The sequence below is a fragment of the Bufo bufo genome, chromosome 7 (genome assembly GCF_905171765.1).
Source record: "Bufo bufo chromosome 7, aBufBuf1.1, whole genome shotgun sequence".
NCBI lineage: Eukaryota > Metazoa > Chordata > Amphibia > Anura > Bufonidae > Bufo > Bufo bufo.
In genome coordinates this window covers 11,201,174-11,273,262 of record NC_053395.1, presented here as the reverse complement: position 1 = coordinate 11,273,262, position 72,089 = coordinate 11,201,174, and the positions used below count along the sequence as shown (strand labels likewise).

At 45.4% G+C, this 72,089-nt stretch overlaps 2 protein-coding genes across 2 annotated transcripts in view; one reads left to right on the top strand and one right to left on the bottom strand.

Moving 5' to 3' along the window:
• Window positions 1-3,624, bottom strand: part of LOC121008083 (PAXIP1-associated glutamate-rich protein 1-like) — a 6,151-nt gene extending 2,527 nt beyond the window's left edge. Inside the window, 3 exon segments of the mRNA XM_040440426.1 lie at window positions 2,258-2,340; window positions 2,942-3,357; window positions 3,535-3,624. Of these exon segments, the coding sequence (XP_040296360.1) occupies window positions 2,258-2,340; window positions 2,942-3,357 (499 nt within the window). The 5' untranslated portion in view covers window positions 3,535-3,624.
• A 34,746-nt stretch (window positions 3,625-38,370) lies between these two features.
• Window positions 38,371-46,680, top strand: LOC121008087 (kinesin-like protein KIF22). The gene is given in 14 exon segments (XM_040440428.1): window positions 38,371-38,549; window positions 38,678-38,805; window positions 38,874-39,034; window positions 39,107-39,316; window positions 42,091-42,321; window positions 42,638-42,791; window positions 42,895-42,956; window positions 42,958-43,016; window positions 43,090-43,258; window positions 43,957-44,203; window positions 44,361-44,395; window positions 44,545-44,742; window positions 45,825-45,884; window positions 46,003-46,680. Coding segments are annotated over 14 exon segments (1,923 nt in total). The 3' UTR covers window positions 46,033-46,680.
• The last annotated feature ends 25,409 nt before the right edge of the window (window positions 46,681-72,089 follow it).

Genomic DNA, 72,089 nt, shown 5'->3' with positions numbered 1-72,089 from the left:
AGGTCTGAAGTCACTTTGCGAGGCTTACATGATAGAAACCACCCAAAAATGACCCCATTCTAGAAACTACACCCCTCAAGGTATTCAAAACTGATTTTACAAACAATGTTAACCCTTTAGGTGTTTCACAAGAATTAATGGAAAATAGAGATGCAATTTCAAAATTTCACTTTTTGGACAGATTTTCCATTTTAATATTTTTTTTCCAGTTACAAAGCAAGGGTTAACAGCCAAACAAAACTCATTATTTATGGCCCTGATTCTGTAGATTACAGAAACACCCCATATGTGGTCGTAAACCGCTGTACGGGCACACGGCAGGGCGCAGAAGGAAAGGAATGCCATATACGGTTTTTGGAAGGCAGATTTGGCTGGACTGGTTTTTTTGACACCATGTCCCATTTGAAGCCCCCCTGATGCACCCCTAGAGTAGAAACTCCAAAAAAGTGACCCCATTTTAGAAACTACGGGATAGGGTGGCAGTATTGTTGGTACTAGTTTAGGGTACATATGATTTTTGGTTGCTCTATATTACACTTTTTGTGAGGCAAGGTAACAAGAAATAGCTTTTTTGGCACTGTTTTTTTTTTTGTTATTTACAACATTCATCTGACAGGTTAGATCATGTGATATTTTTATAGAGCAGGTTGTCACGGACGCGGCGATACCTAATATGTATACAAGTTTTTTATTTATGTAAGTTTTACACAATAACAGCTTTTTTAGAACAAAAAAAATGATGTTTTAGTGTCTCCATATTCTGAGCCATAGTTTTTTTTATTTTTTGGGCGATTGTCTCAAGTAGGGGCTCATTTATTGCGGGATGAGGTGACGGTTAGATTGGTACTATTTTGGTGGGCGTACGCCTTTTTGATCGCTTGCTGTTGTACTTTTTGTGGTGTAAGGTGACAATTTTTTTTTTATTTAGCACAGTTTTTATTTTTTACGGTGTTCATCTGAGGGGTTAGGTCATGTGATATGTTTATAGAGCCGGTCGATACGGACGCAACGATACCTAATATGTTTTTTCCCTATTTATTCATTTTTTGGAAAAGGACGCATTTTTTATTTTTTTTTTACTTGAAACTTTTCATTTTTTTTGTAAAACTTTAATTTTATTAACTTTTTTTTTTCACTTTATTTTTTGTCCCACTCTGGGACTTCAACATTACAGGGTCTGATCCTTGTTTCAATACAGCACGATACATCTGTATTGAACTGTTAGTGTCTTACACTGTAAGACACTAACAGTTGCCTAGGAGACCCAGCCTGGGGGCTGGGCCTCTTAGGCTTCCGTACATGACAGGCCCCAAGCCTTGGAATGGCTTGGGGCTGCCATGGCAACGGTCGAGTCCCCGCCACAGCAGAGCGGGGACCCGATGCATGAGGTGAGGGAGCGCAAACCTCCCATATGCCGCTGTCAGCGCTGACCGCGGCATATCGATGCTGGTGAATGCAGCAGGGATCCGGCGGTCAGTAACCGCCGGATCTCTGCTGCTGACCGGGGGGACCGCACGTGGGGGGAGGAACGACTGCAGGACGAGAGCGCTAAGTGCCGGCGTTTGAGGACGAGCATTCTCGTCCTGGGTCGTTAAGGGGTTAAGGAAAAACATTAACCCCTTCAGCTGCACAGACTCAGGGCTGAAGGCTTTACTGAGTAGCTGCAGGCAGTGAGACAAATGCTAAGCACAGGAGCTGACAGAAGTTCTGCAGAGCATTGCAGGTAGGAGGAAGATCCTGTGTGTATCAGCAGTGTCATTATACAGCTGGGACTTGTAGTCCTACACATACAACATGCTGCAGAGTCTCCCAGCAGTCAGACATGTCACTCAGGGCAGCTCTTGTATCCACTCCCTTAGCAGAGCAGGGGGGATGGGGGGCCAGAAGAGAACCAGGGAAATGAGGACATATATGTTTTTTTTTTTTACCTAAAACTTGCTTAGCTCAGTTATATATCGCTGACCCTCAGATTCACAGCGCTATATTTTTTTTTTTCATAACTCGGACAACCCCTTTAATTCCCAGAGAACCCCTTAAAGTGTAAGGCCGAGAGAAATCCATCACCCATCTCAGAGCTCAAGAGAGCGTCCCTCCACCATGCTTTACACTGCAGCTCTCCTTCATTCAGGAATGGTTGTAGATGGAGAATAACTCCCCGGCTTAATACATATCTGTAGCAGGGAACCTGCAGGCAGCCTGTACTCTGCTGATGAATGTGCAGAGCTCCGCCCCTATTTTAGCCCCTCCCATCACTTACCAGGCGTTCGTCGCCTGTCAATTAAAGAGCTTTTCGGGGTGACAGGTTCATCATCAAAATCAAACTCTGTGGGGACAGGAGGCCTGCGGGGGGCAAGAGGACAAACATCAGGACAGACGAAAGGAGGAATCCGATTGGTCACTACAGGCTACACCAGTGATGTCATCGCCGCTACATGATAAGACAACTGCTTGAATCACAACTCCCAAATAATGAATCTGTCCGTTCAGGGGCGGCAGCGGACGGACGGACGCGCCCCAATACGGAGGTCAGACTGGGAGATTGTTACTCAAGCAATTCCCTAATAAATTCTGCACAGAAGCTTTCCCTTAAAGGGCCGGCGTCCAATCTCCTGTAAATAAAGCTCCGTTACTGTAGAATGAAAACCTGTGCTTCAGTTCATCATTGTTTTTCAAAACTTCTGCTTGCTGTAAGCGAATGATGTTCATAAGGCTGAGGGTTTGTTACAATTGTATGCAGCCCATGATGCATACAGCCCAGACTGATACATTGTAACAAACAGGATGAGTGTTTAGCTCACAGCGGAATGTCTGGACTTGATTCTTTGCACAAAAAAAAAAAAAACGTTGGCTTCTATTTACTGACAGCAAGCAGAGACTTTGGGAACGGATTGATGATGAAGTTGTATTGGACACGTCCTGGCGCTGCCCCCGGGTCACTCACGTGTCGTCTTCCTCCTCCTCCTGGTCCGACTCCTCATCCAGGGGGTCCGGCTCGGGGGTGGGCGGTCGGTGCAGCAGGATGTCCACCTAAAGGGGCAGCGTCCTCTCGCTGGCAATGAGCTCGTACAGGCGTTTTATGTCCTCGGGCGCCGGTGTCCAGCCGTCCGTCTCATCCAGGTCGTCATCACTACACGGGATGCACCAGTCCTCGTCATCCTCATCGTCCTCCTCCTGCCGCCGATCTGCATCACCCTCCTCCTCATCGTCGTCGTCTCCTTTCTCTCCATCTTTCGGATTCTCCTCTGCCTCTTGCGCCTCCTCCTCATCTTCCTCCTCGTCGTCTTCTCCTTCCTTCACCGCCAGCGACTCCATCCTGGACGTCACCTTCTCCTCGCCATCCTCCGACGATTCCTGCATCTGAACACGGAGGAGGGGATAAAGTTTCGGTTAGTTAACCCCACAGCTGCTGTTTAACGCTCCCCTGAGTGGGCTGTCATATGCTTATAATGGAGTCCCCCTGTAATAACCAGTATCAGTCCCGGGTGGGAGGACGGCAGATAATGGTAGTCAGCACCCCCTCCTATCAGCACTCACCCCAATGCGCGCGCTAGACTCCCCTCTCACAAATAACCACCACTAATCAGAAGGAGGAGGAGGCCGCCATCTTGTCTGAGTCTGTTTACCCCGCCAGGACCACAGAACGTGACATCCGGTCTTCTCCTTCCGCCTGCTGCCACGCACCGGAGCCTCCTGCTGCTGTCTTTATTTTGGCGGGGAGCACAGTGGAGAAAGCAGCTGCTCTCCTGGGTGACATTATGCGCGCATTTCGTGGCTTCTAATAGAAAAGTTCAACACGGGAGAGGATCTGCGTGTGTCTGGACGCTGACAGGTATTTATAACCAGTGCCCGCAGTAAACATGGACGCTGCGCTTGGCACCGGTCACGTGACCGCTACTATAACTTCTCAGTTTGCGTTTCAAGCCTCTCGCTGGTCGCTGGGTTTGGGCGTCACGTGCCGCTTTCGCACCTTCTCATTGGCTGTTGATGAAAGCGGCCGCCAAATACGAAATAGAGAGCTAGTAACCGATGGTTCCCTGAGGTAACCGAGGCCTGCGACCGGAGGAGAGCGAGCAGCGGCCCGGGACTGAGAGCCAGGCCTGCGGATTGGTAGGTGTATACTGTGGCGGGGGAGCTGAGGCAATAATGAGGAGTAGACACAGAGCAGCCCCCCATGATAACATATCATATTCTCCTCCGGGGGGCTGATAGCTCACGTCTCATTATCTGTGTCTGGGAGAGCTGGGTTATAACCAGCATGGCCGCCCTCACACTTGTCTGTCAGGCTGAGCCCTTCAGGACTCTGGGAAAGCTGGGTGTTGGTGGAGGGTCACTGACCACATCTGTGCAGGCCACCGTACCGGTAATGGCGTCTACCACATGGAGCGTGACCTGTACACGGTAACGACGTGACTCAGCCGGTCTGATGTGTCGTGGCGTCCAGTACTGGCAAGAATAGCGCCTGCCGTCCCCCTGACCAATCTGCCTGTCACCAGCTCTGACGGCGGCGTGACCTGGGCGGCCATTAGTTGTGGGGGCAGCTGGCGCTGGAGGCGGCCACGCTGGTGCCATTTATCGTCCCCAGCTCTGCCCACAACGGTCTGGAGAAGCCACCACAACGCCCTCCTTGGAGGAGCCAGTGACACCCAACGCTGCAGAGTAGTCTGCAGGCTGGGGCTCTCTAGGAGTTGCAGAACTACAGTTCCCAGCATGCTCTGACTGCCTCTGGTGGGTGATGTCCATCCTTGGGGTCGGTACAGATTTACTGCTGGAGTCTCTGGCACATCCCGTGAATCCACCATATTGCCCTTCACCCTCCATGAAGGCACCAGACCATGAGATGATCCTCCTCCCACCAGGCATGGACAGGGAGCATAAAGGGGGCCCCTCCATTGTCTCCTCCAGAGGAGTATCAACATGGCGGCAGTTGGCGCCTACCTCAGGCCGAGCGTCTTGTTTGGATTTATGCTCGCCGCTATGATCTGAATCCCATAACCTCCGGACCAGCAATGGAGGGGGAAGAGCAGCAGTGACTGGACCTTTCACTGAGTCCCTACAGTCTGGAACAGGTGACGTCACCAAGGGAGGCCTTGGAAATGCCTTTCTGTAAGCAGGCCCCTGGTGACATTTTCGGTGCCCTGCTTGTTGATTGGCTGGGAAAAAAACAGGCACGTGGGTTAAGGCGAAAGTCGTTCTCTGTCCCTGGTGCTCAATATATTCGGGTGGCGTTTTTCACGCTTCCTGTAGCCGGAGAGTGGAGCCTCAGTGTAATGTGCAGGTTCACGCCTGTATAGGTGCGCGCTGTGGCCTCTCGTACACGGCCGTGTCTGTCTTGCAGTCTGCAGATCTGCAAAATACGGATGGTGTCCATGTGCTTCCAGTGAAGACAGGGCGGCACTACCTTCTTGAATTTGCGGTGCACGTGTCCGTGGAATGGCGTCCAGACAAACGTTTCAAAGAAGAAGACCGGCACTTCGCAGATGTAGATCACAATGTAGATTTATTCAGTCACATATTCAAGTGGCATAGTGACGCGTTTCAGCACAAATGTGCTTTCATCAGACTGCAGTCTGATGAAAGCACATTTGTGCTGAAACGCGTCACTATGCCACTTGAATATGTGACTGAATAAATCTACATTGTGATCTACATCTGCGAAGTGCCGGTCTTCTTCTTTGAAACGGGTGTCTATGTGCTGTCAGCGTTTTATTTGCAGATGCATTTATTTTAACGAGGCTGAAGTTGGTTTCTTATTCGTCCAGTTTCTTATTCACTGAAGTTGGTTTCTTATTCGGCAGTTTCTTATACATTACTATGACAAATAAACCTTTTTTTCTCTTATTCCTCTGCAGTAAATCTGTTTTTTTTCTACATAAATGTTAAATATTATTTGTGAACAATCAGATTAATAAAAAAAATCTATATTTGTGTTTTTACTAAAAAAAAAAAACGATAGTGAAAAATGGATGAAAAAATATGCATTTTGAATAAGTAACTGAGGAATTTAAGGGGTTAAACGCCGTTGGGCCACTAATCTAAGGGAGGGAATATATAGAGTAAGGGCCCCTCCATAGCACCCAACTGTACCCAACCTGGCCCAAACAGTGGATTGGCAGGAAAACAGCTGCCAACCTTGCTAATATACATTTTCTACATTTTGAATAAGTAATGGAGGAATTTAAGGGGTTAAACGCCGTTGGGCCACTAATCTAAGGGAGGGAATATAAAGAGTAAGGGCCCCTCCATAGCACCCAACTGTATCCAGCCTGGCCCAAACTGTGGATTAAAACAAGACCTATATTGTATTGTTGTAAATATATGGACCTACAGATAACGGGGGAGATTTATCAAAATCTGTCCAAAGGAAAAGTTGATGAGTTGAACATGAACCAATCAGATCGCTTCTTTTATTTTGTAGAGTCCTTGTTAATAATGAACGAAGCGATCTGATTGGTTGCTATGGACAACTCAGCAACTTTTCTATGGACAGGTGTTAATAAATCTCCCCCAATATGTTATTTTTTTTTTCCCCCAGAGAAATGCACTGTGTGGAAACAATACTTTCCAAGAGTTGTTAAATTGCACCCTCATAACTCTTCCAATATTCCACCTCGTGGTCTGTAGGTGGAGAATCGGAAGAGTTATGTCTCTGTGTCCTCAAAGAGCAAAGATACATTGTTAGTCTGAAAAAAGAGAAACATAATTAAATAAATAAAAGGCAAGTCTCATAGATCATAGATTGTGGGGGTCTAATGACAAGAAAGCTTTCTATTGGTAAGTTTGTTTATCTTTTTGAGTTTTATCAGAGTTGTCAGTGAGAGATTTACAGTGACGAGCCGACTAGCAGCTGCGTTAGCCACAAGAGGTAGGAGCTTGCTACTTGTGTCACTTTTTTCTCTTGACAATGGGATGGAAAAGGCTATTGGGAAAGGATGGCTACAGAAAGTCCTGTTCTGTGTGGGGGAAGATTGGAACAATTTGTCAACAAGAAAATGGCTACATCAACTATGGCATGATGATAGAAGAAAAATGCGCACAAGAACAGAAGGATTAACTGTACAAGTGCAGCCACAGAACAGAGAAAGTCCTATTGAGGGGGAGAATTTTGCTGATTGTTCAGGTGATGATGATGACAAACTGTATTGTGTGTATCCAGAAAAACAATCCAAATGAGCCTTATGCCCAATGTAGTAGATGTGAAGATTGGTTTCATCCTACATGTATTGGATATAAAAGTATTCAGGATATTGCCACAATCTCACCATGGTTGTGCCCTATGTGCACAGAAAAAGATAAAGAAAAATACACTGAACAAAATGTTAAATCTGATATTTTCATTAACCGCCTCCGGACCGCCTAACGCAGATTCGCGTTCCGGAGGTGGCAGCCCTGCGCACAGTCACGCATATATGCGTCATCTCGCGAGACGCGAGATTTCCTGTGAACGCGCGCTCACGGGATCGGAAGGTAAGAGAGTTGATCTCCAGCCTACCAGCCGCGATCGTTCGCTGGCAGGCTGGAGATGTGATTTTTTTTTTTTAACCCCTAACAGGTATATTAGACGCTGTTATCATAACAGCGTCTAATATACCTGCTACCTGGTCCTGTGGTGGTCCCCTTTGTTTGGATCGACCACCAGAGGACACAGGTAGCTCAGTAATATGTTGCACCAAGCACCACTACACTACACCCCCCCCCCCTGTCACTTATTAACCCCTTATTCACCCCTGATCACCCTATATAGACTCCCTGATCACCCCCCTGTCATTGATCACCCCCCTGTAAGGCTCCATTCAGACGTCCGTATGAATTTTACGGATCCACTGATAGATGGATCGGATCTGCAAAACACATACGGACGTCTGAATGGAGCCTTACAGGGGGGTGATCACCCCATATAGACTCCCTGATCACCCCCCCTGTAAGGCTGCATTCAGATGTCCGTATGATTTTTACGGATCCACTGATGCATGGATCGGATCCGCAAAACACATACGGACATCTGAATGGAGCCTTACAGGGGGGTGATCACCCCATATAGACTCCTTGATCACCCCCCTGTAAGGCTCCATTCAGACATTTTTTTGGCCCAAGTTAGCGGAATATATATTTTTTTTTTTTCTTACAAAGTCTCATATTCCACTAACTTGTGTCAAAAAATAAAATCTCACATGAACTCACCATACCCCTCACGGAATCCAAATGTGTAAAAAAATTTAGACATTTATATTCCAGACTTCTTCTCACGCTTTAGGGCCCCTAGAATGCCAGGGCAGTATAAATACCCCACATGTGACCCCATTTCGGAAAGAAGACACCCCCAGGTATTCCGTGAGGGGCATATTGAGTCCATGAAAGATTGAAATTTTTGTCCCAAGTTAGCGGAAAGGGAGACTTTGTGAGAAAAAAAAAAATCTATTTCCGCTAACTTGTGCCAAAAAAAAAAAATTTCTATGAACTCTCCATGCCCCTCATTGAATACCTTGGGGTGTCTTCTTTCCAAAATGGGGTCACATGTGGGGTATTTATACTGCCCTGGCATTCTTGGGGCCCTAAAGCGTGAGAAGAAGTCTGGGATCCAAATGTCTAAAAATGCCCTCATAAAATGAATGTGGGCCCCTTTGCGCATCTAGGCTGCAAAAAAGTGTCACACGTGGTATCTCCGTACTCAGGAGAAGTTGGGCAATGTGTTTTGGGGTGTCATTTTACATATACCCATGCTGGGTGAGATAAATAGCTTGGTCAAATGCCAACTTTGTATAAAAAATGGGAAAACTTGTCTTTTGCCGAGATATTTCTCTCACCCAGCATGAGTATATGTAAAATGACACCCCAAATACATTGCCCAACTTCTCCTGAATACGGCGATACCACATGTGTGACCCTTTTTTGCAGCCTAGGTGGGCAAAGGGGCCCACATTCCAAAGAGCACCTTTCGGATTTCACAGGTCATTTACCTACTTACCACACATTAGGGCCCCTGGAAAATGCCAGGGCAGTATAACTACCCCACAAGTGACCCCATTTTGGAAAGAAGACACCCCAAGGTATTCCGTGAGGGGCATGGCGAGTTCCTAGAATTTTTTAATTTTTGTCACAAGTTAGCGGAAAATGATTTATTTTATTTTTTTTCTTACAAAGTCTCATATTCCACTAACTTGTGACAAAAAATAAAAAATTCCATGAACTCACTATGCCCATCAGCGAATACCTTGGGGTGTCTTCTTTCCAAAATGGGGTCACTTGTGGGGTAGTTATACTGCCCTGGCATTCTAGGGGCCCAAATGTGTGGTAAGTTGTTTGAAATCAAAATCTGTAAAAATTGGCCGGTGAAATCCGAAAGGTGCTCTTTGGAATATGGGCCCCTTTGCCCACCTAGGCTGCAAAAAAGTGTCACACATGTGGTATCTCCGTGCTCAGGAGAAGTTGGGCAATGTGTTTTGGGGTGTCTTTTTACATATACCCATGCTGGGTGAGAGAAATATCTTGGCAAAAGACAACTTTGTATAAAAAAAATGGGAAAAGTTGTCTTTTGCCAAGATATTTCTCTCACCCAGCATGGGTATATGTAAAATGACACCCCAAAACACATTCCCCAACTTCTCCTGAGTACGGCGATACCACATGTGTGGCACTTTTTTTGCAGCCTAGGTGGGCAAAGGGGCCCACATTCCAAAGAGCACCTTTCGGATTTCACCGGCCAATTTTTACAGATTTCGATTTCAAACAACTTACCACACATTTGGGCCCCTAGAATGCCAGGGCAGTATAACTACCCCACAAGTGACCCCATTTTGGAAAGACACCCCAAGGTATTCGCTGATGGGCATAGTGAGTTCATAGAAGTTTTTATTTTTTGTCACAAGTTAGTGGAAAATGAGACTTTGTAAGGAAAAAAAAAATCATCATTTTACACTAACTTGTGACAAAAAATAAAAAGTTCTATGAACTCACTATGCCCATCAGCGAATACCTTAGGGTGTGTACTTTCCGAAATGGGGTCATTTGTGGGGTGTTTGTACTGTCTGGCCATTGTAGAACCTCAGGAAACATGACAGGTGCTCAGAAAGTCAGCTGCTTCAAAAAGCGGAAATTCACATTTTTGTACCATAGTTTGTAAACGCTATAACTTTTACCCAAACCATTTTTTTTTTTATCAAAGACATGTAGAACAATAAATTTAGAGCAAAATTTATATATGGATGTCGTTTTTTTTGCAAAATTTTACACCTGAAAGTCGTGTAAAAAAATTGTTAAATTTTGATTAATAACAAAAAAAGTAAAAATGTCAGCAGCAATGAAATACCACCAAATGAAAGCTCTATTAGTGAGAAGAAAAGGAGGTAAAATTCATTTGGGTGGTAAGTTGCATGACCGGAGCAATAAACGGTGAAAGTAGTGTAGGTCAGAAGTGTAAAAAGTGGCCTGGTCTTTAAGGGGGTTTAAGCTAGGGGGGCTGAGGTGGTTAAAACCAGCAGAAAAATGTTATTTAAGGACACTGAGCTACATGAAAAATTCCAGAATATGGAAAAAAGTGATAATATTTCAGAGACATTTGAGGCACAAAATTCTACCCCATTGTCTGAATGTGAAGAAACTGTTTCTTTTAGAGACACAACGACTCCATTTATGGCGCAGTCAGAACCAGAATCTGGTCAAGGAGAGGTTTTTTCAGCACACTGTCCTTCACAGTTTACTCTGTCTGTTTCAATGGAGGAATGGGTAAAAATTAAACCCCATAAAAGAAATGGCTACCGAGTCTTAAAACATGGCTGGACCGATGTTTTATGCAAAAAAATATGTGAAATTAATAATTTTTGTGTATTGAAATTTACATATAACAGAGTTAAAACAAAACATTCAAGGAAGCAAAACTGTGTCTACTGTCGTGCAAAAGCTATTTGCAAATTTAATGGATGCACCCAATTAGGGATCGACTGATTATCGGTTTGGCCGATATTGAGGATTTTGAACGTTATCGGTATCGGCATCTTCTCTTTTTTTTTTTTTTTTTTTTAAACAATTCTTTATTGTTATCATGTCAATACAATACATCAGTAAAGTAAGATGCATATAAGGTGTATAGAAGAACAATCGGTTCACATTTTTTTTTCTTCCAAATATATTATGAAAACATGACAAACCTATATTTTCAAATTTCTCCCCCCCCCCACCCCTCCTGTACCCCCCCACCCCCCTCTCCCTCCCTTCTCCCTCCCTTCTCTGGATGTCCCGGCTACTTCTGAGGAACATTCAAACTTTCAAATTTCCTAGTCGATCCCTCAAGTCTTCTTGTAGATACCACTCTGTATATTTAAAAGGTCCCATTACTGAGGGGTACTCAGCATGTGGAATGTATTGTAGGATAAACCTTTTCCAAGTTTTATATAGCTTCTTTCCCAAAATTTCCTTTTTAGCAATAGCATTTTGCCATTCAATCTGAAAAATACGTTTGATCTGGGTTATCAATAGATCTAAACTAGGGACCTCTGCAGTCAACCACTTCGTCAGCAGGCACCTTTTCGCTTCCAACACTACTGTATGACCTAACATCGTCAGTTTCTTTTCCTCCCTGTTCCCATTGGCTTCATCAGTCTCCTTTTCATCCACTTGGAGCACCACCAGTGATGGCGTTAGACCTGTGAAGTTACACCCAATGCGCTCCAATATCTGGGCTACTTGGGTCCAAAACATATCTAGCTTGGGGCATTCCCATAGTCCATGGAACAGATCAGATTTTGGGACCCCACACTTGGGACAGGCTGAGAGTCTGTCGGGTTTAGCCGTTGATACCGGAAAGTCGAACCCATATATGGCATGGTGCAAGATTTTAAACTGAGTTTCTCTCATTTTTTCATTTGAGACTGCCCTGTAAACAGCTTGAAGCCCTGAGAGAGCCACCGGACCAACATCCCTTATGTTCAGCTGGATGCCCCATTTTTTGAATAAAGACCCTCGTAGGGATTCCTCCCAAGAATCTCTGAGTGTTATAAAGCATGGAAATTGAAGTCTTGTTCTTATTGCCTATTAGGGAGTCAAATTTGTTTTTTTGCCATTCCTTAGAAAGGTCTTTTAACAACCCTCTCACATAACTCCTGACCTGCATATATGGGAGAGCATTCAGCCCTTGGAGAACCCATCTTTCCTCCACTTCCTTTAACGTCGCCCATCTGGTTTCCTTCTCGTGAAAGAGGTCTCCCATCTTAATTACCCCCTTATTAGCCCACGTTTGAAAAGACTTGTCTGTGTTTCCTGAGATAAAAGCAGGGTTGCCCCTAATGGGTAGGTGTTTAGAGAATTGAAATGATAGGCCAAAAAACTTCCTAATGTTCTTCCACGCGATAATCGTGTCTCTCAACATCAATGATTTTCTCGCCACCACTGGAAGCTGGGATACTCTCGTATGTACCAAAGCCATCAAATTCCAAGGGGCCGCAAGTTGGCGTTCTACATGCAAGTTAGAATAGTATGCTGATTCATTGGCCCAATCAATGATATGTCTGCTGAGACATGTCAAATTATACCCCCGTAGGTCTGGGAAGTTAAGACCCCCATGGCCTCTCCCGAGCTTTAGTTTTTTTAAAGAGATCCTCGCCCGTTTCCCTCCCCAAAGGAATCTGACGAACCTACTTTCCATTTCAGTTACATCCGCGTGACGCAGGAGAGTTGGAATCGTCTGGAGAGGGTACATTAATTTTGCCACTCCCATCATTTTGATCAGGTGACTTCTCCCTACTAATGAGAGAGGCAGGTTTTGCCATCTATCCAAATCAGACTTTATTTTGGAAAATAATGGGGGAAAATTCAATTGATATATTTAATGCGGGGACTTCCCAATCTTGATCCCTAGATATGTAATTTGTTTTGTCACTTTCATGATGCCTATGCCTGAGGATCTCATATAGTCCCCATCATCTCCCTGCGCTAAGGGTAACAGTTCGCATTTGGACATGTTAATTGCGTACCCTGAGTACCTACCAAAATCTTTTAACAGCTTCATTACTTTTTCTAATTGATTTTTCGGATTTGCCATAAAAAGTATAACGTCATCCGCAAATAGTGCCGCTTTCACCCGAGCCTCACCTACTTTAATACCTTCAAACACTCTAGAGCTACACAATTCCCTTGCGAGGGGCTCTAACGCTATATTGAACAAGAGGGGTGATAATGGGCAACCCTGTCGAGTGCCTTTTTGCAACATAAATGGCGCCGACAAAAACCCCTGGGTATAAATCCTGGCTCTAGGGTGGTGATACATTTGGGAAAGATATTTTCTGAAAGCTCCAGAGAACCCCATTTTGTCCAGGACTGCACCCAGCCATGCCCACCGCACATTATCAAACGCTTTCTCAGCATCCAAGGTGAGCATGACCGGGTGTTCCCCCCCGCACTGGTATATTGTGAACCCTGTCAAGACCGTCCTTATATTTTTTACCGCCGATCTCCCCTGAACAAAGCCCACCTGCTCCTGGCCTATCAAGCCAGGTAGCAGGCTAGCCAGGCGATCTGCTACAATTTTGGCCATTAGCTTTGCGTCGACATTGATCAACGATATTGGTCTGTACGACCCAGGCAATAGGGGATCCTTTCCTGGTTTGGACAATAGTTTGATGTATGACATGTTATCCCTATCTAAAGGAATACTCCCCTGGAGGACTCCGTTAAAGACCTCTAGTAAGACCGGTGAAATCTGAGATATTAGTGCTTTAAAGTATTCCCCAGTGAACCCATCCGGGCCTGGCGCTTTCGAGTTCCCCAGTCTTTTAATGGCTCCATGCATCTCTTGTTCCGAGATTTCTGCATTTAACATTTGGAGTTGTTCAGCTGTCAGCCTAGGTAAGTCTACCTTATCCAGAAGAGTATCCGTCAGGTCACATTGTCCCCCATCCCTGTACAGGGCCTCATAATATTTTCCCACAATATTATTAATTTCCGCGGGGTCGTGTACAACCTCACCCCCCGAGTTTTTCAGGCATGCAATATACTGAGGGGGTCTCATTCCTTTAGCCAAATTCGCCAGGAGTTTTCCTGATTTATTCCCATGCCTGAAAAACTTAGCTTCCATCTCTGAGCGTCTCAAAGACTCCAAGTCACTTACACATTTCTCAAACGTTTGTCTTTCTGTAACCCACCTCTTTTTATTGTCTTCAGAGGGGTCAGTCGTGAAGGCAAGGTAAGCATCTCTGACTTTTTGACTCGCTAAATTGAATGAATGACGGGCCTTTTTTTTAATACCATTAACATACCCCATGATTTTCCCTCGCAAGACCACCTTTGACGCATTCCAAAACAGGCCTGGGTCAGACATATGCACCTCGTTGTCCGACTTATATTCTTCCCACCAAATTCCCAGTTTCTCTACAAACTCTTCCTTCGCACACAAGTTGGAGGGGAAACGCCAAATGTAATCTGGCCCTCTTGGGTAAGAATCTATTAGTGATAGGGATACTGTTGCGTGATCAGAGATGACAATGTCCCCAATCTCAGCACCCTCCACCCTGTGCATCAAAGAATGAGATAGAAAAATATAATCGATACGGGACCAAGAAGTCTGCGAATTAGAATAAAAGGTATAGCTTCTATCATCAGGGTATAACTTGCGCCAAGGGTCATCCATTCCCACTCCACTCAATAAAGGCTGTAGTACACGATCCTGAGGTCCTTCCATCCCTACTCTATCGCCCGCCCTTCTCCTGTCTTCTAGCCCTCTAACTACAGAGTTGAAGTCCCCACCTACGATTTTATTCAGGCATGAGTCCCCCAGGAGGATCGCCTCCATGTCTCTGAAAAAGGCTCCATTATTCGAGTTTGGGCCATATATATTATATATACTATACTGAGAATCCTGAACCTGTAAGAGCACTTGTGCCCATCTGCCCATGGGATCCGCTGATTGTTGAACAACTGAACAATTCAAGTTTTTACTGATCAGAATTAGCACACCTGCCTTTCTATCCTGTGACGGGGCTCCTATCACTGTCGCTACCCACAGTTTCCTCATTCTATCAAAGTCTCCTTCCTTCAGGTGGGTCTCCTGCAGAAGAACAACATCTGGTTTTAACTTTTTAAGGTGCCTGAGGACCATCCACCTCTTTTGTGGTGCTCTCAAACCCTTAATGTTCCAAGAAATAATTTTCATATTGGTTTGATTTCAGAACACTATCTGTAACCTAATCCCCTCAGGACATCCAGAGAATATAAAATACCAAATATAGAGGAGGTAGTAGTCGTATCCTCTACTATCCCTTTAAATGGACCCCAACTGTTTCCCCTCCCCCAAAAAGTTGCCCCTTCAGTTAGAGCAGTAACCAACTGAATCAACGTAAGATAATAGAACTTCCTTTTTTCTGGGTTACAACCACGGCCCGCCTCACTGATCGCCCTTGTTAGGCCCCATTTCCTCCAAACCCCCCCTACTTGCGATGTTACTTAACAGAAACCTATAAAAACCATTATCTCCTAGCAGGAAGCATGTAACATAAAACTTCTCCTTGAACAGAAGACAAGAAAAATTGGCTACCACATTTCCCGTAGTATACCAGGGTGGCCACGTCCGCCACGGACATATACTCGCAGCTTTAACTCAGTAACACACCCCTTAACATATAAAAGGATATCAATGTCCTCTCAAGCCCCCTCTAGGTTATCTTGCGGTCAACGCCTCAGGTTCATCAGGTCGCCTCTTCCAGGGGACCGTTGACGTCCGCGGCCTTGACTTCTAACTTCACCCTCTTGGCTGGTTTCCATTCTGCGTCGCTCCCCTTCTGACCGTCTACGATGTGGTGATTCTCCTCTACTTCTCCGTTCCGCATCCCTCTCAGTGTGACGTCTTTGCAGAGAGTCCATCATTTCTTCCGCCGCTGACGGTTCATGGAATATAATAGTGGATCCATCCGCATGCGTAACACGAAGCTTTGCCGGGTACATGAGTTGGAATTTTATTTGTCTTTTATAAAGCATAGAACACACTTGGCTGAATTCTCTCCTCCTTTTAGCCACAGCTGTTGAATAATCGGCAAATATAAGAACTGCGTGACCCATGATTTTAAGTGGGCTCTTCCTGGTCCTGAATGCTCTCAGAATGGCCTCCTTATCACAATAGTCCAGGAATTTCACAATCACCTGACGAGGCCTCAATGAAGCGCTATTTGAGCTTTGGGAACCGTTCGGGTGTTCTGGCTGGGGCCCAATCCGATGCGCCCTTTGCACTTTATGGCAGCCCTCCAGTCCCAGTGCCCTAGGAAGGTCAAATTCACAGAGGCCCTTTAGAGGCTGTGATTTAATGGACTCAGGTAGCCCCAAAAGACGCAAATTGTTCCGTCTGGACCGATTCTCTAAATCTTCCACTCGGTCCAACAGCACCATATTTTGTTTGGTGAGATCATTTATAGTACGGACAGACTTTACATTATCTGCCTCTAGGGATACAGTTCTCTGCTTCAACTCTTCCAGCTTAGTATCATGCTGTGCAATAGCTTCATGCAGTTGCTGAAGGGACGCTGATAAGGTCTTGGTCAGCGTGTCCCTGATGTCTGGTGCAAGGTGAGTAGCCACCTCTATGGCTAATGTTTTGTAATCGATAGTTTTATAGTCCACGGAGAGGGGTGCTGCCGTATTAGGAGTCAGCAGAGATGACTCACCCCCTTCTTGCGTCCCCGGCATCTCCACTGGGGAAGAAGTGCACGCGTCCGCCATATTGTCTTGTGGTCTTCCCGCTCTGCCCGTTGCTACTGCTTTCTGCCTGCAGCTTCTTAAGAGGTACCGCTCCATATACCGGTCCTTATAATCAAGTAGGGGTTCTGGGCGCCAATCAGCTAGCCTCCCCCGACAGTATGGAGGGAAGGAGGCGATATTTTAGACGAGCGGTGGCCGGAGCTCCCTCACTCCGCTGCTCGCATCCCAGCGCCGGAACCGGAAGTCCCATCGGCATCTATTTTGCCGATATACCGATAACGTATTGGGAACACAGAACGCGCTGCTCTCAGCGCTCTCTGTGTTCCCTCCGCAGCACAGGGGAGAAGGAAGCAGTGTCTCCTCCCCCTGTGATGCTGCTGCCGCTGCCTCCAATGACAGGACGGAAGACGAGGAGGGGAGGGGCTGTGGCCGCTGCGCCACCAATGAAGATAAGCCATTCATTCACGTACAGGAGGCGGGAGCTGGCTGCAGAATCACATAGCCGGCTCCCGACCTCTATGAGCGATAGCTGCGATCCGCGGTAGTTAACTCCTCAGGTGCCGCGGATCGCAGCCACCGCTCATAGAGGTCGGGAGCCGGCTATGTGATTCTGCAGCCAGCTCCCGCCTCCTGTATATGAATGATTGAGAGACTTATCTTCATTGGTGGCGCAGTGCGCCCCCCCCAAGCCCCCCAGTATTAATCATTGGTGGCGCAGTGCGCCCCCCACCCCAATCCTGGCCAATAGTAAAAACATTGGTGGCGCAGTGCGCCCCCCCCCCCCCCCCCCCACCCAGTATTAACCACCTCCGGACCGCTGTACGCACAGACGCGTCCTGGAGGTGGTTGTTTAATTCCTCCTGGACGCGCCGGCGCGTCCTCTCGCGAGACGCGAGATTTCGGTCACAGCCGGCCCGCGCATGTGCATCGCGGGCCGGCAAAAGTTAAAGGACTATTGCATCAGCAACCTGCCAGCCAATGATCGTCGCTGGCAGGTTGCTGATTTTTAAAAAATCGAATCACAAGCCAGATAACAGATCATATTAGTAAATATGATCTGTTATATGGCTTCTCTGCTCCTGTGCTGGTCCTTTTCGTCGGTTGGATCCAGCAGAGGAGCAGACATCACTGTGAGTACACACCAAACACTGCCCTTAGCCCCAGATCACCATCCATCACCCCCATCATCCAATTTAACCCCTTGATCGCCCCCTGTCAATCACTTAGTGAAAGACAAAAAGTGATCAGTGTAAACTGACACATTTTTTTCCCACTGGTATTGGCTGTTAGGTTTTAGGGATAGTTTAGGCCCCTTGGTTAGGTAGTTAGCGATTGTTTAGCGCCCACCCCACCGCACCGCAGTCACTTTTATTCGCTGTTTAGCGTATCGCTAATCAGCATTTGTACTGTTATAGTATCTGTAAGTGATCAAAACTGATCACGGTCAGATCTATAATAGTATTAGTGTCACCTTAGTTCGCCCTCCACCCAAAACGCAGTGTTTGCCCGATCAGGCCTGATCGGTCGCCCACACGTGCGTTCACCCACGCCCGCCCCACCGCAGTGACAAAAAATTATTTTTTTTTGATCACTGCACATTCACTTTACACGCTCTGCGGCGATAAAAAAATCAGTTTTGATATTTTTTTATCAACCGCAGCGGCCTCCGGTACTTCGCTAGCCTCCCCTTTGTAAGACAGGCTTGCTTTTTTTCTTGGGTAGTCTCAGGGAATATCCCTAAATTTAGTAGTCCAAATGTCAAACAGGGGGTATTCTTCTGAAGAGGCCTACAGGATTCTGACCCAGTCGGATGAGGAGTGGGAACCCTCATCTGACGAATCTAGCGGGTCAGAATATGAACCTGTAGAAAGCAGTGGCTCTCTGACCCAAAGTTCGGACGAGGAGGTTGAGGTCCCTGGCAGCACCAGGCGTACCCGGCCCCGTGTCGCTAGACCACAGGTTACGCAGGATCCGCTTCAAGAGCAGCAGAGTGGGGCTGTCGCTGCCGGATCACGTGGTGAGGCATACACCAGCAGCGCAGCCCTTCCTGGACCTAGTACCAGCACTGCCGTACAACATGGTGACGTAGCGAGCACCAGAAGGGCAGTTGAAGCTGGTACGGTGGCACGTGCAGTAGTTACCCCGTCGCAGCCACCGCACAGACAGGCCTGTAGAGCCCCTAGAGTCCCTGAGGTGCTGGCAAACCCTGATTGGCAGTCACCAACTTCAGCCGCACCTGTAGTTCCCCCTTTCACCGCCCAGTCTGGAGTTCGGGTTGAGACGGCTCAAATCGGTTCGGCCCTGGGATTTTTTGAGCTGTTCTTGACTGCGGAGCTCTTGGACTTAGTCGTGGCAGAGACCAACCAGTATGCCACACAATTTATAACCGCAAACCCGGGAAGCTTTTATGCCCAGCCTTTCCGGTGGAAACCAGTCCAAGTTTCCGAACTTAAAATTTTTCTGGGCCTTCTCCTCAACATGGGCCTGACAAAAAAGCATGAATTGCGGTCATATTGGTCAACGCACCCAATTCATCACATGCCCATGTTCTCTGCTGCTATGTCCAGGACACGATTTGAGGCCATCCTGCGTTTCCTGCACTTTAGCGACAACACCACCTCCCGTCCCAGAGGCCACCCAGCTTTTGACCGGCTCCACAAAATTCGGCCCCTCATAGACCATTTCAACCAGAAATTTGCAGATTTGTATACCCCTGAGCAAAACATCTGCGTAGACGAGTCCCTAATACATTTTACCGGGCGCCTTGGCTTCAAACAATACATCCCAAGCAAGCGTGCCCGGTATGGGGTCAAATTGTATAAGCTCTGTGAAAGGGCCACAGGCTATACCCACAAATTTCGGATCTATGAGGGAAAAGATCAGACCCTGGAGCCGGTCGGTTGCCCTGACTACCTGGGGAGCAGTGGGAAGACAGTCTGGGACTTGGTGTCACCCTTATTCGGCAAGGGGTACCATCTTTATGTGGACAATTTTTACACAAGTGTGGCCCTCTTTAGGCATTTGTTTCTAGAACGGATTTGCGCCTGTGGCACCGTGCGAACTCGTCGCGTGGGCTTCCCCCAACGGCTTGTAACCACCCGTCTTGCAAGGGGGGAAGAGGGCTGCCTTGTGTAACGAAGAACTGCTCGCGGTGAAATGGAGAGACAAGCGTGACGTTTACATGCTCTCCTCCATTCACGCAGACACGACAATACAAATTCAAAGGGCAACCCGTGTCATTGAAAAGCCCCTCTCAGTCCACGACTATAATTTGCTCATGGGAGGGGTGGACTTCAATGACCAGATGTTGGCTCCCTATTTAGTTTCCCGCAGAACCAGACGCTGGTATAAGGTGTCTGTATATTTAATTCAATTGGCGCTCTACAATAGTTTTGTTCTCTACAGTAAGGCTGGGAGAACACGATCCTTCCTCAAATTCCAGGAAGAGATCATCGAGAACCTCCTTTACCCAGGAGGTTCCGTGGCCCCATCCACCAGTGTAGTTAGCCGTCTACACGAGCGACATTTCCCCAGTGTCGTTCCTGGTACCTCAACCCAACCGTCACCCCGAAAAAGATGTCGTGTCTGTAGCAGGAGTGGAATAAGGCGTGACACCCGCTATTTCTGTCCTGACCACCCTGCCCTATGCTTAGGAGAGTGTTTCCGGAAGTACCACACACAGGTACACCTAGCATAGGGATCACATCTCACCAGGACAGGCACACAGGGCTATTAGGGCCCTTTCTCTCACAGCTGCTGCAAACCTCTCCTTTCACCTGGGATAAAGTGCATAACGTACTTCGCCACATCTTTGGGCGATTTGCGCTTTGCACATTGTCCCATGGGGAAGGAGAGGTTTGTTCTATAAAGGTAAAAAAAAACTAAACAAAAAAAAAAATTACCGGTAAGTAAAAAAAGTTAAAGTTTAAAAAAGTTAATATGTTCTGTTCTAAAGTTAATAAAGTTATTGCTTTGCGGCCTGGTTTTTTCTTTTTTCTTTTGTTTTTTTTACCTTCCAGGTGGACCAACCGATCGACTAGCTGCAGCACTGATGTGCATTCGGACAGAAGCATTGCGCTGCTGTCAGATTACACGCAAGTCGGTGTATGCGGCGCTGCAAGACGAGATTTCTCCTCTGCAGTAAAAGATACGTTTGCCGAGGCATATGAGCTGAGGAGGCGGCGGTGTTCATATACTTTGGCAAACACTTTGTATATATATAAAAAAAAAAATCCCGGCAATGATTTATTCATCCACATCGATTGATGTGAATGGAGAAATCGGGTTTGCCAGGGCATACGAGCTGAAGTGGGTATGGATGTTGGGCGGAGCTCCTATGTCCTGGCAGACGCCTTTCCCCTCCTTTTTTTTTTTTGGCAGAGATTTTTTCATCCACATTGATCGATGCGAATGAAGAAATCTGTGCCGTTCATTTTTTTTCTTTCAGCCCAGCGGCTGAACGGAAAAAAAAAAATCTCATTACCCGTATGCTCAATATAAGGAGAATAGCAGAAACTCCTAATGCTGGGCATACATGTAATGATTGCGGAGACCCTCAAATGCCAGGGCAGTACATACACCCCACAAATAACACCATTTTGGAAAGAAGACACCCCAAGGTATTCGCTGAGGGGCATATTGAGTCCATGAAAGATTGAAATTTTTGTCCCAAGTTAGCGGAAAGGGAGACTTTGTGAGAACAAAATCAAAAAAATCCATTTCCGCTAACTTGTGCCAAAATTTTTTTTTTTCAATGAACGCGCCATGCCCCTCATTGTATACCTTGGGGTGTCTTCTTTCCAAAATGGGGTCACATGTGGGGTATTTATACTGCCCTGGCATTTTAGGGGCCCCAAAGCGTGAGAAGAAGTCTGGTATCCAAATGTCTAAAAATGCCCTCCTAAAAGGAATTTGGGCCCCTTTGCCCACCTAGGCTGCAAAAAAGTGTCACACATCTGGTATCTCCGTACTCAGGAGAAGTTGAGGAATGTGTTTTGGGGTGTCATTTTACATATACCCATGCTGGGTGAGAGAAATATCTTGGTCAAATGCCAACTTTGTATAAAAAAATGGGAAAAGTTGTCTTTTGCCAAGATATTTCTCTCACCCAGCATGGGTATATGTAAAATGACACCCCAAAACACATTCCCCACCTTCTCCTGAGTACGGAGATACCAGATGTGTGACACTTTTTTGCAGCCTGGGTCGGCAAAGGGGCCCACATTCCAAAGAGCACCTTTCGGATTTCACAGGTCATTTACCTACTTACCACACATTAGGGCCCCTGTAAAATGCCAGGGCAGTATAACTACCCCACAAGTGACCCCATTTTGGAAAGAAGACACCCCAAGGTATTCCGTGAGGGGCATGGCAAGTTCCTAGAATTTTTAATTTTTAGTCACAAGTTAGTGGAAAATGATGATTTTTTATTTTTATTTTTTTTCATACAAAGTCTCATATTCCACTAACTTGTGACAAAAAATAAAAAATTCCATGAACTCACTATGCCCATCAGCGAATACCTTGGGGTGTCTTCTTTCCAAAATGGGGTCACTTGTGGGGTAGTTATACTGCCCTGGCATTCTAGGGGCCCAAATGTGTGGTAAGGAGTTTGAAATCAAATTCTGTAAAAAATGACCTGTGAAATCCGAAAGGTGCTCTTTGTAATATGGGCCCCTTTGCCCACCTAGGCTGCAAAAAAGTGTCACACATCTGGTATCTCCGTACTCAGGAGAAGGTGGGGAATGTGTTTTGGGGTGTCATTTTATATATACCCATGCTGGGTGAGAGAAATATCTTGGCAAAAGACAACTTTTCCCATATTTTTTTTATACAAAGTTGGCATTTGACCAAGATATTTATCTCACCCAGCATGGGTATATGTAAAAAGACACCCCAAAACACATTCCTCAACTTCTCCTGAGTACGGAGATACCAGATGTGTGACACTTTTTTGCAGCCTAGGTGGGCAAAGGGGCCCATATTCCAAAGAGCACCTTTCGGATTTCACAGGTCATTTTTTACAGAATTTGATTTCAAACTCCTTACCACACATTTGGCCCCTAGAATGCCAGGGCAGTATAACTACCCCACAAGTGACCCCATTTTGGAAAGAAGAGACCCCAAGGTATTCGCTGATGGGCATAGTGAGTTCATGGAAGTTTTTATTTTTTGTCACAAGTTAGTGGAATATGAGACTTTGTATTGAAAAAAAAAAAAAATCATCATTTTCCACTAACTTGTGACAAAAAATAAAAAATTCTAGGAACTCGCCATGCCCCTCACGGAATACCTTGGTGTCTTCTTTCCAAAATGGGGTCACTTGTGGGGTAGTTATACTGCCCTGGCATTCTAGGGGCCCAAATGTGTGGTAAGGAGTTTGAAATCAAATTCTGTAAAAAATGACCTGTGAAATCCGAAAGGTGCTCTTTGTAATATGGGCCCCTTTGCCCACCTAGGCTGCAAAAAAGTGTCACACATCTGGTATCTCCGTACTCAGGAGAAGGTGGGGAATGTGTTTTGGGGTGTCATTTTATATATACCCATGCTGGGTGAGAGAAATATCTTGGCAAAAGACAACTTTTCCCATATTTTTTTTATACAAAGTTGGCATTTGACCAAGATATTTATCTCACCCAGCATGGGTATATGTAAAAAGACACCCCAAAACACATTCCTCAACTTCTCCTGAGTACGGAGATACCAGATGTGTGACACTTTTTTGCAGCCTAGGTGGGCAAAGGGGCCCATATTCCAAAGAGCACCTTTCGGATTTCACAGGTCATTTTTTACAGAATTTGATTTCAAACTCCTTACCACACATTTGGCCCCTAGAATGCCAGGGCAGTATAACTACCCCACAAGTGACCCCATTTTGGAAAGAAGAGACCCCAAGGTATTCGCTGATGGGCATAGTGAGTTCATGGAAGTTTTTATTTTTTGTCACAAGTTAGTGGAATATGAGACTTTGTATTGAAAAAAAAAAAAAATCATCATTTTCCACTAACTTGTGACAAAAAATAAAAAATTCTAGGAACTCGCCATGCCCCTCACGGAATACCTTGGTGTCTTCTTTCCAAAATGGGGTCACTTGTGGGGTAGTTATACTGCCCTGGCATTCTAGGGGCCCAAATGTGTGGTAAGGAGTTTGAAATCAAATTCAGTAAAAAATGACCTGTGAAATCCGAAAGGTGCTCTTTGGAATATGGGCCCCTTTGCCCACCTAGGCTGCAAAAAAGTGTCACACATCTGGTATCTCTGTATTCAGGAGAAGTTGAGGAATGTGTTTTGGGGTGTCTTTTTACATATACCCATGCTGGGTGAGATAAATATCTTGGTCAAATGCCAACTTTGTATAAAAAAATGGGAAAAGTTGTCTTTTGCCAAGATATTTATCTCACCCAGCATGGGTATATATAAAATGACACCCCAAAACACATTCCCCACCTTCTCCTGAGTACGGAGATACCAGATGTGTGACACTTTTTTGCAGCCTAGGTGGGCAAAGGGGCCCATATTCCAAAGAGCACCTTTCGGATTTCACAGGTCATTTTTTACAGAATTTGATTTCAAACTCCTTACCACACATTTGGGCCCCTAGAATGCCAGGGCAGTATAACTACCCCACAAGTGACCCCATTTTGGAAAGAAGAGACCCCAAGGTATTCGCTGATAGGCATAGTGAGTTCATGGAAGTTTTTATTTTTTGTCACAAGTTAGTGGAATATGAGACTTTGTAAGAAAAAAAAAAAAATCATCATTTTCCGCTAACTTGTGACAAAAAATAAAAAGGTCTATGAACTCACTATGCCCATCAGCGAATACCTTAGGGTGTGGAATTTCCGAAATGGGGTCATTTGTGGGGTGTTTGTACTGTCTGGCCATTGTAGAACCTCAGGAAACATGACAGGTGCTCAGAAAGTCAGCGCTGCTTCAAAAAGCGGAAATTCACATTTTTGTACCATAGTTTGTAAACGCTATAACTTTTACCCAAACCAGTAAAAAAAAAACACAAAAATATTAAAGGGGGTTATCCCATCATAATGATCACTGTTAAATCTGTTAATGATTTGACAGTGATCATTTTTGTAAATATACTTTATTAACAAATTCCCACCGATTAGGAGAAAATTCATCCCCACTTACCTCATTGTTGTGACTCGGTCTCCCCTGGTTACGACCACCGCTCTTCCGCAAAATCCCGATGGTCGCGCTTGCCCAGAAGACTTCTTCTTTTCTCCCAGCCAGGCCACTCCCTGTCCTGAACGCGCACGCTGCCGCGCATGCGCGACGGTGACTTCTTCCCGGCCAGAATAGTACAGAGCTGCGAACGCGCACGCCGGCTCTGTACTATACTGGCCAGAAATAAGTCACATTGCGCATGCGCGGCAGCGTGCGCGTTCAGTCCAGCGCGCGGCCCGGCCGGGAGAAGACTTCAATCAAGATGAAGCCCGCCCCCAGCCAGAATCCAGGAAGTGAACGCGCGGTGGCAGCAGGTAAGTATAAAAACGCAAAGTGGGATAACCCCTTTAAGTATAAATAAAAAAGATTTATAAAAAAATACACATTAACAATAAACAAAAAAATACACATTAACAATAAACATATTAATTTTCAGCAGATTTGTGTAGGAAATTTTTTTTTTTCTCAAAAATGAAAATTCCCAGAATATCGGTATAAATTATCGGCTATCGGCCTGAAAGTTCACAAATTATCGATATCGGTCCTAAAAAAATCAATATCTGTCGATCCATACACCCAATATACTTTTTCAATTCTGAAAAAGCCCAAAAAACACCATAGACAGGTTATTTTCAGAGTAAATGTGACAGGCTCCATCAATCATTCAGAAAGACAGACTTATAGAAGGCACACCCGTGATGAAGAAAAAGCGTATTACCACCCAATTGAGTGAAACGAGACCAATGCTTTTGTATACCAAACAAATAGCAAACGCAAATACAGAACAACTTAAGTTTGGTCATTTAAGCTCTGTTAAAAGTATTGATGTTCTTCAGAAAATTTCAAGTGAAAAGAACTTACAGAATAGAATAGACAAAAATGATTTCTTGGATTGTTTTGCCGTACAAAAACAACAAGACGAAAATAAAAAAAATCAAATGGCAACAAAGCATGCCGATATACAATATCTAGGAATGGTGCCATTTATAATACACCTGTACTCAGACACTCAATTGTACCTCTTAAAAGATTTACAAAATTCACAAATATGCAACCTTTATCTTGATGCAACTGGATCAGTCATAAGAAAGCCACAAGACATAAATCAAAGAATACTATATTATGCTTTATGCATTAATTTACAGAAACCAAAGAAGGTTGTTGTGCCACTTGCAGAACTGGTCTCCTCGGACCACAGTACACCAGCTATACAACATTGGCTAGTACCAACTATACAACATTGGCTAGTGCCAACTATACAACATTGGCTAGTACCAACTGTACGACATTGGCTAGTGCCAACTGTACCACATTGGCTAGTGCCAACTGTACCACATTGGCTAGTGCCAACTATACGACATTGGCTAGTACCAACTATACGACATTGGCTAGTACCAACTATACGACATTGGCTAGTACCAACTATACGACATTGGCTAGTACCAACTATACGACATTGGCTAGTACCAACTATACGACATTGGCTAGTGCCAACTATACGACATTGGCTAGTGCCAACTATACGACATTGGCTAGTGCCAACTATACGACATTGGCTAGTGCCAACTATACGACATTGGCTAGTGCCAACTGTACGACATTGGCTAGTACCAACTGTACAACATTGGCTAGTGCCAACTGTACGACATTGGCTAGTGCCAACTATACGACATTGGCTAGTGCCAACTATACGACATTGGCTAGTGCCAACTATACGACATTGGCTAGTGCCAACTATACGACATTGGCTAGTGCCAACTATACGACATTGGCTAGTGCCAACTATACAACATTGGCTAGCCTGTTTGTCGGGACGTCACAAATATTTGTAATAAAAGACTAACACCGCAAAAAATAGAAGTTGATTTTAGTTGGGCACTTTATTCATGCAACTTTACATGCATTTAATCAAGTTAGTATTACCGAATACCTAAAAAAGTGCTTTTTAGTCTGTGAAGGTAAAAGATCCTGTGATTTCACTGTTTTACACATCGGTGCAGCACATAGGATAAAACTAATTTCTGTAAAAACACACAGAACAAATACAAATAAGGATACAAAAAAACTGTTCCTGTATTCATTTGCAGTTCTTCAAAATGCTACCAATCTCAATGATATAAAAATTAAAATATCACGAATGACATAAAGGGGCCCTTACTCTTTATATTTTAACCCTTTGATTAGTGGCCCAACGGCGTTTAACCCCTTAAATTCCTCAGTTACTTATTCAAAATGCTGAAAATGTATATAGTTGGCACCTGTTTTAATGCCAATTCACAGTTTGGGCCAGGCTGGATACAGTTGGGTATTATAGAGGGGTCCTTACTCTTTATATTTTAACCCTTTGATTAGTGGCCCAACGGCGTTTAACCCCTTATATTCCTCAGTTACTTATTCAAAATGCATATTTTTTCATCCATTTTTCACTATCGTTTTTTTTTTCAGTAAAAACACCAATAATGTAGATTTTTTTATTTTTTTTTTATTTATCTGATTGTTCACAAATAATATTTAACATTTATGTAGAAAAAAACAGATTTACTGCAGAGGACTAAGAGGAAAAAAGGTTTATTTGTCATAGTAATGTATAAGAAACTGCCGAATAAGAAACTAACTTCAGCCTCGTTTCATTTTAAAGGGGTTATCCTGGAAGTTTTATTGATGACCTATTCTCTGGATAGGTTATCAATATCAGATAGGCCAGGGTTTGACACCCCGAACCCCCACCAATCAGCTGTTAGAAGAGGCTGGTGCTCTGTGAGCGCCGCAACATACTGCGCTCACATGGCCTAGTTGCTGCTCAGCCCCATTGAAGTAAGTAATGTTGAGCTGCAATACTGAGCACTGCCACTGTACAACATATGGCGCTGTGCTCACCAGAGCTACTTATAACAGCTGCTGGGTGCTGGGGCTCTGACCCCCGCCAACGGGATAGGTCATCATTATTAATTCCTGGACAACCCCTTTAAATGTCTGTATTTTGCAGGAAAAACCTGCTGCATCCATTTGTTTGCTTTGCAAAGAGATAAAACATGTCCTGTACTTGTCTGCAAAATGCAGACCCACTGAAATCGGCACAAAAAGATGCAGATACAACACTGACCGCAATACGGATCCGGTTGTGTGCACGAGGCCTAATGAAGCAGCAGCCTTTCTTTGGTGTTCGTGATAAGGAGGCAGCTTATAAATCAGTACACAAAGCACATCGGATGTAAGGTGTTCCGTCCTGTAAAATGTACGGAGAGGTGCTGGTCAGCAGGAGACTTGGCTATAGCAGAATCTTCTTCCTCTGCATGTCGTCCGTCCACTCCCAGGCTGCGGAGCAGGACAAGGGACCTCTACTTCTTCAGCTTCTTCCTCTGCATATCGTCCGTCCACTCCCAGGTCAGAGAAGGACAAAGGACCTCTACTTCTTCATCTGCATATTGTCCGTCCACTCCCAGGTCTGAGAAGGACCTCTACTTCAGCTTCTTTGCATATCGTCCGTCCACTCCCAGGCCAGAGAAGGACGAGGAACCTTTACTTCTTCCTCTGCATATCGTCCGTCTACTCCCAGGCCAGAGAAGGACGAGGGACCTTTACTTCTTCAGCTTCTTCCTCTGCATATCGTCCGTCCACTCTCAAGCCAGAGAAGGACCTCTACTTCAGCTTCTTCCTCTGCATATCGTCTGTCCACTCCCAGGTCAGAGAAGGACGAAGGACCTTTACTTCTTCAGCTTCTTCCTCTGCGTATCGTCCGTCCAGTCCCAGGCCAGAGAAGGACCTCTACTTCAGCTTCTTCCTCTGCATATCGTCCGTCCAGTCCCAGGCCAGAGAAGGACCTCTACTTCAGCTTCTTCCTCTGCATATCGCCCGTCCACTCTCCAGCCAGAGAAGGACGAGGGACCTCTACTTCTATAAACTTCTTCCTCTGCATATCGTCCGTCCACTCTCAGGCCAGAGAAGGACCTCTACTTTAGCTTCTTCCTCTGCATATCGTCCGTCCACTCCCAGGTCAGAGAAGGACGAGGGACCTTTACTTCTTCAGCTTCTTCCTCGGGATATCGTCCGTCCACTCCCAGGCCAGAGAAGGACCTCTACTTCAGCTTCTTCCTCTGCATATCGTCCATCCACTCCCAGGTCTGAGAAGGACGAGGGACCTTTACTACTTCAGCTTCTTCCTCTGCATATCGTCCATCCACTCCCAGGACAAGGGACCTTTTACTTAATGGTTAAAGTGTAAATGGAGAAACCCGGCACCATGAGACGTTCACTTCTCAACATTGAAATCTCAACGCCAAGAAGGAAAAGTTATAGAATTATGGAAATCTCCGCATCCATGGACTTGTTAATGATAAAAATTGGAAAGAAATTTTCAAAATATCTGGATTTATTCAGTGAGCGCCACGTGTATAAATCCAGGCACTTTTATCAATGAGGTTATTAATGGTTGTGTGAGGAATGTTCTGCCACTCTGAATGCACTTGGGCACGCAGATCAAGATCCACTGCCGGCAGCAAATTTTGCAATTTTTTTATGAATGAAGTCCTAGATGTGCTCGATGGGAGACAAGTCCAGAGATGCCATGGTAGCATAGACCACGAAGGCTGCTCACAGCAACATGTGGCCTGGTGTTGTCCTGTTGAAAAAGGTCTCCTGTACCTGAAATGAAGAGTAGAGGGGTCCGGCTACCCCACACCTTAATCCTGAGAGTAGGACTGATGTGAGGGCCTCTTCATGGTGCTGCCCACATGTTCTCCAGACCAATTTATGTTTAAAGTCAAAACTAGGGATGAGCGAATCAACTTCGGATGAAACATTCAAAGTCGATTCGCGTAAGGCTACTTTCACACTTGCGTTCGGGGCTCCGCTTGTGAGTTCCGTTTGAAGGCTCTCACAAGCGGCCCCTGAACGCATCCGCACTGCCCCAATGCATTCTGAGTGGATGCGGATCCGCTCAGAATGCATCAGTCTGGCACCCTTTGTCCTCCGCTCAGCAGGCGGACACCCTGGTCGTGCGGAGGCAAACGGATCCGTCCAGACTTACAATGTAAGTCAATGGGGACGGATCCGTTTGAAGTTGATACTATATGGCTCAATTTCAAATGGATCCGTCTCCCATTGACTTTCAATGTAAAGTCTGGACGGATCCGTCTGAGCAACTTTCCCACTTAGTATTTTTTCTAAACTATAATGTATTGCATTATAGGAGCGGATCCGTCTTTGTAGACACGAGACGGATCCGCTCTGAACGCAAGTGTGAAAGTAGCCTAAAACTGTTTGAGTACTGCTCCGTACAGTATTGGCTCCGATGAGCTGAGCTTATTACTTCGCAAAGCCTCGAGAGACTTTGCATAATGACTTCAGAAAATGATTTTTTTTTTTTTTTTTTTTTTGCCGAACCGACATACGGATGCAGAAAACACATGGACATCATCAGATAGATGTCTTATTCTGGTCCTCATACTGCAGATCTAAAACCCATAGAACTCAATGGCTCTGGAAAAAAAATGCACATGTGCCAGTCAGTGCCCCCAGTGAGATCCACAACATAGCCCTCAGCCTCTGTGGATGATCGCTATGCTGTCACTCCTGCACAGCGCTTACATCGCGCTGTGCAGGAGTCAGTACAGGCTCACATAGAAGCCTGTACACTGCAGAGAGCGGCCAGCAATCCTGCGTATGCGCACTAGCATTCAGCATAGTGTGCTTGCGTTGTGATGACGGCCGGCGTTTTCTTGAGCAGGAGGCGGTGATGTCATTCATGACGTTCCATCTCCTGCTCAAAGCAAGAGAAGACTGAGACTTGCCGGAAGACCAGAAAGCCCGACAGGAGCAGTCACCGGGTGGTGGATCTTGGAACGGGCTGCGCTGTGGAAGGAAGGTACCACACCAACATTCTTCCCACCACAGGTCAGTATTATGCCCCAATTTATGTTTAGCCCGGAGAACCCCTTTAAGATAAATAGGTGGCGATGTAGACTTTATCGTAACATCTGGAAGGAATCTCGCTCCTGGTAGAATTCTGACTTGTTTTTTGTATAATTTTTTTTCAATCAAATCGTTTTTTATTGTTCAAATAAAGTTGGTATATCACAATACATTTTGTATCACAATTTTCTTGGTGTTTTCTCCCCTCCGCATCACAAATATACACAATTATAAAAACATTATCATCTGTCCATATATTTGTTACATCTTCTACAATCATTGTACATAATGAATATACCAAGATATAGACAAATCATTTACAAAGTCATTTGACTGTTATAACCCCAACAGCGCCCACCCCCCCTCCCCCAACAGCCAAACCCCCCCATCCTCCCCAGATCAGAGCATGAATTTCCAAGATCTTTTATATTACAACATGAGTGTGAGACAACCATTCATTCCACAACTTTTCAAACTTCAAAGGACATCCCCTCCTAACAAACACTCCCTTCTCTAATGTTAACATATCATTCACCTTTCTCACAAATTCATCCACCGTTGGCGGACTCCCCTGGATCCACCTAAAGGCAATCAATTTCCTGGCCACATACAGTAGTCTCCCAACTGCCACCTTGACCGCCTCTCCCCCACCAATCTCCTTCACATATCCCAGCAAACATATCTTAGGGTCCTTCTGCACCCTCAACTCCAGGTTACGATTAATCAAAGACAACACCTCATCCCAATATCTACTTAGCACTGGACAAGACCAAAGCATATGAAATAGATCTGCACCTTCCGCCATACATTTTGGACAATTGTCATCAGTTCTAATCCCAATTTTCCGCAAAAACACTGGAGTTTTGTAAACTCTGTGGATGATAAATAGTTGTGACAACTTGCCCTGTTCACTTACAGACACTCTCGGAATGGCCTCCAATATATCTTCCCACTGTTCCTTTGGGATGTCCCCCAAATCCTTTTCCCATTTTCTCATCCTAGTAAGGGGGAATTCTACCAGAAATTTGTCTAAAAGCAGAGTATACACCTGTGATATCAGACCTCTCTTTCCTCCAGCTGGGAGAACCAGTTTATGGACCACATCCACTTTTGCAATAGTGCATCCCTTCCTTATCGTGACCTCATATGCGTGTCTCAGTTGCAGATATTGATAGAACCACACTTTGGGAATGTTGAATTCCTGCTGTAGACCTTGGAATGATTTAAATACATTAGTCTCGATCAATTGACCTATCCTCATTACTCCATGGGATTCCCAATTTCGGATTCCTGATAGAGAAATGAATTCTGGCAACAGGTTATTGTTCCACAATGGGGAAAGCTCTCCTACCCCACCAACTCCCCTGATCAATTTCACCTTTGCCCACACTTTTTTCATAAGCTCAATAAGCGTCACTTTCTCTCTTCCCCCATGCATCCCTGCACCCTCCAGAATACCCATAAGATCCCTACTACCCAACCAGTGTTGCAGTATCTTCCCCGTCACATCTGGTAGCTGAAATTCCATCCAACCCTTAAAGTGTTGACACTGAGAGGCTAAGAAATAAATCCAGGCGTTAGGGACAGCCAAGCCACCTTCAGACTTGGGATATTGCAGCGTCTCCAGCTTAATCCTAGCTTGACCATATTTCCAGATGAGATCTCTAAATATCGAATGTATTTTCCTAAATCTCTCCACTGGGATCCATACAGGTGCATTATTCAATATGTATAGTAACTGAGGCATCATTACCATTTTTAGGAGATTCACTCTACCCACTACTGACAAAAAGAGTCTACCCCATGTCCTAGCCTTAAGCCTGAAGGTATTTAGCAAAGGGGTTAAATTAAGCTCTTCAAAATCTAGCAGTCTAGGTGTTATATATAGCCCCAAATATTTAAACTTGCCCACCCAAGAAATCAAACTATCTGCCTGCACACCAGAGAGTGCCTGTCCGTCTACCGGCATCAAGGCGGACTTCTGCCAATTTATCCGGAGCCCAGAGAAGCCACCAAATCTATCTATTAAAGCCATGGCCGCATCCAGAGAGCCCCCAGTGTCACCCAAAAATAGCATAGTGTCATCAGCATACATCGCCACTTTGTTTTGCGTCTCACCATATCTAAACCCCACAATATGAGGTGACAGGCGAATAAGGGCTGCAAGTGGTTCAATTGCTAACGCAAACAACAAGGGTGACAATGGGCACCCCTGTCTGGTGCCCCTGGACAAAGAAAAGCTATCTGAGAGCCACCTATTAGCTCTGATCCGTGCTTTTGGGCTTGAATACAACACTTTCACCCACTGAATAAATCGAGTACCAAAGCCCATGACTCTCAAGGTTTCCCATAGGTAGTTCCATTCAACACTGTCAAATGCCTTAGCGGCATCTAACGCAAGTAAGGCCCTATCTCCTCCATTATCTGCTGGAATATTCAGACTAGCATATACTCTACGGATATTTATAGCAGTCGATTTCCCAGGCATAAAGCCCGTTTGATCCGGGTGCACTATACACTGTGTGCAGAATTATTAGGCAAATGAGTATTTTGACCACATCATCCTCTTTATGCATGTTGTCTTACTCCAAGCTGTATAGGCTCGAAAGCCTACTACCAATTAAGCATATTAGGTGATGTGCATCTCTGTAATGAGAAGGGGTGTGGTCTAATGACATCAACACCCTATATCAGGTGTGCATAATTATTAGGCAACTTCCTTTCCTTTGGCAAAATGGGTCAAAAGAAGGACTTGACAGGCTCAGAAAAGTCAAAAATAGTGAGATATCTTGCAGAGGGATGCAGCACTCTTAAAATTGCAAAGCTTCTGAAGCGTGATCATCGAACAATCAAGCGTTTCATTCAAAATAGTCAACAGGGTTGCAAGAAGCGTGTGGAAAAACCAAGGCGCAAAATAACTGCCCATGAACTGAGAAAAGTCAAGCGTGCAGCTGCCAAGATGCCACTTGCCACCAGTTTAGCCATATTTCAGAGCTGCAACATCACTGGAGTGCCCAAAAGCACAAGGTGTGCAATACTCAGAGACATGGCCAAGGTAAGAAAGGCTGAAAGACGACCACCACTGAACAAGACACACAAGCTGAAACGACTGGGCCAAGAAATATCTCAAGACTGATTTTTCTAAGGTTTTATGGACTGATGAAATGAGAGTGAGTCTTGATGGGCCAGATGGATGGGCCCGTGGCTGGATTGGTAAAGGGCAGAGAGCTCCAGTCCGACTCAGACGCCAGCAAGGTGGAGGTGGAGTACTGGTTTGGGCTGGTATCATCAAAGATGAGCTTGTGGGGCCTTTTCGGGGTGAGGATGGAGTCAAGCTCAACTCCCAGTCCTACTGCCAGTTTCTGGAAGACACCTTCTTCAAGCAGTGGTACAGGAAGAAGTCTGCATCCTTCAAGAAAAACATGATTTTCATGCAGGACAATGCTCCATCACACGCGTCCAAGTACTCCACAGCGTGGCTGGCAAGAAAGGGTATAAAAGAAGAAAATCTAATGACATGGCCTCCTTGTTCACCTGATCTGAACCCCATTGAGAACCTGTGGTCCATCATCAAATGTGAGATTTACAAGGAGGGAAAACAGTACACCTCTCTGAACAGTGTCTGGGAGGCTGTGGTTGCTGCTGAACGCAATGTTGATGGTGAACAGATCAAAACACTGACAGAATCCATGGATGGAAGGCTTTTGAGTGTCCTTGCAAAGAAAGGTGGCTATATTGGTCACTGAATTGTTTTTGTTTTGTTTTTGAATGTCAGAAATGTATATTTGTGAATGTTGAGATGTTATATTGGTTTCACTGGTAAAAATAAATAATTGAAATGGGTATATATTTGTTTTTTGTTAAGTTGCCTAATAATTATGCACAGTAATAGTCACCTGCACACACAGATATCCCCCTAAAATAGCTAAAACTAAAAACAAACTAAAAACTACTTCCAAAAATATTCAGCTTTGATATTAATGAGTTTTTTGGGTTCATTGAGAACATGGTTGTTGTTCAATAATAAAATTAATCCTCAAAAATACAACTTGCCTAATAATTCTGCACTCCCTGTAGTTAGTATTACTCTGGACAGCCTGTTTGCCAACACTTTCGCCAGGAGCTTCACATCTGCTGTTAATAGCGAAATTGGTCTATAGGAATCAGGAACTTTGGGATCCTTCCCAGGCTTAGGAATAACTACTATGATAGCCTCCTGCATAGAATGTGGAAGCGAACCCGTCTCCAGAGAATATTCAAGAACCTTTAGTAATTCAGGGAGAAGTATCCCTTGCAATTTTTTATACACCTCCACTGGTATACCGTCTTTTCCCGGCGCCTTACTATTCGCCATCCCCCCAAGAGCTGCCTCCAACTCCTCCAGCGTGATCGGCTCTTCCAGTCTCTCTCTATCCTCCTCAGATAACACTGATAGCTGAGCCTCAGCCAGAAAGGCGGACAAGGCCTCCTCCGAGCTAGACGCCTTGGAAGCATAGAGAGAGACATAAAACCCTTTTAGAATATCTAATATCCCTTTTGTATCCTGGCTACTATTTCCGTTACCATCCATTAGCTCTTGTATACAAGAAGAACCCCTCTGTGCCTGAGAAACCACTGAGAGCAAATGCCCAACTTTCTCTCCCTCCTCAAAGGATCTTTGGCGGTAGAAACTACGCTTCCTATCCGCAGCCTGTAGTAGGTGACACCTCAGTTGTTCCTGAGCTACCTCCAGCGCCTCACTATTATCCATGGTGGGGATTCTACCAAACTCCCTTTCAGCCTCAGTCACTTGTACATGCGCTTTAACGTCTGCCTCTCTGGATTTAGATTTATGCTTACTTATTTCTTTGATCAATACCCCTCTCAGAAACTCTTTCATGGCATCCCATACACCGTGAATTGAAGCCGTCCCTCCATTAATAGAAAAGTACTCCCTGACCTCCCGAGTAATCTCAGACAGATCCCCCAGTACATTCAGCCAATGCGAGTTACATTTCCACAACCTCGGTCCCTGCCTAAGCACGCCCAGGCACACATCAACCTGCACCAGGGAATGGTCAGACAACGACCGAGGGTGATAGACAACATCTCTTATCAATGGCAGCATAACATCATTAACCAAAGCCAGATCTATGCGTGATAGTGAATGATGCGTAGCAGATCTACATGAAAACACCCGCTTATCCGGGTTACGCAGCCTCCAAGCATCAAGTAAGCCAGTTTCCCTCATAATATTCTTAAGAGCCACACTCCCCGGTGATCCACTGGCACCTTCTACCCGACATCTATCCATGGAGTCATCCAATGTACAATTGTAGTCCCCCACTAGCAGCCACGGCAGTCCAGGGAAGTCCGCCACAAAGGTCATAATATCCCTTATTAAAGGGGAAGCAAAAGGTGGAGGCACATACACTGACACCAACACCACCTGGATCCCATCAATCTTGCACACCACACACACATACCTGCCCTCAGCGTCCACACATTGCTGCAGATGTTCATACCTTATACTTTTATGCACAATCACACTTACGCCCCTGGAGTGAGAGGAATGGATTGCATGTACCACATGTCCCACCCAGTTCTTGTTCAGCCACTGCACATTATCATTGGACAAATGCGTTTCCTGCAGGCAGCAGATAGCCGGCTGAAATCGACTCAAATATTGAAATATACATTGTCGTTTCCGTGCATCAGCCATTCCCCTCACATTCCAGCTCAACACTTTAATCACCTGTGTCATGATGAAAGATTACATCGTGTTTGAATCTCACACCCCATACTAAAGTCACTCTCTCATAATTCACGCCCCTCACCCATCTCTGACCCCTCACCCATCCCCCCCCGTCCCTCCCCCTCCCCAGTGATCAGACTACTTTGAACAGTAACCCCAACCCCCCCCCCTCCCAAACATCCATCTCTAACGCAGGGCAATCTGTAAGCACCATGCCCAATGATGAACAAACATCACTTCTGATTCCAACAATCTCCCTCCGGTAGAGAATCCTCTCCACAACTGGGACATACATTTCTTATCCCGACTTCCTACTCCTGCATCAGGATCTACCATGTGGTAGCAACACTCAATACACTTTATATATGCATAGGATTGCACCCTAATGTCACTTTAACGTTACTCCAGTTATAAAGTGAGCACAAACTGCAAACTGTTTCCTTCAAGTGTCCAGGGCCCCACTTCTCAATTGTCTCTCGTGGACGTCCAGCCACTGTGTCGCTTCATCAGGGTCCTCAAAAAATCTGGTGGATCCCAATGCCACCACTCGCAATCTGGCCGGAAACAACATGGCGTATGGAACTTGTAGCGCTCTGAGCCTTTTCTTTATATCTATAAATCTGCTCCTCCTCCGCTGCACCTCATTGGAATAATCCAGATAAATGGACACTCTGACCCCATTCATGACCATCTCATCATTATCCCTTGACTGGCGTAGGATAGTGTCCCGATCTTTAAAGTGTAAAATCTTCGCCAGTACGGGGCGAGGAGGCCTGCCTGGCGGGAGCGGCCGCGACGGGACTCTGTGCGCCCGCTCAACCGCGTACAGGGAGGATAGGCCCTTCTCATGGAATAACTGGTGCAGCCATTTCTCCACAAACTCTGTAGCATTGGTCCCTTCTGTTATTTCTGGCATTCCAACAATTCTCGAATTATTCCTCCGCGATCTGTTCTCTAAATCGTCCGCTTTGGCGTATAAGGCAGCTATATCTTTCCCATTCATTTTTGACGCCATTTGCAGAGGTTGAATAACATCTTCCAGATCTGAAGTACGCTCAGAAATCTTATGCAGGTCATGCCTGATTATGGACACATCTGATCGCAGGCTGACAACTTGTACTGCGAGCACTTAAGGGTACTGTTGCAGCTTGCCACCGCCACCATTATATCTTTCAGTGTGGGCTCCCTTGTAGAATCAGCCCGCAGGTCTGCTGGAACTGTTTCAGGGACCGCAGAATTGGGCACCGGCTGACCGGAGAAAACCGGGTCATCACCGTCCATGGATCCGTCCTCCTGGTCAGAGGAGGTAGGAATATCAGTCCCTTTATCACTGGCCGAATCAGTGGGGCTTGTGCTGGTGACATGGCTGCCGGTCCTCTCCTCCTGCGCTCGCTGTATTGTGTTGTGGACGCCATGAAATGAGCAGTGACTTGTACAATGGCCTGTGAGGCTCATCTGTGGGGGTGACGTTCTGGGGTCCTGTGTGATCCTGTCATTGCCGTGATCTACAGCCATCACCTTGTCTCACTCCTCACTCTGGTCGCTGTTTTTCAGGTGACTTTATTGGTCCCGGGGACCCCCTGTGACAGAGGATCGGGGATCAGCGACTACGTACTTCTACAGTTGAGCACTTATAAATATAGCAGACATGGCTGTCAGCATCCACCCCTGGTATCTGAAGGGCCCGATGGTCTTCCTCCAATGCCGCCAGTGCTATAAGTGACACCATCAGGCCACGTCTCGGGGTTCTTATTCCTACAAGTCTCTAGAGCTCTTTGTGCAGTTTTCTGTTGTGACAGGTGACGGGACATCCTGGCGGTTTTATCTGATGTGAGTATTTGTCACTAATCCATTTTGCAGCTTCTGGTTTGAACATGGAGAAGAGAGCAAGCATCATGGATAGCCACGGGGGGAATGTGAATAAGGTGCGAGTAGCGGTGCGCCTCCGGCCGTACATGGAGAAGGGGGAAGATAAGGTCTGTGTCCGGGGCCTGGACTCGCAGTCGCTGGAGATTGTAAACTGGAGAAACCAGCTGGAAACCATGCAGTACCAGTAAGTTCAGTCACCAGCACTCGGGGCAGAGTGTGAGGAAATGTTATGTTGGTAATTTAGAACCTGCTGGGTGACGGAAATGATCTTATATGAAGTTTTGGGGATTTGACCCTTTCTGTGCTCCTCAGGTTTGATACCTTTTATGGGGACAAGGCCACCCAGCGTGAGATCTACACCGGCTCTGTGTATCCAATTATTCCTCACTTATTAGTTGGGCAGAATGCCAGTGTGTTTGCCTATGGACCAACAGGAGCGGGTATGTAGTGTCCTGGAGGTCCACTTTATTGAAGTCCTGGACTCGGTATAACAAGTCATCTTTTCCAGGTAAGACCCACACAATGCTGGGGAACCCAAACCAACCGGGTGTCATACCACGAGCTGTGAGAGACCTGCTGCATATGACTTGGTGGAAAAATTATAAGCCTGAGGAGGAGAACTGGAGCTACTCCATCACCATGTCCTATGTGGAGATCTATCAGGAGAAGGTGGGTCCCTGCGTGCTGCCCTGCCAGAGATTATCCATATCTGCGAGATCTGTCTAACATCTGTCTTCTCAGGTGATGGATCTTCTGGAGCCCAAGAACAAGGACCTTCCAATCCGAGAAGACAAAGACCACAATATCATCATCCCCGGGGTAACTCAGAAGACCATCAACACTTTCTCAGACTTTGATGAACTTTTTATTGCTGCAAGCCAGAACCGCACAGTGGCCTGCACCAAACTGAACGACCGCTCCAGCCGTAGCCACGCTGTGCTGCTCATCAAGGTGAGAGGGGGGGGGATAGAGTTTGCTGTTCCCTGGATTGTCAGATAACTGGTGTCTCCACCTTCAGTCTTCTGTAGTAGTTCTGCATCTTAGGGCTCATGTCGGGCTGCAATGCACAGGCACTGGCCGCGTGCCCACCGCTTGCGGATACATTCACTTGAAAGGGGTCCGCGATCCACAAGATTCAGTTATGTTCTATTTTTTGGTGGTGTAGAAGCACAGACTGAGATCCCACAGAAGCGCTCCATAGTGCTTCAGTGGGCCTCCATATCTTACGGACCCATTCGCTTGAATCTGTGATACAGCACACACGGCCGGTGCCTGTGTTTTGCGAACCCGCTGTTTGTGGGCTGCAATACGGGCACGGGCTGCATGAGCCCTTAAAGGGAATCTGTCACTAGCATATTAGCAATTATTTTTTTTATGAATCCATGTGTAATAAAGTACCTTATTTCCATATGTCTTGTCATTTCTTCCAAAAAACGCTTTTTATGATATTCAAATGAAGCTGTAAGGAGCCCAGAGGGGCGTTATTCTTTGTCCACGGTGCCCAGGAACGCCCCTCTGAAGTGCCGTGCCCGCCTAAATTTGAAAACTAATAATTCCTCCAAGCTTGCCTAAGTGCTCCCCCCCCCCCCCCCCCGGCGCCGCGCTCTGCGGCAAACACCCCCGATCCTCCTCTCGCCTGCATCCGAAATCCCGCGCAGGCGCAGTGCCGGCGACTGAGGGCAACAACTTCAACAGCGTCACTGGGCATGCGCCGATCCCAGTGACGTGTTCACTGTTTCCTCAGCCAGCTGGGATCGGCGCATGCCCAGTGACGCTGTTGAAGTTGTTGCCCTCAGTCGCCGACACTGCGCCTGCGCGGGATTTCGGATGCAGGCGAGAGGAGGATCGGGGGTGTTTGCCGCAGAGCGCGGCGCTGGGGGGGGCGGGGGGAGCACTTAGCCTCGCCTCTGGGAGGCGATTTAGGCGAGCTTGGAGGAGTTATTAGCTTGGAGGAATTATTAGTTTTCAAATTCAGCCGGGCACGGCACTTCAGAGGGGCGTTCCTGGGCACCGTGGAGAAAGAATAACGCCCCTCTGGGCTCCTTACAGCTTCATTTGAATATCATAAAAAGCGTTTTTTGGAAGAAATGACAAGACATATGGAAATAAGGTACTTTATTACACATGGATTCATAAAAAAAAATAATTGCTAATATGCTAGTGACAGATTCCCTTTAAGCAGATAAATAGAATTTTTTTTTTTTTTATATCAATTTTTTTTTTTATTAAACAAGTTTTCAAAGTACAGAAAAGAGAGGGATATGCATGTACAGTCAAATCTGCTAGTCGGAAAATTGTCAAGATTTTTACCATAATTGACATCCACAGCACGACAGTAAAAACTGACTAAACAGAAATATACCCTTTCCGATGTATCCCAACATACAACAACTCCCCCACCCAGCGATGAGACGAGTACTGTAACACTAGTATAAATATCGAGTGTCAGGGCGCTGAAGAAGATAAAGCCGACACCCTACATGTGATCTTGTCCTCTGCACCTTCCATGATAAGGGTCCATTCACACTTCCGTAGTGTATTGCAGCCAGCACCCCCATAGAAATGTCTATTGTCCGCAATTGCGGACAAGAATACGACATGCTATTTTTTTTTTTTTTTTCCGGAGCCGCGGACCGGAAGATCGTAGACATGCTTCGGAGATGCGGTCAGCACACGGTGTGCTGTCCGCATCCATTTAATTGCGGCCGTGTGAATGGAGCCTAAGCCTGTCTCTCCACTCCTCCATCCCAGGTCACCCATCATAGTCGTCATTGCCAAAGTCACTCCTCCCAAGGCCGTCATAAGTGAACCTGTACCTCATTAATCCTATAAGATACCCACTTGTCCCAGATATTTGTGAACTTGGCCAGGCATCGCCTTTTAACATGCTCCTTTTTCCAGGTGGAGGATCTCGTCCATTCTGTTCAAGAATTCAACCCTGGAAGGTGGTTGAGGTCTAAGCCAGTATCTAGATGAATAGAATTTCAGAATCAATATGGCCGCCCCAGTCTGACTTCACACTGTCCCCATATTACTCTGTGGTGGAAAAAACAAAAACCCACACCACCACCACCTTTTTGCGCAGAGCAACCATGTTTACTCTTCTTTTCACCCGTCTGTCCCCCAGATTGTTGTTTCGAGGCTTTTCCTCGTTCAGATTGTGCAGAGATCTGACTTGCGCTGTAATAAAAGCTCCCCTGTCTGCGCTGCATTGAGGGCGAGCGCAATTTTTTTTGTTCTGTCTGTTAATGGTATTATGGCGCATTAGCTTGGAAGACTGCCGGAAATTTACCGTAATAATTCCCAGAGGGGATGAATGGCACTTATGAGAATGCAGAATTTTAGTGTTTGATTTATTATGTGGCGAGATGATAGCAGAGGTTAACGTGCTTCCCAGCGTTAGCAGTAGGTAGCGCTGTACATCTGTAGAGGGTTGTTTCTGCCCTGGTACATTTTGTATACTTGGGTGGATTACAGTAGTAAGTAAACCGCACAGGAACCTGGAGTATATCAGACTTCCAACCATCACCTTGGACACCCACAGACATACAACATGCACCTAACTGCTCCTGATGTTTCCTGAAGGTTGTCCCTGACACGAGCGGCCACGCTGGCACTACTGTTGTTTGCCACATTACCATTCTTTGTGGATTGTGAAGTTCTAGACTGTGCTGAACATAAACCTACATGGATGTCAGGTTATAAAACGTTCTACTTGTCTTCAGGTGCAGAAAAATCAGCAGGTCCCTCCTTTCAGGCAGCTGACCGGAAAGATGTATCTGATAGACTTGGCAGGTTCAGAAGACAACCGCCGTACTGGAAATCAAGGTATCCGCTTGAAGGAGAGCGGCGCCATCAACTCGTCCCTGTTTACTCTCAGCAAGGTGGTGGACGCTCTCAATCAAGGGCTCCCCAGAATCCCTTACCGAGACAGCAAGCTGACCCGTCTCCTGCAGGTGAGTGTGGAGCAGGCTTCACTTTCCAACCTGCTAGTTTAAATTCACCAAACTAAATATGTCAGTGAGGATTTGCTGACTCCTTTCTTGATAATAACACGGTTCTGGAGGAGCCAGTAGCATAGCCCTAGTGATGTCATCTCTGCTACGTTTCACCTGCAGCCAGGGTAGGGTTAGTCGGTGTGGCATAACTCCAGTGCCTCCTCCCACCAGAGTTTCGCACTGTCCACACAGAATACAGAGTTGCTCGATTTTCATGGCTTTGGGATGGCAATGCTGTTGTCGCGTGTCTAATGCTTTTTCCTGGTTGTCTTAGGATTCACTCGGTGGCTCTGCCCACAGCGTTATGATCACGAATATCGCCCCAGAACAGAATTATTACTTTGACACTCTCACTGCCCTCAACTTTGCTGCCAAGTCTAAGCAGATCATCAACAGACCATTCGGCCAGGAAACCACACAGGCACCAGGTAGGAGGTCATCTCCAGGGAATGGGTCGGTCTTGTAGACCTAAAGTTGGCAGGAGATCCACTGAGAAATGTGATCTCATGTCTTCTCTTTTCCCCTCCTCAGTCCAGCCTGCCATGAAGAGACCTCGGGATGATTTGGAGAACTCTGCCCCATCTCAACACTCTAAAAAAAACCAAGAGTGATTCCACAGAGGAGTCTCCTAATATGTCCAAAGACACAAAGAAGTATGCTCCTTGGTCTGCGGGTATGGTTAGCCGGGGTGGGCCCCTTACTGAACAATATTCTGCTTTCTTACAGGAAGAACCTCCGGCTTTCCTCCTTAGACCCAGCCCTGGTGGAAAGGCTGCTCAAATTGGATAAAATCCTAACAGAAAAGGGAAAAATGGAGATGCCGCTACTGAACACACCCAAACGAGAGCGCATGGTGCTTCTGAAGAAGTTGGAGGAGAGTCAGTTAGAGATTGAGGTGAGGTCATCACTTCAGTTCCCTATCAGTATGTTTTTGGAGTGTGGGAAGAAATCGGAGCATCTGGAGGAAACGCACACAGACACTGTGAGAACAAATGCAGATGTCATCCTTGTTCAGACTGAAACCTAGGATCCAAGCGCTGCAAGGCACCAGTGCTAACCACTGAGCCACCATTAACCACTGAGCCACCGTGCTGTGTAATCTGCTGCGTCTTTTTGTTAGTATTTTAAAATGTTTGCCCAGTCTTCTGTAAATTTGAGCGCTGGGTAGTAAAAGAAGTAGTACATTATCTGAGATGAGACTGGAGACATTGGCTACATGCACATTGCGCAAATGAAGCTGCGGACAGTGCACATCGGTTCACTGCGTGTGCAGCAGAGTGCCCGTCCAGGAAGCATCTTGTGGGCAAAGCACCAAAATATTCCCATTGTTAATGGTTTACATTCTGTGGAATTCTATTTGCTGTTGGGAGACATGTCGGAGCCTCAGCCGTTCCTGTGTCAGATACTGTGCGTTGTGCTCTTGCTCACACCTATCCTGCTGATCACCCACCATAATCAATGAGGCCACAGACGTATTTATGGTTCTAACGTGATATAAAGGAGATAAAACTGGACAGACCTTTATCTGTTTGTTTTCCGGTGGGATTAAATGATGTATTTCTCTTTTAATTCTTCCCCTTTTCCATTCCTCAGAGGTTGAGGGTGAAGCAGAAGGAGCTGGAGGAGAAGTCTCTCGCAGCTGAGGCTCTTTTTGAGAAATCGAACAACTCGCACTTCGAGTTGTCCGATTCCAGCGTGAGCGAGAGCATTTTCCGGGAGCCTCTGAGGACTCGCGCCACATCCACTGCCAAGACCAAGAAAGTGCTCCGTGTCCTGCCACTGCAGGGTGAGAAACTTGGAGCCTTCACAGCTGAGGGACAGCTCTCTGGCACAGGCCTGGGTAAGGGTCAGAAGCTCCTCTGTTGGTTACTGGTGTTGTGGGTGCTCTGGGTTTCTCATCTGTCAACTGTAGCGGGTGTCAGATTTTTAAGTTTTGTGCTTACTGCAGCTTAAATCTTGTCTCTGGTTGTCTCCAGTTCTTAATCAAAACACCAAAGAAGAGGGGATCATAGTAGCTGAGAAGAAAACGCGGGTGAGAAACTCCTCTATGCACAAAAAATCAAATAGCCGCTAGCATGTCTGATGCACAACGCTCACAGGAACCATCACCCAGCTTTCCCAGAGTTTTGCTTGGGTTGTTGTATTTGGATGTTTTTTATTGTCTTTATGTGAATTCCACAGAAAACCCACGCAGGCTGCGAGAACGTGCCTGGCTGGGAGTTGAATGTGCGGACAGATCTGCTCCAGAATGGCCGAGAGAAGATCCTGAATCTGCTGAATAAAGGCTCGATAAAAGAGCTCAAGTCCTTGCAGAAGATTGGGGACAAGAAGGCCAAGCTCATTGTGGGTTGGAGGGAGTTCAACGGCCCATTCAAAAACGTAAGTGAAAGGTTGTGTATGTGGTATTGTATGGCGCAAGGGAATCCTGAATGAATGGCGCGGTGGATGTCATCTGGTTCAGGTCTGAGGGATTTTGGAACTTTGTCATGGTCCATTTTAGGGTAATTGACTTGGGGCTAACCGTATGACACTGGCTGCGGAGGAGGGTATTTTCTGTGTGGGACTTCATTATTTATCACTTTTTATACTATACTGGTCTTCTCTCTGTCCCTTGAATGCTGGGCACCTGACAACCTCATGCCTGATCACTGCAGCAGCAAGCTTAAAGGGGTTATCCCATTTTGGCAAACATCTGGTGTTGGGGGGGAGCAGCCAATGGCAGGCGGGGACGAAACTCCATAGCATTGCAGGTGATGCTAGGAAGGTTCGTCCGCGCCTGCCATTGGCTGCTCCCCCGACACCAGATGTTTTCATCGGTGTGCAGGGAGAAGCGGCGGTGCAGGGACCAGGAGCGGCGCGGGGTAAGTATATTACCTGTGACTGGCCCGGCAATTCCTTTAAAGGAATTTTAATGTTGATGGCCTCAGGATACGTCATTGATTATCAAATCAATCTGGGTTTGACTCCCAGCACCATGGCCTGAGGATAGGCTATGAATATCAAATTCCTGGATAACCCCTTTAAAACAGCCCCGTAAATATTCATTGGCACAGGTTTAAAGACCGGGACCACCTGCTGTAAACTGACATTGAGTGTTTCTAAATGCTATGGAAGACAGACTTGTAGTGCAGGCCAAGGTTAAAGGGGTTGTCCCATTTCACCGATCCGATGGTCAGATTGGCCTAAGAGCCTAACACCAGGTGGCTCGATAACAGGGGAGCCACAAACAGCGTGGCACAACAAGCTATATGCTTACCCTGACTCACACTCACTATGGCTTGCTTCGCTGTTTACATAGCTCTCATGCATTGCAGTGGGAACTACCGAAACAGCGCAGAGCCGGCCTGCTCTTCTGTTAATCCGCCACCTGGTGGTCTTCTATTAGTCTCGTCTTGTCTTCGTAACAGCAAGAAGGGACAACTCCTTTTTTTTTTTTTTTTAAGAAATTATTTCTTTTTCAGGTGGAGGACCTGGCCTCTATGGAAGGGATGTCTGCCAAATTAGTCGACACATTTTTTGAGGTAAGACTCCATGTTTTGTGTATGGTTACAGCTCTAATGAGATACAAGCAATGATAGGAGTTTTACTTCTGTTGTGTGAGGGTGAAGATCCAATGCTGACAGTTCTCCCTCTCCACAGGCCAACATCCTGAGCATAGTAGCAAGCTGAAGACCCCCCAGGACCCTTCACTTCTCCCTGAGAAGCCTTCACCTCATGGATTCTATGAAACCTCTTAATCGCCTGCCTCGTGTACATTCCTATAGTCTCCACCAACCCCCTGGTACATGAGGCTAGTGGGGGGTCTGGCATCCTCCTTGTGTTCCACCTCTCATTGTGACTCTTTACCCTCCTCAGTGTGAGGTCGGAGATGGCAGGAGCGTTGTCTTATTTTAGGATTATTTTTATTATCATTTTTTAATAATGTATTTGGTTGAATCTGTGCAGTGAGCCGCCCCCACCCCACACAGGCATCGTACAGATGTGTCTATAGGATCTCCATATACTTACACCATGTAACCACTGTTGTATATAAGATGAATCATTTTAGGGAGACTGAACAGACCGCCCTGCCCTGGGTAGAAAGCGTAGCCCCGGCACCCTTGGCCACACAGGGGAGTAATGCAGGTTGAAGTATAATGTAAGTTATTTGCTCATCTGTATGGATCCTGTGTGTCCAGATACTGGGTCAATATGAGCTGCGGCCAGTGAAGTCTATGTTTTACTTGTTTTACTCTATCCATATGTCCTGACAATGAAATGTGTAGCTTTTTGCGAAGCCTGAACTTTGTGTTGTTAATAAAACCTATATATATATAATATATTTTTTATTTAAATCTTCTCCAACCGCATGAGAAAAAAGCTATAGAAATATCAATGAAAATTGCTGCGTGGAATTGGGAATAATAACTGTAATCCAAAAGCATCAGCTACGAATACACAGAATACCCAGGACAAACCAGCGTGGAGGTCCCTGTGTGTAGCCTGACCTACTATCACAGAGAGCGCTGACTGTGGGTGGTGTGGCCTCCTTCTCCCTCAACCCCTGGGCCACAATGTCCTCTACAGTATAAACAATTAGGCGTCAAGCCCCTTGCTATTGGCCACATATGTACCAGGTATATATTTTCCCCTTTGCCTTATGACAGCACCCTTGAAGAGACCCGTTTCCTCCTCTAGACAATGCAAACCAGAATTGTTTAAAGGAAGGGTTCCTTGCAAGTCTGTGGGCTGTGCCTGAATGCCCATCCGTGGCATGGACCTCTACTGTGTATTCTCACTAGAGTATAACGTCACTTCCGGTCCATGAGCAGAGCAAAGGAAGCGGTCACTGATGAAGGCCATAAGTGGGAGAAGCCTACAAGTGCGTGCCGGGAGAAAAGCCCAGCCAGTTCCTTGCATCAAACCATGCAACTGAGATTGAAGAACGCTGTGTGCTTGTTACGTGGCTGGTTCCATGAGCTTGTACTACCATGATGCAAGCAGTTCAGCGGTACACTCCAGTACAAGGGTGAGGTGCCCAGCATTTATTTTTTTTCTGCATGGATGATTGATAGAGATTATGGTTTATGTTCAGGTCTCTAAGCATGCTGGGAGTTGTAGTTTTGCAACAGCTGAAGGGGTGGCAGGTTGGCCATCCCTGCTCTAGAGCTAAGGAGAGGGTCTGTGTAGTGTGCAAGAAAAAGCTGTCCTCTTAATCTTTATATCAGAATTGTATTAAGTTAATGAAGGAGGAAACCCTATCCCTGATGGGAAGTATGAAAGGGGTCCTGTAGTTCTTCCTCTGGATAGATCATCAGCATCTGATCGGTGGGGGTCCAACACCCGGGATTCGGCGGGTGTCCCGGTTGTCGGACCCCTGCGATCAGATGCTGATGATCTGTCCAGAGGATAGATCATCAGTTAAAAAGAACTGCAGAACCCCTTTAAGTTGCTGGTCAGAAATGAAGTTTTTGAGTCTCGGTGGGCTGCTTAGAAGAAGTCCTAGTTACCTCTTTAGTTCGGTCATGTTCCCTCTCCAGTTACTGTGAGGTGTTGTCAGGTTTTGGAGGAGGAGGGAGAATTGTATTTGGCTGAGGATCCTTCTGGATATGAGCCACCGGGGAAGCCGTTTTTCCCTGCAGAGAATACTAATGTTCTGGTTTAAAGCTGTGAGAACAAATATGGGGCTGGATGATGAGAAATTGCCACAGTCCATACAGATTGTGATTAGGGATGAGCGAATCGACTTCGGATAAAATGCAAAGTCGATTCACATAATACTTCGTTCCAATACTGTACGGAGCAGAAGCTCTGTACAGTATTGGTTCCGATGAGCCGAAGTTAGTGCTTTGCGAAGTCTCTTGAGACTTCGGGTAATAACTCCATAAATGAATTTGTACTGTAAAAAAAAAACATTTTCTCCACAACGGCACTACGTGGAGGGTTATCCCACCGCCTTCAGGGACAGGAAATAGGGCCCCCTCCCTTGCCAGTTGTTTTCCTGTCCCTCAGAAGGTCGGGAACTCGTGCACCAGCTAGTATTCGCGCGGCCTTCAGGTTTGTTATCCTGGCGATGTCGCAGGGGAAAGGATCGCGTGACACGGCAGTGTGATCCCTCCTTCCCTTAGGTATAATCCCAGCTTGGGCTGGTCACCCCGGGCTGTATCCCAGCGTTCCTGTGGAACCGGCATCTCTATGTGGCATGGGTGAGCGTTCCTGGGCCTGGGAACGCTCCCATAATCCTATAGCTGCCGCGCACGCGCCTCTGTGACGCGGGTTATTGCGTCATCAGAAGGGGCCGCATAGGAAGGATGCGGAGCTCCGCAGCACTAAGGAGGAGGAAGTAGGGGCTGCCGGTGTCCTCGTGCAGCTACCAATCGCTCCTCTAACCAGGACTACCAAGATGATACAAGCCGAAGGCGACTCCCCCAGAAAGCCCACAGACACCTCCAGGCCTTCTAGCCCGGTAAGCCTCCTCCCTGTTCTATGTATGAGGGGGTTTTTTTACGCACTATTAAGTTATGTTAAGCTTGCACCCGTTTCCTTTTGGTGGCGGTTCCAAAAAAAAAAAAGAGAAAAAATTTCTTAAATGAAACTATTCCTGACGTTTTATGTCTCCTAGGGGAGAGAAACCTCCTAAAACGGGAACAGTCCATTAAAAGAAGATGTGCCATCTCATATAAAAAAACCTTTGTCAGAAATGTTGCGACAAAGTGGTCTCAGAGGAAACCCCTTCCCTGGTGGAAAGTCTGAGAAGCATGATTAAGGCTACTTTCACACGAGCGTTCGGGTGTCCGCTCGTGCGCACCGTTTGAAGGGGCTCACGAGCGGCCACGAACGCATCCGTCTGGCCCCAATGCATTCTCAGTGGAGGCGGATCCGCTCAGAATGCATCCGCCTGCCAGCGTTCAGCCTCCGCTCCGCTCAGTGAGCGGACACCTGAACGCTGCTTGCAGCGTTCGGGTGTCCGCCTGGCCGTGCGGAGGCGAGCGGATCCGTCCAGACTTACAATGTAAGTCAATGGGGACGGATCCGCTTGAAGATGACACCATATGGCTCAATCTTCAAGCGGATCCGTTCCCCATTGACTTTCAATGTAAAGTCTGAACGGATCCGCTCAGACAACTTTCACACTTAGAAAATTTTCTAAGTTTTAATGCAGACGCATCCGTTCTGAACGGATGCGAACGTCTGCATTATCGGAGCGGATCCGTCTGATGAAACATCAGACGGATCCGCTCCGAACGCAAGTGTGAAAGTGGCCTAAGGAAGAAAAGTGGGGGCAGCTGTAGAAGCAAAGCTATCTTCCAGACCTTCCACTTCTAGCACCCCTATTATGGAACAACATTCTGACCTAGATGAAGGAGAAATTTCATCCGGTTCAGACTCTGATATTTCGGAAGACGCCTATGGTCAACCTCTGTGTTCTGTGAAAGAGACGGAATCCTTGTTAAAAACTATCAGAGCCACCATTAATCTAGAAGCAAAAGAGCCACTATCTGTACAGGATCAGATGTTCGCAGCTCTGAGGGACAAGAAAAAAACTTGTTTTTCCTGTCCATGCTAATATCAAGTCTTTAATCCAAACTGATTGGAAAGAGCCTGAAAAGAGACAATCCTCCTCTAAGATATTTAAGAGAAAATATCCGTTTGTGGAAGAAGACTCGGCCACCTGGGATAAGACTCCTAGAGTGGATGCCCCCGCGGCAAGGATTTCAAAAAAATCTGCCCTACCCTTTGAAGAAAAGGGACTATCTGTAAGTACCTTTTAAAAGTCCAGGTAGCAGCTCTAAGTGCGTTTTTAAACCGCATACTAATGGACATAAATGTTATCAAAAGGCTCCTTAAGGGGGCAAGTAGAATCCGCCCAAAATTAAGGTCTTTAGTCCCGCCCTGGGATTTAAATCTAGTACTATCCAGACTAATGTATCCGCCCTTTGAACCTATAATATAAATCTCCTTGAGAACATTGACTCTCAAGACAGTGTTTTTTTTTGTTTTTTGTGTTAGCCATCACTACAGCAAGAAGAGTAGGGGAGATCCAGGCCTTTTCCATCCTACCTCCTTATCTTATGATTCTGGAGGAATCATATTAAAACATGCTCCTGAATTTCTTCCTAAGGTTGTAACTAAATTCCAATGTCAACAGGAAGTTACTCTTCCCTCCTTTTGTTCCCAGGTGACCTCCAGAGAAGGAAAAACTGTTTCATAACCTGGACGTTAGGAGATGCGTCCTACAGTATATGCCACGAAGGATCTAAGAAAATCCAACCAGCTACTTGTACAATATCTGGGTCTGCATCGGGGCCAGGCAGCTAGCAAGACTTCCATCTCTACACTATGTGCAGAATTATTAGGCAAATGAGTATTTTGACCACATCATCCTCTTTATGCATGTTGTCTTACTCCAAGCTGTATAGGCTCGAAAGCCTACTACCAATTAAGCATATTAGGTGATGTGCATCTCTGTAATGAGAAGGGGTGTGGTCTAATGACATCAACACCCTATATCAGGTGTGCATAATTATTAGGCAACTTCCTTTCCTTTGGCAAAATGGGTCAAAAGAAGGACTTGACAGGCTCAGAAAAGTCAAAAATAGTGAGATATCTTGAAGGGGGATGCAGCACTCTTAAAATTGCAAAGCTTCTGAAGCGTGATCATCGAACAATCAAGCGTTTCATTCAAAATAGTCAACAGGGTCGCAAGAAGCGTGTGGAAAAACCAAGGCGCAAAATAACTGCCCATGAACTGAGAAAAGTCAAGCGTGCAGCTGCCAAGATGCCACTTGCCACCAGTTTGGCCATATTTCAGAGCTGCAACATCCCTGAAGTGCCTAAAAGCACAAGGTGTGCAATACTCAGAGACATGGCCAAGGTAAGAAAGGCTGAAAGACGACCACCACTGAACAAGACACACAAGCTGAAACGTCAAGACTGGGCCAAGAAATATCTCAAGACTGATTTTTCTAAGGTTTTATGGACTGATGAAATGAGAGTGAGTCTTAATGGGCCAGATGGATGGGCCCGTGGCTGGATTGGTAAAGGGCAGAGAGCTCCAGTCCGACTCAGACGCCAGCAAGGTGGAGGTGGAGTACTGGTTTGGGCTGGTATCATCAAAGATGAGCTTGTGGGGCCTTTTTGGGTTGAGGATGGAGTCAAGCTCAACTCCCAGTCCTACTGCCAGTTTCTGGAAGACACCACCTTCAAGCAGTGGTACAGGAAGAAGTCTGCATCCTTCAAGAAAAACATGATTTTCATGCAGGACAATGCTCCATCACACGCGTCCAAGTACTCCACAGCGTGGCTGGCAAGAAAGGGTATGAAAGAAGAAAATCTAATGACATGGCCTCCTTGTTCACCTGATCTGAACCCCATTGAGAACCTGTGGTCCATCATCAAATGTGAGATTTACAAGGAGGGAAAACAGTACACCTCTCTGAACAGTGTCTGGGAGGCTGTGGTTGCTGCTGCACGCAATGTTGATGGTGAACAGATCAAAACACTGACAGAAACCATGGATGGCAGGCTTTTGAGTGTCCTTGCAAAGAAAGGTGGCTATATTGGTCACTGATTTTGTTTTTGAATGTCAGAAATGTATATTTGTGAATGTTGAGATGTTATATTGGTTTCACTGGTAAAAATAAATAATTGAAATGGGTATATATTTGTTTTTTGTTAAGTTGCCTAATAATTATGCACAGTAATAGTCACCTGCACACACAGATATCCCCCTAAAATAGCTAAAACTAAAAACTACTTCCAAAAATATTCAGCTTTTGATATTAATGAGTTTTTTGGGTTCATTGAGAACATGGTTGTTGTTCAATAATAAAATTAATCCTCAAAAATACAACTTGCCTAATAATTCTGCACTCCCTGTAGATGGATCAAGGCCTGCATTGTTCTAGCCTACGAGACGAAAGGGGTTGCTCCTCCACCTTTATTGAAAGCCCACTCTACCAGGGCATTGGCCACATCCTGGGCTGAAGGGGCCTCGGCCTCGATAGAAGAAATATGTCAGGCAGCCACATGGTCCAATCCTGGCACCTTTTTTTTAAACATTACAAATTGGACGTCTCTACAAATAGAGACTTATCCTTTGGACGCAAAGTCCTGTTGGCAGTTGTCCCACCCTGATCATGTCTCCTATGTTATTCTTCCACGTAGTGCCATTGTGGAGGCGTGGGGAAAAGATGAAAATTACTCTTACCGGTAATTGGATTTTCCTTTAGCCTCCACAACGGCACAAGAAATTTCTGACCTTGTATATTGAGCGATACTGTTTATATTGTTGATGTTATATACCTTATTAAATTTGGATCGTTTTGCATCTATCTCGCGAGACTTCACAAAGCACTGAGCCAATACATTCTAATACTGTATGGAGCTCCTGCTCCGTACAGTATTGGAACAAAGTTTTATGCGAATCTACTTGGGATGTTTCATCCGGAGTCGACTTGCTCATCCCTAATTGTGATATTTTGAGAACTTGGGGCCAAGAAAGAGGAAAGTCTTTGCTGTACATAAGAATGTTCTGGAAAAAGCCTGATAGGAAGTTTTTTTAATTCCTACCTTAGTTGAGGGAAAATTTCTGTTTGAAGTATCAGCTGTTTGAGAGAGCACCTAAAATTGATGCAAACCTGTCTAAGGAAGTGGTGTTTCCTTTTGAGGACTCGTGGTCCCTGAAGGATCCGATGGACAAAGGCTAAGATCTACCTAAGAAAAAAATAACTGAGGCCTCGGCAGCAGTGTTTACTACCGGCTATTGCAGCTACTTCAATGGTCAGGTCACATAAGCTCGAGGGCAGTTAGGCCCATACAAAGGAGGGACACCCAGGGAGCATTTATAGAGAAAAGGAGAAGGCTAGGAATGGTGGGGATCATCTAGGACTGAGGCCTCTCAAAATCTGACCCATTAATAATGCCAAGCCCCCTGTGGGAAGACGGCTAGCATGGTTTTGTACAGTGGTAGAAAATTTCCAACAGTCCCTGCATAAAAGTGATGATATAGGAGTGAGACAGATTTGTGATCACATGTTGCTGCTCAGGTCCCATAAAATGCCACAGTAACAGAAGTTTTTCCCTGCTAGCAAAGAAGGTGCTGGTCAGAGTCCCAGAGCAGGAGGTTACCAGGGGGCTCCAGTCAACCCAGTTTGCCAGAAAACCAAATGTTACATTCTGGATTATAATAAACTTGAAATGTTTAAAGTCTGGTGTAGAAGAAATTTCGGATGGAGTCCATCCTCTGAGGTAATATATCTGTTTTCAAATTGTTTTATGGTGACTGTGGACTTATGTGATGCATATTATTATGTCCCAATTCAACTGCAGGACACAATTCTCCACCTTCAGTTCTGGGCCCTTCCGTTTGGTCTGTCCTCATGTAGATGGTGGCGGAGGTGATGGGTCATTGTCCCTTACCTGGACCATTTCCTCTCTATATGCAGATTCTCTGGGTAAGAGAAGTGCTGGAAAAAACAGGGATGTGAAATAAATTTAGAAAAATCCAATCTGTTCCCAAGTCAGAGATATCAGTTTTTAGGAGTAATTTGGGATTCGGTCTCCCAGAAGTGTTATCTACCCATCAGAAAGCTTTATTAATCCAGTGAAGAATTCAACAGCTTTTGATTCAGCGGTCAGTGACTCCGAGAGGCTCAGTGTTGGATCTAATGACCGTCTTTATTCCGGCCGTGGAATGGCCTCCGTATCACCTGAGAATTACAGCTTCAGATTCTAGGGACAGATGCCAACATTCCTTAGACTTTGTCGTCTCAAGCCCTAAATTCTCTGAGGTGGTGGATGGGTTTAGAGAATTTAGAGGGGGATACCTTGGAGAAAAAAAAATTACTTTCCCCCTACTATAGATGCCAGTCCAACAGGATGGGGAGCCCATACAGAATGCTGCCTTCTGCTGGGACAGGGACACAGTCTCACACTTACAAGGAGCTGAGTGGTTCTGTTAGCATTGGTTTAGGGTCTCGCAGTTCTCAAGGGCAAGAATGTGAAGGTATACTCCGACATGGTATCCCACATCAACGGACAGACGTACTGGAGCTCTAGGGCTTTTGTCTTCCATTCGATATTCAGGATAGCGGAGAAATCTTTAATGTCTCTCAGCAGTCCATCTCAGAGAAATGGACAATGTACAGGCAGATTTTCTAAGTTGCCTCAGACTGTGTCAGGGAGAGTGGACTTCTATTGGATAACCTACAGATATGTTTCCTGAACAAGAAAAACACCTATCAAAAATACCTAAAAATATAAATTTTATTACACCAAATCATATATATTTTTTTTATTTTTATAAAACACTGATTTAGGAATAATGTCAGAAATATGTTAGAAATGACCTCAAATGCTGTGTGGAAACACAGGCCTACTGCCCTAAAGAAAAAGGGGATAACAGGTGAGACCAGATATACTATACTGTAAGTTGCCGCCGACTGTGTCGGGGAAAGTGGACTTTTATCGGAGAGCTTCTCTTTAAGGTATACCAGAGATTGATTTGATCTTTTTTGATCCTGGAGCCAACCGGAGAATAGAGACCTCTTTCTTTCTCTCCCATGGAGAGCTACCAGCAGGAATAGATGCTTTTGCCCAGACTTGGAGCTAATGTCGTCTTTATCCCCCCTTAAGCTTTTATCGAGTACTCAAGAAAATCCGAGAGGAGAAGGCCACAGTGTTAGTCATTGGCCCAGGAGAGTTTGTTTTTTTGAGGCTTTGCAGGATGTCTATAGCTACCCCTTGGATCATGCTAGAGTCTAAAGATCTCGTGTCACAGTCCTCTTTTTCCATCAGGAATTTGTCATGAACCAGCGAGTGTGAACCCACTGTGCCATGATACCAACCTCCTGAGGGAGTTGTGTAAGTGAACCCCTCGTTCTTCACTGTACCGCTGATGGTGGGTATAGACTTTACCAAGGGGAACACCAGGTCACTACCTCTTGAGAAGGATTAGTGCATGCGGCAGCTGGTCCAGGGGGGTTCCAGAGGTGCAGATGTAGTCAGCAGGCCAAGTCATAACCAGGAGTAACAGTGCAGGACCTAAGGCAGAGGCGAAGTCAAGCAAGCAATAGGTCAGGCAATCCAGATTAGTAACAGGAGAGGTGTAGAAAGCAGGCAGGGATCAAACATGTAGCAGAATCCAGAAACACAACCCGCGGGTCAGGTAAACAGGAACGCAAACAGAGATAACGGCAACCTTCGCAGGATACAAGGACCTTGACGCTCAGGCACCTGGGAAGGGGGCTGGACCACTAATATAGGTGCAGGAGGGCTAGTATTGGTCAGCAAGGTCACATGAAGCGACCCACGCCGGCCCTAAGGAAGTGCTACAGGGAACAAGATGAAAGCATGCTGTGCACAGGGCTGGAAGGAAACCGTGGAGCGGATTGACTGCTGAAAACAGAGCCCTGGACCGCAGCTGTAAGCAGGGGGACATTGGTGGTCAGTAACCGTTGTTACAGTACCCCCCATGCCCCCTCTTCTTGCGTCCAAGACGAGACAAAAACCTCTTTACTAAATTCGGAGCATGGATGTTCTCTTCTGGTTCCCAAGACCTCTCCTCAGGACCAAAGCCTTTCCAGTCTACAAGATAGTAGGTCTTCTTGCCATGCTTCTTGATGACCAGGATATCTTTGACTTCAAATACATCGTCAATCTCCAGATACAAGAGAGTAGATGGAACAATAGCGAAGTGCTTTAGAACTACTGGTTTCAGTAATAACATGTGGAAGGCATTGGGTATCTGCAGAGAGAGGGGCAGACGTGACCCCATTAATCCTCTTCAATACTTCAAAGGGTTTTAGGAACCTAGGGGCAAATTTGAAACTAGGAAACCTTAAGTGGGGGAGAGCCATACCTCATCTCTTGAACAGAACTGAGGTAGTCATCTTCTCTTGTCTGCATTCACTTTTATACATGTTACCGCTTTGTTGATGCAGTCTTTGGTCTGACTCTAAATCTTCCAGAAATCCTTAAAAGAAGAATCCGCAGCTAGTAACCCAGAAGACGTTGGGAGAGGAGTGCGAGGATGTTGTCCATAGAATGGAGAGGATCCTTTTAGACTCAATAGAGTCTTCCCAAAGTAGCAATTTTACCCAGTTGTGTTGGGCCAAGACAAAATGCCACAAATAGTTCTCTAATATTTGATTGACCCGCTCTACTTGCCTGTTGGTCTGGGGATAATATCCTCAAAAACTATGTGCAAAGATAGTCCATGCAACTGGAATACGTGTTCCATGAATAATTTATCGAGTTCAGTAGCCTAGGGCAATCTGGCCAAAGGGATGAAATGAGCAAGGCTAGTTTTATGGCCAGAAGCTCTCTATCTCCAATATAGTAATTCCTCTCAGCAGGGGAGAAGAGCTTAGAGAAATATCCGCAGATAAATATCTTGCCCTTGGGACCTTTCTGTAGTAAAACAGCATCTGCTCCTATAGAGGAGGCATCCACTTCAATAAAGAATTGGCCTGTTGTTCGCTCTGATGTCTCAACTCATATAACTGTTCTTGAACAGGCTTTGGGGTGACCAGGGGGGTCCATGGCCTCAGTGTACGGCCACGAACCAGCAGGTATGAACCCACCGTGCCACATGACTAGCCATCTCTAAGGGCATTGTCTAAGTGAAACCCTTGTTCTTCGCAGTACCTCTGATGGGGATAGAATTTCCCGAGGGGAACACCAGCTCGCTACCTCTTGAGGAGGATTGGCACACGAGGCAGCTGCTCCAGGAGGTACCAGAGCAAGGTATCAAAGGTACAGACGTGGTCAGCAAGCCAAGTCATAACCAGGAGCAACATGGCAGGACCAAAGGATGAGGCAGAGGCGAAGACAAACAAGCAATAGGTCAGGGCAGGTGGCACAGATACAGGTCAGGCAATCCGGTTCGGCAACAGAAAATGTGAAGGCAAGCAGGCAGGGATCAAACAGGTAGCGGAATCCAGAAACACAAGCACGGGTCAGGTAAACAGGAACACAAGCAGAGATAACGGCAACCTTTGCAGAACACAAAGACCTTAACGCTCAGGCATCTGGGAAAGGGGTCTGGACCACTAATATATGTACAGGGGGGGCTAGGATTGGTTAGCATGGGCACATGTGCGAAACCCCTAAATCACAGGAAGTGATACATGCTGGCCCTAAAGATGTGCTACAGGGAACAAGCTGAAAGCATGCTGTGCCCAGGAAAACATTGGCAGATAGCATCCGCTATTACAGAAATACAGAATCTACATTTGACTGTATGGAGGCAGATATTAAGAAAAAGGGGTTGTCTTAATGGGGTTATTTCCACCTTGCTGGCTAGTCATAATTTACATCTACTTTAGGCCATTGGCATCACTAACAATGTCCTCAAAAATAAAAATACAGCCAGAAAATTGGATATTTTTAAAAGCATCCTAAGCTCTAATTGTGAGAGGTATATACCTTTTATGGGAATAAAAGGGTGAGGAACAAGAAAAAAAAAATTGTGGCTTTTACTGTTCTTGTCTACTCTCCATGGGTGCTGTCATAAGGCGAAGGGGAAAATTTAGATTACACTTACTGGTAATCTGTTTTCCTTGAGTCTATGACCGCACCCGCGTTATTCCCATCCTGGAGTTTGAATTAAAAAAAAAAAAGAGGAGGAAAGCTGGATAATTATAGATATATTAATAAGAGGATTCCTTAATCTTGGAAAAGGACTGACGATAGAGAGGACGTTCCCTGTTTTAAGCAATTCTGTTTCCTGTCTAGAAAGAGGAGGTCTCTCTATGGGTGCTGCCATTATCTCATGGAAAACACAATACTGGTAAGTGTAATCTAAATTTTCCAGACTATAAGACGCACCCTTGGTTTAGACAACGGAAAATTAGAAAAAAAATATTTAGTGAAGTGGAGGGGTTTAGAGAATTTAGAGGGGGATACCTTGGAGAAAAAAAAATTACTTTCCCCCTACTATAGATGCCAGTCCAACAGGATGGGGAGCCCATACAGAATGCTGCCTTCTGCTGGGACAGGGACACAGTCTCACACTTACAAGGAGCTGAGTGGTTCTGTTAGCATTGGTTTAGGGTCTCGCAGTTCTCAAGGGCAAGAATGTGAAGGTATACTCCGACATGGTATCCCACATCAACGGACAGACGTACTGGAGCTCTAGGGCTTTTGTCTTCCATTCGATATTCAGGATAGCGGAGAAATCTTTAATGTCTCTCAGCAGTCCATCTCAGAGAAATGGACAATGTACAGGCAGATTTTCTAAGTTGCCTCAGACTGTGTCAGGGAGAGTGGACTTCTATTGGATAACCTACAGATATGTTTCCTGAACAAGAAAAACACCTATCAAAAATACCTAAAAATATAAATTTTATTACACCAAATCATATATATTTTTTTTATTTTTATAAAACACTGATTTAGGAATAATGTCAGAAATATGTTAGAAATGACCTCAAATGCTGTGTGGAAACACAGGCCTACTGCCCTAAAGAAAAAGGGGATAACAGGTGAGACCAGATATACTATACTGTAAGTTGCCGCCGACTGTGTCGGGGAAAGTGGACTTTTATCGGAGAGCTTCTCTTTAAGGTATACCAGAGATTGATTTGATCTTTTTTGATCCTGGAGCCAACCGGAGAATAGAGACCTCTTTCTTTCTCTCCCATGGAGAGCTACCAGCAGGAATAGATGCTTTTGCCCAGACTTGGAGCTAATGTCGTCTTTATCCCCCCTTAAGCTTTTATCGAGTACTCAAGAAAATCCGAGAAGAGAAGGCCACAGTGTTAGTCATTGGCCCAGGAGAGTTTGTTTTTTTGAGGCTTTGCAGGATGTCTATAGCTACCCCTTGGATCATGCTAGAGTCTAAAGATCTCGTGTCACAGTCCTCTTTTTCCATCAGGAATTTGTCATGAACCAGCGAGTGTGAACCCACTGTGCCATGATACCAACCTCCTGAGGGAGTTGTGTAAGTGAACCCCTCGTTCTTCACTGTACCGCTGATGGTGGGTATAGACTTTACCAAGGGGAACACCAGGTCACTACCTCTTGAGAAGGATTAGTGCATGCGGCAGCTGGTCCAGGGGGGTTCCAGAGGTGCAGATGTAGTCAGCAGGCCAAGTCATAACCAGGAGTAACAGTGCAGGACCTAAGGCAGAGGCGAAGTCAAGCAAGCAATAGGTCAGGCAATCCAGATTAGTAACAGGAGAGGTGTAGAAAGCAGGCAGGGATCAAACATGTAGCAGAATCCAGAAACACAACCCGCGGGTCAGGTAAACAGGAACGCAAACAGAGATAACGGCAACCTTCGCAGGATACAAGGACCTTGACGCTCAGGCACCTGGGAAGGGGGCTGGACCACTAATATAGGTGCAGGAGGGCTAGTATTGGTCAGCAAGGTCACATGAAGCGACCCACGCCGGCCCTAAGGAAGTGCTACAGGGAACAAGATGAAAGCATGCTGTGCACAGGGCTGGAAGGAAACCGTGGAGCGGATTGACTGCTGAAAACAGAGCCCTGGACCGCAGCTGTAAGCAGGGGGACATTGGTGATCAGTAACCGTTGTTACAGTACCCCCCATGCCCCCTCTTCTTGCGTCCAAGACGAGACAAAAACCTCTTTACTAAATTCGGAGCATGGATGTTCTCTTCTGGTTCCCAAGACCTCTCCTCAGGACCAAAGCCTTTCCAGTCTACAAGATAGTAGGTCTTCTTGCCATGCTTCTTGATGACCAGGATATCTTTGACTTCAAATACATCGTCAATCTCCAGATACAAGAGAGTAGATGGAACAATAGCGAAGTGCTTTAGAACTACTGGTTTCAGTAATAACATGTGGAAGGCATTGGGTATCTGCAGAGAGAGGGGCAGACGTGACCCCATTAATCCTCTTCAATACTTCAAAGGGTTTTAGGAACCTAGGGGCAAATTTGAAACTAGGAAACCTTAAGTGGGGGAGAGCCATACCTCATCTCTTGAACAGAACTGAGGTAGTCATCTTCTCTTGTCTGCATTCACTTTTATACATGTTACCGCTTTGTTGATGCAGTCTTTGGTCTGACTCTAAATCTTCCAGAAATCCTTAAAAGAAGAATCCGCAGCTAGTAACCCAGAAGACGTTGGGAGAGGAGTGCGAGGATGTTGTCCATAGAATGGAGAGGATCCTTTTAGACTCAATAGAGTCTTCCCAAAGTAGCAATTTTACCCAGTTGTGTTGGGCCAAGACAAAATGCCACAAATAGTTCTCTAATATTTGATTGACCCGCTCTACTTGCCTGTTGGTCTGGGGATAATATCCTCAAAAACTATGTGCAAAGATAGTCCATGCAACTGGAATACGTGTTCCATGAATAATTTATCGAGTTCAGTAGCCTAGGGCAATCTGGCCAAAGGGATGAAATGAGCAAGGCTAGTTTTATGGCCAGAAGCTCTCTATCTCCAATATAGTAATTCCTCTCAGCAGGGGAGAAGAGCTTAGAGAAATATCCGCAGATAAATATCTTGCCCTTGGGACCTTTCTGTAGTAAAACAGCATCTGCTCCTATAGAGGAGGCATCCACTTCAATAAAGAATTGGCCTGTTGTTCGCTCTGATGTCTCAACTCATATAACTGTTCTTGAACAGGCTTTGGGGTGACCAGGGGGGTCCATGGCCTCAGTGTACGGCCACGAACCAGCAGGTATGAACCCACCGTGCCACATGACTAGCCATCTCTAAGGGCATTGTCTAAGTGAAACCCTTGTTCTTCGCAGTACCTCTGATGGGGATAGAATTTCCCGAGGGGAACACCAGCTCGCTACCTCTTGAGGAGGATTGGCACACGAGGCAGCTGCTCCAGGAGGTACCAGAGCAAGGTATCAAAGGTACAGACGTGGTCAGCAAGCCAAGTCATAACCAGGAGCAACATGGCAGGACCAAAGGATGAGGCAGAGGCGAAGACAAACAAGCAATAGGTCAGGGCAGGTGGCACAGATACAGGTCAGGCAATCCGGTTCGGCAACAGAAAATGTGAAGGCAAGCAGGCAGGGATCAAACAGGTAGCGGAATCCAGAAACACAAGCACGGGTCAGGTAAACAGGAACACAAGCAGAGATAACGGCAACCTTTGCAGAACACAAAGACCTTAACGCTCAGGCATCTGGGAAAGGGGTCTGGACCACTAATATATGTACAGGGGGGGCTAGGATTGGTTAGCATGGGCACATGTGCGAAACCCCTAAATCACAGGAAGTGATACATGCTGGCCCTAAAGATGTGCTACAGGGAACAAGCTGAAAGCATGCTGTGCCCAGGAAAACATTGGCAGATAGCATCCGCTATTACAGAAATACAGAATCTACATTTGACTGTATGGAGGCAGATATTAAGAAAAAGGGGTTGTCTTAATGGGGTTATTTCCACCTTGCTGGCTAGTCATAATTTACATCTACTTTAGGCCATTGGCATCACTAACAATGTCCTCAAAAATAAAAATACAGCCAGAAAATTGGATATTTTTAAAAGCATCCTAAGCTCTAATTGTGAGAGGTATATACCTTTTATGGGAATAAAAGGGTGAGGAACAAGAAAAAAAAAATTGTGGCTTCATGAGGGATCGGTCATGTAAAACTAATTTAATCACTTTCCATGAGGAGGTAAGTTCTAGACTTGACAGAGGCGAATCAATGGATGTCGTGTATCTGGACTTCTCCAAAGCATTTGACGCTGTACCACATAAAGGGTTAGTATATAAAATGAGAATGCTCGGACTGGGAGAAAACGTCTGTGTGTGGGTAAGTAACTGGCTGAGGGATAGAAAACAGAGGGTGGTTATTAACGGTACACACTCAGATTGGGTCACGGTCACTAGTGGGGTACCTAAGGGGTCGGTATTGGAGGGGTCACTAATGGGGGTACCACAGGGGTCGGTATTGGAGGGGTCACTAGTGGGGTACCACAGAGGTCAGTATTAGAGGGGTCACTAGTGGGGTACCAGAGGTCAGTATTTGGCCTCTTCAATATATTTATTAATGATCTTGTAGAAGGCATGCACAGTAAAGTATCAATTGTTGCAGATGACACTAAATAGATATACTACAGAGGACAGTATACTGTGTATATACTACAGAGGTTTAACACTGGCAAATGTAAGGTTATGCACATGGGAAGGAATAATGCTCGCAGTAGAATCGCAGCCTTCTCTCAGCTTTCCCTAGGCCAGTGACGACACGTTCATAGGTCACATGACATATGAGCAGCTCGGCCCCATAGAAGTGGGCGGGGCTGAGCAGGATATGTTCGGCACTGTGCTTGGTTAACTGTGAGAAGGCTGCAACACTCACAGGAGCTCTGGTGCCTTCTCAAACATCTGATCATTGGGTCCAGGCTGTCGGGCCCCCACCGATCAGATACTGATGACCTATCCTGAGAATATATTATAATGTATACAGAGCAGCACAAAGGTACCTTTCAACTTGGAAACTCAGGAATGCATCAGCCAGTCCAAATCCCCTGACCCTTGGGGGTTACAGCGATGAATAGTACAAAAAATGTGACAGCAGCATCTCCAATCCAATAAGGCTTTATTCACACACGGTGCATGAAACAGTACACAAGGTCCAGATACAGCAAAGTTTTGGCTACATAGTAGCCTTTGTGCTGGCATCGGTGACCCACGGCACGTGCGATGTCCTGCAGGGATCAGAGCAGCCATTGGGTCCCCGTGCTGCTGTGACTGGGACCCAATGGCAGCGAAGGCAGCTCAATGCCTTCCGTCACAGCCTGTAAGATCCAGCCCCCTGCTTTACACTGTGTAATACACTTACAGCCAATGCTTTACAATACAGAAGTATTGTAAAGGGGATCAGACCCCCAAAAGTTGAAGTCCCAGAGTGGGACAAAAAATAAAGGGAAAAAAGAAGTAAAAAATATAGTTTTACAAAAAAAAAAAAAGTTTTAAGTAAAAAAAAAAAAAAAAAAGAAAGCCCGTCCATCCCAGACATAAGTCAAATATATTTATGCGATCCTGGGCAAAGACGAACATGCCCATGGTCATAGGTTGGAGATCGGGTACCAGGGAAGAGAGATATACATATCTCCCCACAGAAACTAAATAACGGTACCATGCTTGGACACTACTTGTAGCCGGAATCCAGGTGGGTCTGTTGGTCCCAGAACCATCTCCCTGTGACCTTCTGGTCTGGAGCTATGAACCCTAAAGGTTTTTGTGGGTCATTGAGCTGCCAGGATCAGCAGGGGGGGGGGGAACCTTCCCAGAGGCAGGAAGAGGAGGAGCCGGCTACAGTTTAAAAGGCTTGTGCCAGCAAGCGGACGTTTCTTTTCTCTGAAGGAGGGTCACATCGTGCCATGTGTTTAGAGGAACCTGCAACCTGCTGACATCACTGCCCTCCATGTGAATACAGCTAAGAACTCATCACAACCCAAAGGACTCATCAATCTGGTAAACTGACTTTTGTTCTGCTTAACCCTGTTTGTACCATACCACCTGTATTTGTAATCTCAGACCACTGTATACACTCACCTAAAGAATTATTAGGAACACCATACTAATACGGTGTTGGACCCCCTTTTGCCTTCAGAACTGCCTTAATTCTACGTGGCATTGATTCAACAAGGTGCTGATAGCATTCTTTAGAAATGTTGGCCCATATTGATAGGATAGCATCTTGCAGTTGATGGAGATTTGAGGGATGCACATCCAGGGCACGAAGCTCCCGTTCCACCACATCTCAAAGATGCTCTATTGGGTTGAGATCTGGTGACTGTGGGGCCATTTTAGTACAGTGAACTCATTGTCATGTTCAAGAAACCAATGTGAAATGATTCGAGCTTTGTGACATGGTGCATTATCCTGCTGGAAGTAGCCATCAGAGGATGGGTACATGGTGGTAATGAAGGGATGGACATGGTCAGAAACAATGCTCAGGTAGCCCGTGGCAATTAAACGATGGCCAATTGGTATTAAGGGGCCTAAAGTGTGCCCAGAAAACATCCCCCACACCATTACACCACCACCACCAGCCTGCACAGTGGTAACAAGGCATGATGGATACATGTTCTCATTCTGTTTACGCCAAATTCGGACTCTACCATTTGAATGTCTCAACAGAAATCGAGACTCATCAGACCAGGCAACATTTTTCCGGTCTTCAACAGTCCAATTTTGGTGAGCTCGTGCAAATTGTAGCCTCTTTTTCCTATTTGTAGTGGAGATGAGTGGTACCCGGTGGGGTCTTCTGCTGTTGTAGCCCACCTTTCTTTCCCATTCTGACATTCAGTTTGGAGTTCAGGAGATTGTCTTGACCAGGACCACAACCCTACATGCATTGAAGCAACTGCCATGTGATTGGTTGACTAGAAAATCGCATTAATGAGAAATAGAACAGGTGTTCCTAATAATTCTTTAGGTGAGTGTATATTCTTAGTGTGTATAGTGTAATTTCTAGTGAGCCGTTAAGGAGATTAAATATATAATTTAATCTTGTGCTGACTGGTATCTCGATCACGAATCCCCACGTCCGTGTTTCGGCCTAGTAATACGTTACCGCGGGTTGGTTTCTTACCCTATATAATCTCGTTAGCGGACCAGGCTTATATCAAACAAGGAACTGGTGGCAGTCTTTCCGGGCTGCGAACGCGCTGTTTCACTGAGGCAGTGAAAAGGCTCTCTCAGCTTGTTGCCTCTCTGTGCCCGTGTGGACAGGAGGAGTCTGTGAACACTGTACCAAGACTGACCTTACCCGCTCCTCCAGGAGGGCGTAACGTCGCAACCAGTGACCATACCGTATCCCGTGAGCTCGACGTAGTTGGCGTCAGTCGGGGCACGAGGGGTACGGTATTCGTCACAGTTGACATATTAGGTATCGCCGTGTCCGTATCGACCGGCTCTATAAAAATATCACATGACCTAACCCCTCAGGTGAACACCGTAAAAAAATTAAAAAAAATTAAAACTATGGCTCTCAGAATATGGAGACACTAAAACATGATTTTTTTCTAGTTTCAAAAATACTGTTATTGTGTAAAACTTAAATCAAAAAAAGTATACATATTAGGTATCCGCGTCCGTAAGAACAAAAAGTGTAATACCAAGTGATCAAAAATTCATATGCACCCTAAAATAGTACCAATCAAACCGTCATCTCATACCGCAAAAACTGAGACCCTACCTAAGACAATCGCCCATAAAATAAAAAAAAATATGACTCTCAGAATATGCAGACACTAAAACATTATTTTTTTCAAAAATGCTTTATTTCAGTATGTAAAACTGAAACAAACAACCAAAAGAAGTATACATATTTGGTATTGTCGCGTCCGTAACAACCTTCTCTATAAAAATACCACATGATCTAACCTGTCAGATGAACATTGTAAATAAAAAATAAAAACTGTGCCAAAACAGCTATTTTTTGTTACCTCGCCTCCCAAAAAATGTAATTATAGAGCAACCAAAAAAATCATATGTACACTAAAATAGTACCAACAAAACTGCCACCTTATCCCGTAGTTTCCAAAATGGGGTCTTTTTTTGGAGTTTCTACTCTAGGGGTGCATCAGGGGGTCTTCAAATGTGACATGGCAGCTTAAAAATATCCCAGTGAAATCTGCCTTCCAAAAACCATATGGCGTTCCTTTTCTTCTGCGCCCTGCCGTGTGCCCGTACAGCAGTTTACGACCACATATGGGGTGTTTCTGTAAACTACAGAATCAGGGCAATAAATATTGCGTTTTGTTTGGCTGTTAACCCTTGCTTTGTTAGCAGAAAAAAAATTGAATAAAATGGAAAATCTGCCAAAAAAGTGAAGCTCTGAAATTTCATCTTCATTTTCCATGAATTCTTGTGGAACACTTAACGGGTTAAGAAAGTTTGTAAAATCTGTTTTGAATACTTTTAGGGGTGTAGTTTCTAAAATGGCGTCATTTTTTGGTGGTTTATATTATGTAAGCCTCACAAAGTGACTTCAGACCTGAACTGTTACTTAAAAAGTGGGTTTTGGAAGTTTTCTGAAAAATTTCAAGATTTGCTTCTATACTTCTAAGCCTTGTAACGTCCCCAAAAAATAAAATGTCATTCACAAAATGATCCAAGCATGAAGTAGACATATGGGAAATGTAAAGTAATAACTATTTTTGGAGGTATTACTATGTAATATAGAAGTAGAGAAATTGAAATTAGCTAATTTTTCAAATTTTGCGGTAAATTTGGTATTTTTTTTTTTTTTTATAAATTTAAAAATGTTTTTTTTTAAACTCAATTTAGCACTGTCATGAAGTACAATATGTGACGAGAAAACAATCTCAGAATGGCCTGGATAAGCAAAAGCGTTTTACAGTTATTACCACATAAAGTGACACATGTCGGATTTGCAAAAAATGGCCTGGGCAGGAAGGTGAAAACTGGCCCTGGGTAGAAAGGGTTAAGGTCCAGGCCTCAGCATTGACAGTTCTAAATGAATTTTGCAGAACATCCATGGATAAAGAAGTTTATTAGAGTAGTAACTAGGCTTGTACCACCCTGGGACCTTAGCCTTGTCCGTCCTTACCTCGGACCCCTTTTAGCCTATCCAGGAGATTTCTATGATGATGCTTTCCTTATGTTGACCTAGAAGGGTCATTAGGATTGTGGGGTCTCCCCCCTTCAGGATTTGGGACCCATTCAGCTAGGTTGGTATCTCCATCATTGGCAGAGAGGCGTTTTGCTTCTACAGATTTGTTATGTGTCTACATGGAGTTCTCCGCATACTCTTCATACGTTACAGACTCCACCTGCCTTGTCATGAAGGTCTTGCCTTTGGAAGGAAAGTTCTTCAGGCAGTTCCCCTGCCCTCATTTTATCTTGTTCTTGTCTACTCTCCATGGGTGCTGTCATAAGGCGAAGGGGAAAATTTAGATTACACTTACTGGTAATCTGTTTTCCTTGAGTCTATGACCGCACCCGCGTTATTCCCATCCTGGAGTTTGAATTAAAAAAAAAAAAGAGGAGGAAAGCTGGATAATTATAGATATATTAATAAGAGGATTCCTTAATCTTGGAAAAGGACTGACGATAGAGAGGACGTTCCCTGTTTTAAGCAATTCTGTTTCCTGTCTAGAAAGAGGAGGTCTCTCTATGGGTGCTGCCATTATCTCATGGAAAACACAATACTGGTAAGTGTAATCTAAATTTTCCAGACTATAAGACGCACCCTTGGTTTAGACAACGGAAAATTAGAAAAAAAAAATATTTAGTGAAGTGGAGGGGTCAAGGTCAGAACTTACATACACGGCACTGCTGCATGCACCCCATGACTAATACAGCACACACAGCTGACATATGTTCACACAGCACTGCTACATATACATCTCTCACACACTATTATGTTTCTCTTCACTTACATCACAGTATTCTCTTCCTGGTTCTGGCCCCTCCCGCTGATGACATCATCAAGATCCTTTAGCATCTAGTGATCAGAATGGTGTGGAGGCAGACCTCTCTCACGGATCCAGCAGAGCTCTGCCTGATCATAAAGGAAGCAGTCGTGATCATCCAACCACATGGTGGCAGTATTTCAGTTACAAACTGACACAGGATCAGACATCGCTGGGTTAATATGTATAATATACAGAGATCTACTGACTGGCTATTGTAAGGAAGAGACCACACAGCAAATGTGACTGAGCTGCAATACCAGGCCCAGCCATTACACAATGTATGGCGCTATGCTTGGAATACTATTAAGAGGCCACAGCGCTTGTCCATGTTTCTTTTCTATCAATTTTTTAAAGGGTTTTCTAGGCTCCTGAGGCCTCCTTCACACGACCGCATGGCTTTTTCAGTATTTTGCGGTCCGCAAAAAATATGGATGACATCCGTGTGCATTCCGTTTGTTTTTTTTGGAACGGAACATCTGGCCTTAATAGAACAGCACTATCCTTGTCTGTTATGCGGACAATAATAGGACATGTTCTATTTTTGAATGGAAATATGGAAACGGAAGGCAGACGGAGTACCTTCCTTTTTTTTTGCGGATCCATTGAAATGAATGGTTCCGTATACGGAACGCAAAAAATGAAACGGAAATGGGGAAAAAAAAAACGTTTGTGCGCAGGAGACCTGATACTGAGAATGATCCGCAGGATAGGTCGTTAACCTATTTGCGCATTTTCACATACATATATATGCGGGGGAATGCGGTCTCTTGCCGCAACCCCAAGTGCATGTACATGATCGGGCGAGTGCAGGAGTTGCGCCCTCCTGATCAGCAGCACGGGCCCAGCTGTTACTGACAGCCGTCATAGTTGAAACTGGATTAACCCTTCACATGCCATGGTCAGCGAGGAACGTGTCGCGTGCAGGGTTTACAGAGGGAGCGGGTCTCCCTCTGACTCCATCGCCGCCCCGCTCTGCCGTGACAGGGGGCTGATGGTTGCTATGGCAGCCCCGATCCCTTTACACAGACATTGGAGCCTGCCAGCTACAGAAGTACAATACACCATGTATTGTACTGCATTGAAACAGAGATCAAACCCTGAAAAGTAGAAGTCCCACAGTGGGACAAAAATAAAAAGTCAAAGGGTTTTAAAATAATAAAAAAAAATAAAGTTTCAAGTAAAAAAAGCCCTTTCACCTCATAAAATTATGCACAATAAAAAACACACATAATAAGTTTTGCTGCGTCCATAACAACCAGCCTTATTAAAAAGTCACATGCTCTGCCCTGTCAGGTCAATGACGTAAAAACTGTGCCAAAATAGTCTTTTTTTTTGCCACCTTGCCTCATGAAAAGCGTAATAGCAATCAATCAAAAAGTCATATGCACAAAAAAATTGTACCGATGAAATCACCACATCCTACAAAAAACGAACCCCCACACAAGACAATCGCTATTAAGATAAATGGCTTTCAGAAAAAGGCAACTCAAAAACAGGATTTTTTCTTTTCAAAAATGCTTTTACTGTGTAAAACAAAAAAAAAAAGAAAATACACATATTAGGTATCACCGCATCTGTAAATCTGTAAAAATGTCACATGATCCACCCCTTCAGATAAACGCTGTTAGAAAAAAAATTAACTGTGCCAAAATGTCCACTTTGCCCCAAAAAAGTGTAATATTGAATGATTAAAAAATCATATGTACCCAAAAATACCAATAAAAACGTCAGCTCTTCCTGCCAAAACCGAGCCCCTGCCCAAGACGATCGTCAGAAAAGTAGAAGAAATGTAGCTTTCAGAAAATGAAGACACAAAAACATGATTTTTGTTTTCAAAAAAGCTTTATTATGTAAAACCGAAAAATACACATATTTGGTATTGTCACATCCGTATCAACCTGCTCTATAAAAACAACACATGATCTATCCTGTCAGGAGAACTCCGTAAAAAAAAATGAAAACACCACAAACCGCCATTTTGGGGTTACCTTGCTTAACAAAAAGCATAGTTTTGAGCGATAAAAATGGGGTAACTTTTTGGGAGTTTCTGCTATAGGGCTGCATCAGGGGGGGGTTAAAATGCAACATGGCAGTTTAAAATTATCCCGTTGAAATCTGCCATCCAAAATCCATGTGGCGCTCCTTCACTTCTGTGCCCTGCCATGTGCCCATACAGCAGTTTACAACCACATATGAGGGGTTTCTGTAAACTGCAGCATCAGGGTAATAAATATTTTGTAATTCAGTAGATTCCAGGATTCTCAGAGTTAGGCCTCTTTTTTTCTTTTTTCGTTTATGGGCAGTTTTTTGCGTTCCATATATGGTCCGTATACGGAACCATTCATTTCAATGGTTCCTCAAAAAAACGGAATGCACACCGTTTCCGTATTTCTGTTGTTCCGTTGAAAGATAGAACATGTACTATTATTACCTGCAAATCATGTTCCGTGGCTCCATTCAAGTCAATGAGTCCGCAAAAAAACGGAACACATACGGAAATGCATCCGTATGTCTTCCGTATCAGTTCCGTTTTTGCAGAACCATCTATTGAAAATTTTATGCCCAGCCCAATTTTTTCTATGTAATTACTGTATACTGTATGAGCCATACAAAAAAACGGAAACACAACGGAAACAACAATTGGAACAATGGATCCGTAAAAAAACGGACCGCAAAACACTGAAAAAGCCATACGGTCGTGTGAAAGAGGCCTTAGGCCTCCTGCACACAGCCATTGGGCGGCTGTTCCGTGCACTGGGGACTGCAATTTGTGGTCCCCAATGCATGAGCCCCATCCGTGCGGCAGCTGCAACGGATCCAGACCCATTCAACTTAAATATGTCCCTGATACGTCTGCACTTCAGAGGCACAAGCCCTATGCTAGGCAGTCGGTCCCACCAGATTACCTGAGAGGATTGCACTTTCTACGGTTGAACAACTGCATAGCAGCCTGATACCTCCATGTACGATGGCCAGCGTCAGGCAGGGAGGTGTAAAGATACCACTGTGGGAGCAGGAAGAGCATGCTCTAGTAAGGATTGTACCTGACAACTCCTCAGCTTTAAAGGGAATCTGTCACCACTAGCGCACGCCAATGAGTCCCCATATTCATGAGCTCACAGCTCTCCCCGCCCCCTGTCTCTGATTGACAGCAGGTGGGCGGGGACAGCCCGGGGCTCATGAATATCAGGACTCTTTGGAACGCACTGGGGCTGTTTAGCACGAGATTGTAGCTGAGTCAGTTAAAGAACGTGACCCGGCATTTTGCTAAGGGGGTCTGTCACTGGTTCATGTTGCCCTTAGGACACAATAAAACTGGTGACAGATTTCCTTCAAGACATGACCACAAGGAGGTGCTGGAACTACTCAACTCAGACCCCTCAGAAGGTGCCAAATGTCTCTGGAAATAAGCCGACCTACCATGCACACTTACAGTCTATTCTGAAATGGATCACAGTTGGGGATTTCAGTATGTGCGCGAATGGTCTGTAGCCTAAGTTCATTAAAAATAGCGATGATGGAACAATTTTTGGTAACAAATTATTGTAGAATGTAACGGTGCCGCCTCCCGGTGTAAACTGATATGCCGCAAGTGAATGGCGGATGAATGATCGTAATGATCCTGCATGCAGGACTTTTCTATCTGCTATTTTTATGAACAGAACCTCCAACGCAGATGTGAACATGCCCTTAAAAACAACATGGTGCGCATCCACAGGCACCTAAAATATCCACATACGTGTTTTTTGAGCCCCTTTGCCTCCTGTAAGGGCCCACAGAGAAGCAAAAGGCGCTTGAAACGCATAAGCGGATATGTTATGTACATGTGGATGTGTACCGTGTTGTTTCTAACATGTCCTGAAATAAAGCTGGATTTTTCCAGTGCTGGAATTAGATTTTTTTCTTCCAACTACTACCCAGAAGCCGGACGGGTAACTTCCTCCGGACGACCGCGGTCCCTGATGGCCTATATGGCGACTTCTTTCCTATACATCTGAGGGATACGGTGATTCTGAGTTTATATAAAGATCTTCGCTAGTAAAAGTGAAAGGACCAGGCTGGCATGGGATAAAGGACAATTCCATAAACAAATGTATGAGGAGTAAACAAAATGAACACAAAACCAAAAACCACAATGCGATGCTTGCCTTTTTAGGGTCTCTACACACTCTGCAGATTTTGCTGCAGAAATTTTCGCAACTGAAAATCCTTTCCATTACGGGGCGGCAAAAAAATGGACTTCTGCGAGTGGAACGGATTTTAAGTCACGGAAAATTGTTTATCAAAATCTGCAGCATGTGAAGGCGCGCTCACCAGCAGTTTCATAGAGTGAATGGGGGACAAGGGCCCCGTTCTCGT